Source organism: Carcharodon carcharias, chromosome 9, assembly GCF_017639515.1.
Source record: "Carcharodon carcharias isolate sCarCar2 chromosome 9, sCarCar2.pri, whole genome shotgun sequence".
Lineage (NCBI taxonomy): Eukaryota > Metazoa > Chordata > Chondrichthyes > Lamniformes > Lamnidae > Carcharodon > Carcharodon carcharias.
In genome coordinates this window covers 165,606,344-165,678,432 of record NC_054475.1, presented here as the reverse complement: position 1 = coordinate 165,678,432, position 72,089 = coordinate 165,606,344, and positions in this window count along the sequence as shown.

Genomic DNA, 72,089 nt, shown 5'->3' with positions numbered 1-72,089 from the left:
GTCGCTGCGCCTGAACTGTCTCAGCTACGGAGGAATGGTCACTTTATACGAGGTTTCCCTAACGTGTGCCGCTTCCCTTCCCCCCCACACCATGCACATGCTTGTGCACTACCTTCAACCACAGGTCATGCTTTGTGCTTCCCAAGTCACCTCTACCACAGCGCAGCCCTTGAGCCCCCCTCCCCCCACCCCGCAAAGTCACCGCAACCTTGATGTCCAACAAGCGACCCGGGCGAGCGCTGCACAATCTCACTGTGCACTCGCCTCCAAGTTCCCCTCAAAGTGCAGCCCGCCAAGTGCGTGTCTTATGCACGTTGTTGTGAAACACATCAGCGCGCAGTCACACCAACGTGCTTGGATGATCCAACGTTGAGGGTGGGGGGGCGGAGGTGGGGGGACGGTTCCGGTAAACTGGGCTTATAATGTCATGCAGATATATTACAATGAGGCTCCCGATGTTTGATGGTGAGAAATGTGGCCTGCCATTGTGGGGGCAGGGCCGACCATAGCAAACTGGTTTCACAATGTCAAGAAAGCGATTTTTGGCCTTCTTGCCGTATGCTCCACTCATGCTGCCAAACATGCCCGCCACCAGCGGGCACGGAAAATTCCTCCCTTTGTATTCATTTCAACTTGCCAGGTAAGCGGAAAACCCCAGAAAAATGTAAGAATGATAACGCCAACAAAAATGACATTGTTATGTTGAGACCAATACCATTGACAAACAGAGCAACTTTAATTATTGCATACCATTAACATAATAAAACTTTCCAAGGTGCTTCACAGAGTCATTGTAAAATAAAATTCAAGCAAAATTAGTGATAGGCAATAAATAAGAACTAGGAGCAGAAGTAGACCATTTGGCCCCACCATTCAATAAGATCAGGCTGATCCGATCGTGACTTCAACCCCACCCTCCTGCCTGCCCCCATAACCCTTGACTCCCTTGAACATCAAAACTCTGTCTAAATCAACCTTGAATATTTTCAACGACCCAGCCTCTACTGCTCTCTGAGGAAGGGAATTCCAAAGATTAATGACCCTCAGAGAAGAAATTCCTCCTCACCTCTGTATTAAATGGGAGACTCTTTATTCTGGAACTATGTCCCCAAGTTCGAGATTCCCCAATGAGGGGAAACATCCTTCGGCATCTATCCGATGAGTATAGGCCCAAAAAGTTCATCCTTTCCTCAAAAGGTCCTCATCCTTCTCTTCATCCCAAGTATCAAGTTAGTGAACCTTCTCCGCACTGCCTCCAATACCAGTATATTCCTCCTTAAGTAAAACGAAAGAAACTCTACACAATACAACAGATGCAGTCTCAACAATGCCCTGTGCTACTTTAGCAAGGTTTCCTTACTTTTACACCCCATGCAATAAAAGCCAACATTCCATTTTACTTCCTGAGTACTTGCTGTACCTGCACGTTAACTTTTAGTGATTCTGCATGAGGACACCCAGATCTCTCCATAACACAGAATTCTGCAGTTTCCCTCGATTTAAATAATATTTTACTTTTCTATCCTTCCTACGATAATGGGACAGCTTTGCATTTTCTTACATTATGTTGCATCTTCCAAAATTTTTGCCCGTTCATTTAACTTATCCATATCCCTTTGCAGACTATGCTTCCTCCAACAACTTGCTTTCCTACCTATCATTGCATCGACTGCAAATTTGGCTGCTTCACCCAAGCCATTGATACAGATGTTAAATAGTTGAGGCCCCAGCACTGAATCCTGTGATACGCCACTAATTACAGCTTTCCAACCGGAACGTGACCCGTTTTTCCCAACTCTCTGTTTCCTATTAGTTAGCCAACCCTCTATCTATACTAATATATTACGCCCAATACCATGAGCACTTATTTGGTTAGTAATCTTTTACGTGGCACCTTATCAAGTACCTTTTGATAACCAGTTACACTCCAGCTACTGGTTCCTCTCTATCCACTTTCCTTGTTACATCTTCAAAGAACTCTAATAAATTTGTCCAAACATGATTTCCCTTTCAGAAATCCATGTTAACACTTCTTGATTTTACTCTGATTACTGCGTTGGAGAATAACTGTCATCCCATCATACCCAGACCTTTCCATGCTTTCTGACTGTCTCTATTACAGTATACTTAATCCCCAGGGTTAAGGTTTATCTCTGATGGTCTAATGCCATGCTATAAACATTTCCAACTTTTCGTTGAGACTTCTGCCTTGATGAGTCCCCTTCTCCCTGCATGTAGGGTAATCAAGTGTGCAGAGAAAGTGGAACTAATTGTAGTTGCTTCAAGGGCCAGGGGATTATCACACGTCATAGAAAGTATTTTGGGATTCTTCCCACAGGCCAACTGATATATACTATACCCTCAAACCATTTCAAGTGAATCCTTTGCACGGAATGCCCACACCAAGGCAGATGTTAGCTTAAAATTTGGTTGGCCAGCTAAGATAGAATAGAGAATCTTATCAATCACTGTGTGATTTCTTCCACAAAGCCCATCACTGAAAGGACTTTATGCTGCGGCATTCATAACTACAGTGTTCATATTTTCACACGTCTCTAAACTCATCACTGGCAAATTGCACCCCTCCCCACCACTCCGTCCCACCCCCCACCCTAACTATTGCCAGTCAGCAGGTTAGCCAGTTCTCGTGGATCGGTCCTTATCTTATGTCGTCACCGTATAAAGACTGAAACTGGTTATCATGTATATACAATGCAAGATTAAAAAGTTTCTGGCCTTGTCCCTGTTAGAATCATATCTCTCAAGACTGAAGTTTCCTTTTACAAAATGGAATAATTTGGCACGATCTGCACATGTGGATGTTAACCTAGGATTTCCTTTTAAATAAGGTCATAAGTTCACCTTGGAACTGTAAACAAGCAAGCATCTTCCAAGAAATCACCTGACCTGTATGGTACTTGAGAAGGAGTTATTTGTTTGTTGAACTGCAGGGAAATTTAATTAATGAAAAGCTGGGAGACAAAATGGCAATCACATGCTGAGTTAAAAAAATCTTAAGTTGTGCTCCTGCTTGTTTGGAAGGCAGTCTTGTTGGAGAATAGGCTGAGGACAGAAGGTTGCCTTGACTGGCTCCCTCTCTCTCCACCTTGCTTAAAATTGTGTGTGGTTATCAACCTGCAAACAGAGAGCACTCACCTGAGCGTAACCAATCCATGTTTGGAGCTGCAAAGCTGAGAGCTGGTGAGAACTCCTAGGCATCCACCAGGACCAGTGGCCAGTCTTCACACGAGAGAACTCCAGGTCAACAACATCGAGACCCTGCGGACTTGCTCCTTTATTTTTAAATGCCCATCCTCCAAAGCCCAATTCTGCAGAGAGACTCTACCTGTTTTTTTCAATTCTTTCACAGGATGTGGGCTTCAATGGCTGGGGCAGCATTTATTGCCCATCCCTGGTTGTCCGTGTGAAGGTGGTGGTGAGCTGCCTTCTTGAACCGCTGTAGTCCATGTGGTGTAGGTACTCCACAGTGCTGTTAGGAAGAGAATTGCAGGATTTTGACCCAGCGACAGTGAAGGAATGGTGATATATTTCCAAGTCATGGTGAGTGACTTGGAGGGGAACTTCCATGTGGTAGTGTTCCCATCTATCTGCTGCCCTTGTCCTTCTAGATGGTAGCAGTCGTGGATTTGGAAGGTGCTGTCTAGAAAGCCTTGGTGAGTTCCTGCAGTGCATTTTGTAGATGGCACAGGAGTTTCCTCTGATTCCCAATGACTCCATGTTTGCACGGCTCCTTCAATCAGTGAATGCGGCCTTCATGTCAAGGACAGTCAATCTCACCTCAGCTCAGGAGTCAGCTCTTTTGCCCATGTTTGAACAAAGGCTGTACAAAGGTCCTGTCAGTGAGCAGGTTATTACTAAGCAAGTGCCATTTCATAGCACTGTTGATGACCCCTTCCATTACTTTACTGATGATCCAGAGTAGATTGATTAGACGATAACTGGCTGGGTTGGATTTGTCCTGCTTTTTGTGTACATGACAAACCTGGGCAATTTTATACATAGCCGGGTAGATGCCAGTGTTATAGCTGTACTGGAACAGATTGGCCCGGGGCAGAGCAAGTTCCAGAGCACAAGTCTTCGGTTCTACTGCCGGAAAATTGTCAGGGCCCGTAGCCTTTGTAGTTTCCCGTGTCTTCAGCCATTTCTTGATGTAGGTGAATCAAATTAGCTGAAGACTGGCATCTGTGATGCTGGGAACCTCCAGAGGAGGCTGAGATGGATCATCCACTTGGCACTTCTGGCTGAAGATTGTAGCAAATGCTTCAGCCTTATCTTTTGCACTGATGTTCTGGGCTCCCCCATTATTAAGGATGGGGATATTTGTGGAGCCTCCTTCTCCAGTGAGTTGTTTAATTGTCCACCACCATTCATGACTGGATGTGGCAGGACTGCAGAGCTTGGAACTGATCCCTTGGTTGTGGGATCACTTAGCTCTGTCTATCACTTGCTGCTTATGCTGTTTGGCATGCAAGTAGTCCTGTGTTATCGCTTCATCAGGTTGACACCTCATGTTCAGGTATGCCTGGTGCTGCTCCTGACATGCCCTCCTACACTCTTCATCGAACCAGGGTTGATTCCCTGGCTTGATGGTAATGGTAGAGTGGGGGATATGCTGGGTCATGAGGCTATAGATTATGTTTGAGTACAATTCTGCTGCTGCTGATGGCCCACAGCGCCTCATGGACATCCAGTCTTGAGTTCCTAGATCTGTTTGAAATCTATCCCATTTAGCATTGTGGTAGTGCCACACAACACAAGAGGGTATCCTCAATGTGAAGGTGGGACTTTAGGCTCCATAACGACAATGTAATTTGCTTTTTACCTCTCATACTCCTATCACCTGATTAATACTTCTTTAACATTCTGATTGGCGATGTTAGGTTTCGGTTAAATTTATATAATAATATTCCTGATTGGGTGAATTGCAACTCTACTGAGTCTCCAAAGACAATTGTTTTACCATGTTCCATGTCTAGTTTAACCTGTGCCTTTTTCATGTAAGACTTTTTCAGCAGCAAGGCTGTCTCACTGGATACCTATCTGTACTAATAAAGTGACTTCAGCTATTCTGCATGGAATCACCACTTCTTTCAGTCATCTTAATATTTTGTCACCACTGAACATGCATAATGTTCATGTTCTCTGACCTTATCTTGATCCTCACTACTCAGTGAATCTGAATAACATTTTAACTAATCCATTCCACATACTGTCAAGGTGCTACCCCTGTCCCGTGCAGCACAATTAAATGAGTCCATGTCCAGTACACTCATTGCCAGGCTGAAGCTCCTTGTGACTAGTACAATTACCCCAAACTGAGCAGTATCATTATCTTCCACTTGCAAAATTTCCATGTCCTGAGTCACTTCAAAAACGTTGTTGTTGTTCTTTGATCTGTTTAACTACATATTGATATTTTGAGTCAAATCCAAAGATCTGTTAACAGTTCCCAGCACATTCCTCAGGTTTATGCATCTATTATTATTACTCCAATTCTGTTGGCTGCCAGATGTGCCAAAAATGTCTCCATCCTCATTTCTCTTTTCTGTCATTAGCTTGTTGCACTGACATCTCTACCTTGTATCTTAATGATATTGCAATCATTGAGTCCTCTATCTTCTGTGATACCACTGGATGTCCCATTTGTGCCATGAAGGCTGCTGGAAATTATTACCTTCCCAGGAATATTTTTAAAGCATCAGGCATCAGACCCAAAAGCATGTCTCTTTCTGAGGATCTAACTCCAGTTAATACCAGGAGACTCTCCATGTGCAACAACTTCAGCACAATCCAAACAATTTGAAAGCGAGCAGTGAACCTGGAATTTCCAAATTGAATTTCTGAATTTTTAAAAAATAGTCTGCTAAAGTCTATGATAATTTTGTCCATGAAATAACTATCCTTTTTAAGTCTATCAAGGTCTGACCATGCCTCGTAGGTATTTAACAGGCCATTTTTCTTATAAATTTTACCTATGAAATTTAATAGAAGACCCAAATCTTCATTAGTGTCCAACTGATGGGCATCCAGTTTGGAAGTGACATTACCAAGGCCATATATTGTTTTCCATTCCTAAAGCCATGAATCGTGTCCACATATCCATTTTATTTCTTCATTGGTCTTAAGGTTTGGATTCAGAGGGCAGTGGTGGGTAATCATACACTGACATTTTATACCAGCCTTCAGCAATTTGTTTCATAAAAGTAACTCGGACTAACATCTCCTGCCTGATAAAAAATCTTAGTTCTTCACCTTCAGACAACCATCAACTGCTGCCCTGTTAATTCAATCCCAAGCCTGCTGATGAAATATGAAACTGGACACTAATACTATACTTTTCTTAATAGCCAGTTTATTTACAAACTGTGGCATTATGTATGCCTGTTTCCTACTCACTACCCCAGTGTCCCAGCCATCTCTCTTTATATGTGCTCTAGGTACTTAATTAAACAATAGCCTTCACCTGTGCATCTTAATAACATGCCATTAACACAAACCACATACCAGTTACTGAGGTCAAACAGTTTGGCAGTCTCAAATAATTCAGCAAGTGAAATCCATCAGGCAACAGCATTCTTGAGTCAATGTTTAACCAGGGTCACAGGCCAGTTTGCTCTGTAATACCACATTGTTCACAAATTGGAATCCAGGCCTCACTGAGGCTAAAATTCAGGCAAGATCATCATTAACGCATCCAAGTGTCTCACAGCACATCATGGGGAGGCACAGGAAGCAGACAGAGCTGGGAAATCATCGGCCCAAAGCAGGAGAGTTGGGGTCAGGGAAAATCGAGATAAAGTCAGCATTACTGGAGATTTGAAAAAAAATGAGAGCATCAAAAGGAGCTATTTAGAGACAGGGGGAGAGTATATTTCACCCACAGGGATAGCTACTCTTATAAGAACGAGCCCTTTTTGTTTTATTCCTGAACTTTCTGTGAAAGTACAACATATGTCATACTCTGAGAAACCCATCAGTGCATTCCAGACTGAAAAGAAATAACAATCAAGCAGGGAAGGCATACATGTGCCAAGAGGTGTTTTTTTTTTAAATACTGACCCTGGTTTAGATTATTTATGGCAAAAAAAGTGCTAAAAATTAACTAGGTTCTAGGTTTTTAACTCAGTGAATTCGTTTCTCGTTTTATTTTATTTTCATGCGATATAATGTTGCGGTAGATTTGTTCTGTTGGATTAACATAGAATTATTCAACAGTGAAGAAGGCACTTTAGTCCATCCTGCCTGTTGCATGGCTCTTAGAAAGACCTATCCAATTCGTCCTACACTCTTTCCCTATAAGCCTGCAATTATTTTCCTTTTCAAGTCTTTATATCTTTGCTTCCATCGCTTTCAAGTAATTGCTTTCCAGATCACGATGCCTCACTAAATATTTAAAAACAAAATGTCTCCACATCTCCCCTCTGTTTTTTTAGTCAATTATCTTAAGTTTGTGTTCTCTGGTTGCTGACTCTCCTGCCACTGGTCACATTTCCTCATAATTTAGCTCATCAAATACAACTCGTTATTGAGGATTACATTATTTTTTCCCCCTTTTTTTTAACATCAGTCTTAATTATGACCTGGTGATGCCTTGAGACTTCCACTTTGAGACTTGGATTGTATCCCAAGTGTCCGCTGCTGAGTTTCAGCAGGGTTTAGACCCAGTCGTTGGACTCTGATGCCTTTCAACATTTCCTGACATCAAAATAACATTTCCGTGTGATCAGCCTTATTTCTATTCTTTCATGGGGTGGTGGCACCAGTGGAGAGGCCAGCATTTCTTACCCATCCCGAGGTGCCCTTGAACTAAGTGGTTTGAGAGGCCACTTCAGAGGGCAGTTAAGAGTTAAACAAATTACTGTGGGAATGGAGTCACATGTAGACCAGACCAGGTAAGGACAGCAGATTTCCTTCCCTTAAGGGCACTAGTGAACCAGATGGGTTTTTACAAAAATCGATGATAGTTTCATGGTCACCTTTACTGAGGATAGCTTTCAATTCCAGATTTTGCCAAGTATTATTCATTAATCGTTAACTAATCGTTATTGTTATTAATTTATTAATTTCAACTAGCTGGATTACTAGTCCAATGACATTCCCACTATACCAATATCCATCCAGATGTGCGCACCTCTGACGCACATATTTTCCATTTGACTTCATTATAACCGAGGTTTTAGTTACTCACGCCTCTCACTGCATTGAGATTTCTCCTGTACAATTTCTATTGAAATTGTGTCCCTGGTTTCAGTCCACAATTCTGGTGTCTGCTGTGGTTCAGACAGAAGCATGAAGAATTAACTTTACATACTTAATTATAATTACAGGGCAGGGCCATTTTCGGTCCCAATGCCACACTTGTTGACAGCGCATGCCTGGCCAACACGATCTTCTCTGAGGCACTCGAATTGGCCTCCTCTGCTTCTGCTGGTGGATGAAGGATGGTGGGCAGGTCCTGGGGGCTGAAGGTCCAGTCATAGTGCCCATAGACCTTTTAAGGACAGTGGTACCAGAGGTGGGCAGAGGGGCGGTGGTGGGACCATAAGGCCACCTGCATCTTGAGATGCCCCCTTAAAAGTTTTGGGTTTTTGTTTTTAAGTTAAAATGTGACTACAGCTGCCAGGCCACCTCTGTAGAGAGGGAAACCTTCCACAGGATGACCTGTAACCACAGCTTTGGCCCACTGCCTGTGGCTCCTGGGAAAGGGGGGGTGGCGGTGGTGTGGAAGGGGAAAATGGAATTAAAGGAGGTCTCCGGGTGACCCTGCCAACTGCCAGCAAGATGCCTCCAGGCACCTACCAGCTTTTGGCCTCAGCGGGGAGGAACGTACACTGCTGGAAAGATCCCAGCAGCTTCCCCAATCTGCCCACAATTGAGCACTTGGACATGCAAAATGGCTACATCCTGCTGTCAGGCAGGTATCCCCAGCCTATTCCACCCCACTTCTACCAAAATTGGGCAGAGACAGGAACTGGTTGGCTCTCCGACTCAGACCCCCACCCCCCCCAACCATCCTACAGTCCTCCCAACCCCTCCCTCAAACTCACCTGGGCGGGATCAGGAAGATTCCTCCCTCTGTATCTCAGGCAGAAGGTTGTGGATTCAAATCACAACCCCGGGCCTTAAAAACAAATTCGAAGCTCCCTACTCCAGTGCATGCCTCGGGAATAGTGGAATTCTCTCTCTCACTCTCTCTCTCTCCTTCAAGTCGCACGTTAGAAACTACTGATTTGATTCTGAATCATTTAAGGAGACATTAGACCAGTGGCCAAAAATTTGTTCAAAGTGGGAGCTTTAAAGGAGTTTTAAAGAGGGAGGGAGCAGAGATTAACAACAGATAAGAACGCAGAGGTGAGCAGGAAGAGTAATATGTGCCTCCATTTAGAATAGTGTGGCATGTTTTCAGTAATTTTTCTTGCTCTTTTCAGAATCCTGAAGCTCATTACCACCTCTCTCAAACAATCCACTGTCTTTAAATTACCAGACTGTTTGTCTGACACCCAGTGCTGAAGGAGCAGAAATTAAGAAGGCCAAAGCCATTCTCCTTGGCCCAAGCCACAGGTTACATTCCCTCGCCATCAACTTCAGATTGTGAGGCTTAACAGGACTGTATGCAAGCTTGGTGTCATATTGACCCTAAAATGAGCTTCCAACCACATATCTGCACCAACACCAAGATCTCTCACTTCCACCTCTGTAACATCACCTGATTAAGCCCTTGCATTAGCTCATCTGCTGTTGAAGCCCTCATTCGTTCCATTGTTACCTCCAGACTCAACAATTTTAATGCAGTCCTGGTCCACCTCCCATCTTACAGCTTCCATAAACTTGAGGGTAAACTCTGCTGCCCATGCCCTAACTTGCAGCAAGTCCCATTCACCTATTACCCATGGGTTCACTGACTTGCATTGGCTCCTCGTCCTGAATTTTTAAATTCCCAATCTTGTTTTCAAATCCATCCATAACCTTCCCCCTGCCTACCTCTTCAAGCTGTTCCGGTCCCCAGCCCTCTGAGATATCTCTGCCCCTCCAAATTTGGCTTCTTGATTATCCCGATGTTAATTGCTCCACCACTGGTGACCATGTCTTCAGCTGCAATGTTCATAAGCTCTAGAATTCCCTCTCTACACTTTGTCATCTCTTTACCCCTCTCTCCTCCTTTAAGACACTCTTTAAAACTGTTGTAAGGTTTTATGTTGTCTCAAGAAAAAGTCTAGAGGCTTGTATGGCTGAACAATAACTTGAGTATCGCTGAGAAAAGTCACGTTGAAGTTTTTTGTCTTGCACTGACCTGGACATTTGCAAAAATATCAAATATAAAGGGAACAGTAATTTATGCTTCATGGGAAGACAGTGTTGATTTGTTGGCAAGTGGACTCTGATCAGTTGAGGCATTGCCATGGAGAATGCACCAGTTTACTGAGGATTGACAGCTCGAGGGGCTGAATGGCCTACTTCTGCTCCTACTCGGTATGTTTGCATATTCATATGTTCATCACCTTCCCGAATTTCTCCTTATGTGGCTCAGTGTCAAAGTTTGTTTGATAATGCTACTGTGAAACATCTTGGGACATCTTACAGACATGATATAAATGCAACTTGCTGTCATGGTTACAGCGGAATTTGCTTAGAACTGTTGCTCTGTAAATTTAAAATTGTCTGTAAATAAAGGAGCTGATTGATTTGTAGCTGCCTGTTTACCGTCTGTCGTTGGAAATCTTGAAGGGGCATTAGTGACAACATATATGAGAAATACAATAGCAGCCATCACTTAATGGGTAGCACTCCTGTCCATAATCTACTCCAGAGATTTGAGCATGTAATTCAGGCTAGCACCCCCCGTGCAGTACTGAGGGAGTGCTACACTGTCAGTGGTGCTCTTTTAAAGATGCGGTGTTAAACTGAGACTGCCCTCTGTGTTCCCAGCTGCATGTAACAGATCCCGCTGGCTGGATTTTACAGGGTGCCGTGAAGCGAGGCCGGGGGAGTGGGGGGGAGGGGGTGGGGGCGAGGGTTCAATGGGGGGTGCAACCTTGTGGGGAGAGCCTCTGATGGGCACCGGGGGCCCCTCAAAGGAGGTGCACTTGGCCTTTCCTGTGGAACGGCAGCCCGGACAGTAAAAGCTGCCAGGCCAGAAGCCTCACCCAGCCATGGGTAAAATAGTGGCAGAGGCGGAACAAGAACTAATAGCGGGTGGGCTGACGGATACCTTCGCTGCCCATTCTAACGTGGGAGGCAGATTGGGGTTGGGCAAGAAAGTGGCAGGAAGGCGATCTGCTTAATTTTACCATCCCCACCTCCCCCGGCCCTCAAATATGCTGGTGGGGGGCAAAATCCAGTCCCATGTCACTGTTTCAGAGAGGGGGTGGGGTTTACTCTGGCATTTGGACCAATATTATGTATTACTCAACTAACACTACAAAAAAAATCAGATTACCTGGTCATTACCACATTGCTGTTTGTGGGACTCCCATGTATCCAACTCTGCAACAAAGGCTACACTTCTAGAGCACTTCATTGGCCACAAAACACTTTGGGATGTTGTGAAAGGTGCTATATAAATGCAAGTTCTTTCTCTCACTAGTTACAATTTTAACAACATAAGGAATAGGAACAGGAGTAGGCCATTCAGCCCCTCGAGCCTGCTCCGCCATTCCTTAAGATCATGGCTGATCTGCTTGTGCTTCGAATGCCACATTCTCATTTAACCATGATAAACATTGATTCCTTTGCCTAACAAGAATCCAACGATCTCGCCTTAAACATATTCAGTGACCCCCGTCTCCACTGCCTCCTGAGGCAGAGAGTTCCAAAGTTGCACAACCCACTGAGAGAAAATAATTCTCCTCATCTGTGTCCTAAAAGGGCAACCCCTAATTTTAAAACCCTGGTTCTGGACTCACCCACAAGAGGAAACATCCTTTCCACATCCACTTTGTCAATACCGTTCAGGATCTTAAATATTTCAATCAAATCACCCCTCACTCGTCAAAACTCCAGTGGAAACAAGCCTAGTCTGCCCAACCTTTCCTCATAAGACAACCCGTCCATTCCAGGTATCTATCTAACAAACCTCCTTTAAACCAGCTCCAACACATTTACATCCTTCCTTAATTAAGGAGATCAAAATTGCACACAATATTCGAGGTGTGGTCTCACCAATGCCCTGTATAACTGAAGCATAACATCCTCACTTTTATGTTCAATCCCTCTCATAATAAAGGATAGCATTCCATTAGTCTTAATTACTTGCTGTACCTGCATACTAGCTTTTTGTGACTCACGTACTAGAACACCTAGATCCCACTGCAGCTCAGAATTATTCAGCCATTCTCCATTTAAGTAATTCTCTGTTTTTTTAATCTTCCTGCCAAAGTGAACAACCTCACATTTTCCTACATTAATCTCCATTTGCCAGATCGTTGTCACTCACGCAACGTATCTATATCTGTCTGCAACCTCTTTATGTGCTCTTCACAACATGCTTTCCTACCTATCTTTGTGCCATCTGCAAATTTAGCTTCTATGCCTTCACTACCCTCCTCTAAGTCATTGATGTAATTTGTAAAAAGTTGAGGCCCCAGCACAGACCCCTGTGGGATTACACTGGTCACATCCTGCCAATTAGAAAAGGACCCATTCATGCATACACTGTTTTCCGCCAGCCAGCCAATCTTCTATCCATGCTAATATGTACCCCTGACACCATGAACTTTTAGTTTCTGCAATAACTTTTGAAATGGAACCTTAATAAATGCCTTCTGATTCTGACTACCAGCTGGATTAGGGTCTCAACATCACTTATTGAAAAGGGAATTGAATACAAAAGCAGGGAGGTTATGTTTCAGTTGTACAGAGCATTAGTGAGACGACATCTGGAGTGCTGTGTACATTATTAGTCACCGTCATGAAGATGTTAAGGGGCAGGATTTTCACTCCATCGGGGGCAAAGTTGAAGTGTGGGCACGTGCCTCCAATCGGTGCCCTCGATCAGGGCGTGCTGCCATTTTACATGGGTGAGCCAATTAAGGCCCGCCCAGCTTGACGTCCGCACAGAAGCGCTACGCACTCCCTGTGTGGGTGGGGAGGGGGGAGTCCGTAAACCTGAGAGTGTGCTCTTTTGCGCATGTGCACACGAAAGAGCACACTGGTCTCCCTGAGGCTAAGTGCTGCTTCAGGGAGATCGGCTCTACTGTAAAAAATATTAAAAATAGAGAAAAAAAATCCCTGAAATGTCCCCTCATGTGACACATGAGTTGGGACATGTCCATAATTTTTCAAAAAACTTTAATTAAATTTTTTAAAAACCTACATGAAACCTCATCCCGCCGGTGGATGAGGTTTTATGCTTTTTCTAATGCCCGCCGGGGCTCCTAGCCTGCCTGCCAACCTTAAGGTTGGACGGGCAGGTCCATTAATTGGTTTAATGACTCTGTCAATGGCCTCAATTGGCGGGAGTTCCGCCCGATGTCATCGCGCATCATTTTACACATCGGTGAGCTGGGGGGGGGGTGGGGGGGTGGGGGGGGGCGCTGGGCCCTCACGCCAACAGGAAAACCCTGCCCAAGGTATATAATGTATTGGAAATTATTCTAAATTGGACTTGTAGTGGGCTGTGTCTGAGGGTTTGAGTGTGTGTGTCTTAATTGGATTAAAGCCAGCTCGTCTGGATGCTTTGATGTATAGTAGTTTTGAGATGTTAAACAGTAAGGTAAAGAGTACATTTGCATTTTGTTGAATAAACCATTCAAAGACTGGGGGTGAAATCTTGCACCTAGCTAGGAGACACCAAGCAATATGTTTATATTACTAATAAAATTGTTACGATGAAAGGGGTTTTATTCTTAGAAGAGGTGGAGTTCAAAGGGCTCGGTGATACAATGAGAATTTATATTAAAAGGGAAGACTGGGTATGTACAGAAGGAGTTTTGTGTGTGTGGGTCAGAGGCAATTAATATCTAACCAGACTGTAAGCCCTACAATTGTCTGCAAAGGAAATAAATTTGAAGGGACCTCATATTGAATTTGTAAAATAAAATGTGCTTTGCCTGGTGTCTGTTTAAGTCTACGGGTTATTGTTGTCTTGGTGAAGATTTACCTGGGAGTGATTAATTTGGGGATTTATTTATAAGTTATAAGGTAGTAATTTGTTGTTAAATTAATAAATGTTGAATTTAATTTACATTAAAGAATCCATTGAGGCCTGGTAGTTTCATTTCTGAATTCAGAGCTGCATCTCAAACATACCAATTGAAAATATAAGTTATGTTTAAAGTTTCCCTCTGGAATTTTAAATAACACAGTCTTTACAAACTGCTGTGTCATAACATTGCCCTATTTAAGGAAGGATATAAATGTGTTGGAAGCAGTTCGGAGAAGTTTTACCAGACTAATACCTGGAATGCGTGGGTTGTCTTACAAGAAAAGGTTGAACAGACTAGGCTTGTATCTGCTGGAGTTTAGAAGAGTAAGACGTGACTTGATTGAAAATCAATATTAGATCCTAAGGGATCTTGACAGGGTGGATGTGGAGAAGATGTTTCCTCTTGTGGGAGAATTTAGAACTAGGGGTCACTGTTTAAAAATAATGGGTCGCCCATTTAAAACAGAGATGGGGCTAAGTATTTTCACTCAAAAGGTCATGAGTCTTTGGGACTCTCTTCCTGAAAAGGTGGTGGATGCAGAGCCTTTGAATATTTTTAAGGCAGAGGTGGATAGATTCTTGGTAAGCACGGGGCTGATAGGCTATTGCAGTAAGTGGTATGCAGATTTCAGGTTACTATCAGATCAGCCATGATCTTATTAAATGGTGGAGCAGGCTCGAGGGGCTGAATGGCCTACTCCTGCTGCTTGTTTGTATATTCGTAACATGTTACAGTGGAATGTAAGCTCATGAACTTCGGACTCAGAGGCAAGAGTGCTTTCAGCCAACCACAGCTGAGATCTCTGCTGTTGCTGGCTTTTATTGCCTGTTCCCTCGTGCCCCTTGAGAAGCTAAAGGTCAGCCTTCACCTTGAACTGCTGCAGTCTGTGTTAGTTTGAGGAGCTCTGCAAACAGCACTATGCCAGTTATTGTCACTGTGTATTTCTGGTAGTTGCAGCAGTTACTTCAGTTTGAATATGTCACGTTTTGTTATATAAGGGTAGAACAACAAATAAAGGGTTTACCTTCCATTAAGCATTGGAAAATTAAATCCTTCACCAATGTTTCTTCAGCATTCATTAGCAATGCAGATTAAATTTTAAACCACCATGCTCATTGATGGCCATTGCTGGCACAGATATGAATCAACAGCTAAATATGCCTCCCACATAAATCTGAAAGAGCACAAGCTGGGAAGCAGAGGATAACTTCAACTACAATCTCATAAAATCTTATTGTCACAGTTCTTAATATCAAACATGAAGTCCTCAATCAGATTGTTCCCTCATTCATTCAAGAATCTACTATTGTCCAGTTAATGGTCTTTAAGGAAGACAACTGGATTGTGATAATGTCACTGAACTAGTAATCCAGAAGCCCACCGAATGCTCTGGGGACATGGGTTCAAATCATATAATAGCAGCTGGAGGAATTTAAATTCAATGAATAAACCTGGGATTGAAAGCTCGTCTCATTAATGGTGACCATGGGACTATTGTCAATTGTTGTAAAAACCATCTGGTTCACTAATGTCCTTGAGGGAAAGGAATCTGCTATCCTTCCCTGCTCTGGCCTACATGTGACTCCAGACAGACTGCAATGCGGTTGACTCTGAAATGGCCTAGGATGCCACTCACTTCAAGGATGGGCAGCAAATGCTGGCCTTGCCAGTGATACCCATATCCCATGAAAGCATGAAGAAAAATAATGATTAATGCAGGGGTCATGAGCACTGCAAGGGTGGGGGGGGGGTGTGCTGCAGTTTATCAGAGAAAATATCCGAAGCTATGGGACAGTCACTAGTGTTTAAGTAGAACTCGATATTTTCTTTTACTCATTCAGGGGATGTGAGTGTTATTGACCAGATCTAATTGCCCTGGAGAAGTTATTGGTGATTCAGCTTCTTGAGCTACTGCAGCCCATGTGGTGTAGGGACATCCACAATTTTGTCAGGGAGGGAGTTCCAGGATTTTGACCCTTAATGACAGTTAAGGAACAGTGATCCATTCCTAAGTCAGGGTGGTGTATGACTCGGAGGGAAGCTTCAAAGTGACGGTTTTCCCATGTGCCGGCTGGCCTTGTCCTTCCAGGTCACAGAGGTCGTGGTTTTGGGAGTTAATGTCAAAGGAAGCTTGGCGAGTTGCTACAGGGCATCTAGTGGATGGTGCAGGCTGCTGCCACTGTGTATTTGTGGAAGAATGAGTGAATGTTTAAGGAGCTGGATGAGGCACCAGTCAAGTGCATTGCTTTGCCCAAGCTGGTGCCATGACCACATAAAAGATGTTTCCTTAAAGTGGTCTGTGAGCTAAGAATGTGTGTGTGCATGTAGCCCCTGCTGATGTATGAATGATTAAATTTTAAAAGATAACCCAGCAGACAAGCTCTAGTCTTAAGATAAAAGGTAAATTTATTACAAAAACTACTGCTGAAAGTCCTGTAGGTAAAAGCAATAAAAGTTATACTAACTAAAGAACAAATACAAAGATTAAAAGCAGATGAAGATTAGAAAATAAATACTTAAAGAGGAGATTTCAAATTAGCCTCTGTGAGATATCACTTCAGGCCCATTGCTTGAGTTCTTTCTATCCGAAGTAAAGGGGTTGAAACTTGAGATTCGGTTTAGCAGCTGCGATGGCTTCTGCAGTCAACCAGTCAGTGTTTGCCTTTTTCAACTGAACTCACCAGGTCTGCATATTTTCGAGAGAGAGAAGGTTTCCTATTCCTCCTTAATTCTGCGGTTATAGCATCACTATAATTCCTTGCCTGGACACTTTCAGCAGAACAGCAATTGATTTCTTAATACCTCCCTCTTTCTCCACTTTTGGCCAAGAATCTTCTCTGATATTGTTTCTCAGAGTTCTTCCTAGGATTCTGCATACAAAATGGTTGTTCTCAGCCAGACTTTATATAGTTCCAAACCTTAAAATGGTTGCTATACGACACTGTTGAATTATGTTTCCATATTAAGTGTCAGTCCTGGTCTGTGGGCATAGTCCTATCCATTGTCAATTTAACCAAAGCCATTAACCTTTTAAAAGGTCTCAGCCATTAACTTAAATGGTTTCTATTCTTCCAGGTCTGAAGAGATAAAAAAGAGCTATTTACATGTCCAGGGAAGCTGCAATGTGTTTTAGTTTACATTTGTGGTAATACAAATTGAATTTCAAATGTCTGGATATGTCAACCAGTAATCCAATTGGGGTTTTCTAACCAGGCTTGTCCAATCTCTCTGTGTGAGGAGGCCACATTTCCATTTTTTTCTCACTCAAGTCGCCGATGTCCAAATTTCGGGAAGCTACATGAATTTCAAAAAGAAATTGAATATGAGGAAAAGAAGGAACTTGCTGAGCAAAAATAAAGCAATGCCAAATCAATTAATTCACCATTAAAAAAAGATTAATAAAGATGACCATTAAAGTGCGAGAGGGTCAGAGTGTGTCTGTCCGGCTCACTCCCAGTCCCAGGGTGCTCAGACACTCACCCTCATCCACTGTATGAGCGGGTGTGAATATTTGTTGGAGTGTGGGGATGAGGGTGAGTGAGAATCCTGAGGCTGGGAGTAAGCCAGACACAGGCGCACACACATATTCACTCTCTCTCACACACACTCTCTCTCCCATTCTCACGAATACGCTCACTCTCACACTCACTCTCATTCACACACACTCACACCAGTCAGCTTTTTCCTTCACTCCCAACACCAGGCTCTGCAATGTCTCTGCACCCGGCCTTGCAACTAGCATTTCAGCTTGATGGTAATGGTAGAGTGAGGGTTATGCTAGTCAGGAGGTTACAGATTGTGTTCGAGTACAATTCTGCTGCTGCTGATGACCCACAGCACCTCATAGCGGCCTGGTCTTAAGTTGCTAGATGTGTTCGAAATCCTATTTAGCATGTTGATAGTGCATGGTCACCCCCACAATCTTGCCCTCCCCCATCGCCTCTCTACTTCCATGGAACTCTAATAAAGTTAGTAAAGACCTGGATGGTGAGACATGTGTGAAATGTTCAGGCAAGGGAGAACTTGAGGAAACCGGCAGCTGCAGAAATTTAGTGCTGAAGGGAGAGTCAAAAGCTCAGCAGCTTTGAGTTAGAAAGTGGTGTGGTTGTACATAGCCTGAAAACGTGTTTTCTCAGCTATGGACACAGGAGGATGTGAGGTTGGAACTGGAGAGGAGGGTGTAGGTGGTGAGAGTTACAAGCAAGTGACTGGAGATGGCTCCTCTCCTGTAATCTAAACCATGGAAGTGGAGAGGCCATAGGAGAGGGCAAGATTAAGGGGGTGGCCATGAATATTTATAGGACAGTTTATATGGAAAGAAAGGTTTGCCGAGGGCATGACATAGATTATATATGTTAGACAAAATGCAAGTTTTGAGGCCGAACCTATCAAATGTTTGAAAGGGAATAAGGTTTTTGAAGAAGAGAATGAAAGTGTATGGTGAGTGGGCAAGAGAGTGGGATCAGATTAAGTCATTTATGGAAATTTGATGAGCTAAGTGGGTCTATTTTAATACTGAAACATTCTATGACTCAATGCGAGAATGTTGTGGATGTCCTATTTATTACTTCCGTCTCGAGACTGAAAAGTAAGTATCTCTAAATCCTAGTGCTGACTGCAGTCTATGAATTGTATCTCAATGCAGCTTGATGTGATCCTTTCATGTGGTTGGCCACTGTCTACTTCAGAGGTTATGTTGTTGTGAGCTCAACAATCTTGCTTTCTGCCTAAGGCCTTCTTTCAAATGTAATCAAGAACAAGAACAGTCCCTTCGCTGTCTGCTGATGTCCTCTAAGCCTTCTGTTTTGTCTATACAAATCATGTCAGGAGCTTAATTAAGTTATCCCTATGTGACAGCCGTTCACTTGCTCCAAAATGCCTCCAGCTCAAATCAAATACCTCAGAGTAACAAGCAGCTATAGATTGGTTACAAGTGTGTAACGCAATTAAGGATTTCAGAGGACATCAAAGGCAGCCACTTCATCTGTGCCATGTCCCCCCTACCTCATGATCTCCCCTGATTCCTATTGCAGTCCACTTCACTTTCACCAATGAACCAGTTGTTAGCTCTCCTAAGTGGAAAGTTGACTTCTATAGGTGGCATTTACAGCACAGAAACAGGCAATTCGGCCCAACTGGTCCATGCCGATGTTGATACTCCATAAGAGCCTCCTCACATCCTACTTCATCTCATCTTATCAGTGTACCTCTCTAGTCATTTCCTCCCCATGTGTTCATCAAATTTCCATTCAAGTGCACCTATGCTACTCACCTAAACTCCTCCTAGTGGTAACAAGTTCCACATTTTAACCCCACTGTGAGTAAAAGCATTTCTTGTGATTTGTTGATTGGATTTATTGGTGGCTACTTTATATTGATGACCCCTAGTTTCAGATTTCCCCTAAGAGGAAATATTTTCTCAACACCTATCCTATCAAACTCGTTGGCAATTTAAGGACCTTTATTGGGTCATCCCTTAGCATCTCTCAAGCAGCTTAAATCTCAATGATCTTGGTAAATAAAGATGAAGCTTGTATCTGTAAATGCGTTCACACATTATGATTGACACCAAAAGCATCCCCACCAGGTCTGTCAGATCCATTAAAACCTCCAGTCATGGAATAATCCCTTCCATTGTCATCAGTAGTGAGTATCTCCAAATATAGTTCTGCACTTTGACTTTACATAGTCTCTCATACTCCCAGTCCAGCTTTCCTTTTCACAGTACCACAGTATCTTTACAGTGTAGAAGGAGGCCATTCAGCTTATCATGTCTGCACTGGCTTTCTGAAAGGGTATTCCACCTAGTCCCACTCCCATGCCCTGTCCCCATAACCTTGCACATTCTATCTTTTCAGGTAGCAGTCTAATTCCCCTTTGAATACCTCGATTGAACCTGTCTCCACCACCCTTTCAGGAAGTTTGTTCCAGACTCCAACCACCCTCTGTGAAAAAAGTTTTCCTCATATCACATTTACTCCTTTTGCCCATTATTTTGAATCTCTGCCCTCTAGTTTTTCATGCTTTCTTGAGTTGGAACAGTTTCTCACTATTTATCCTGTCCATGCCCCTCAGGTTCTTGAATACCTTGATCAAGTCTCCTCTCACCATTTTTTACTCCAAGGAAACAGACCCAACCTCTTCAATCTATCCTCACAGCTACAGTTTTTCACCCTGGGAATCATTTTTCCATAATAACCTGTAAATGTTCACCCTCACCCAAAGAAGGAGATCTTCTTGATGCTTCCAACTACCCGCTGGCTACCTCCTGCAGTGGGGAAAGGAAGGAAGTGGGGAAGCCAATGGCAGGATGGTGGGGTCTGTCAGAAGTCGCATGAAGACAGAAGAAGCTCTCCTGCTTCTTTTGGCTCCACATCAAACTTAGAAAAACAAATTGACTTTTTGGTGACAGGCTGCAAAGCTCTAGTGGAGCAGGTCCCATGCCTGTTACAGGACTGCCCAATTTTCCCGAAAGAGTCCTAAATCTAGCACCAGGTCCCTCATTAGCATATGCAAGGTCCTAATGTCTACTTTAAGTGAGTCTGAAAAATGCTCCAAACTAATATTGGGTGAGATGTCTTTCGGGGTTGCTTGGGTCCTAACGTGTCATTGCCCTGGAAATGGGCCCTGTGATAAGGGATGAGGCGAGATTAAATTACCAGCCAATATCTGGGGAATGGGGAGTCTGGAGTTACTGATCCTGAGGTTCCGGAAGAGCTGAAACTGACATATCCGAGAGTAATATCTTTGCAATTGAGCTTCCTCCTTCTGTCACCTCAGCCACTCGGTGTCTGGTATTGATTTCACGCAAACATAAAATTGAGTGTACAGCATAGAAACAGGCCATTCGGCCCTACAGGTTTTTACTGATCATTGTGCACCAAATGAGCTTCCACCCACCCTACCTCATCTCATCCCATCAGCATAAACTTCCATTGATTTTCCCTCTTCCCTTATCTAACTTCCTCCAAATGCATCAATGCCATTCACTTCAACGACACCATGTGGTGGTGTGTTTGACCTGCTAACCACTTTCTGGGCAAAGAAGTTACTCCTGCCTCCCTTATTCCACTGATTAGTAACTATCGTATGGCCAGAATTTTGGCGTTGGCACTCAGGGGCGAGCCTGACACGCCAATGCGTAAAATGACAGGTGGTGGCACTGGGTGTGCATCTCAATGTCAATGCGCATTATTTAGATCTTTCATTCGGCACGCACGCCGGAGGAGGCTGTGCGCCCACCAAACTGCCGATTAAGGTCATTAAAAAGCCAATTAAAGTACTTATCAACACTGCCCATCCAACCTTAAGGTCAACGGGCAGGTGAAGAGCCCAAGCGGGGTGAGGTTTCCTGAAGGTTTTATTAAGTAAATGAATATTTTTTGCTCAATTCATAAACATGTCCCAGCTCATGTGACATGGTCACATGAAGAGGACATGCGTAAATAACTTTTATCTTTCATTATTAAAAATCCTCAATGTGTGCTTAATCTCCCCGAGGCAGCTCCGTGCCTCGGGGAGATTTCTGCTCTCTTTTGTGCGACCGGCCGTGCGTCACGCTGGGTGGGCCTGACTCGGGTGGCACAGAGTCGATCATGGGCAGAGTCGATCGGCTCCGCGTCCGCCCGTGCCCACTCCCGACCGGCCCGCCCGACACTCAGAAAATTCCCCCCTATATTTATGGCCCCTAGTTTCGGTTCCCCTTCACAAAAATATTCTCTTCCATGCGTTTCCACGCTCCAAATTATCATAATTCGCAAACAGTGAGAAATTGAAAATAAAACGACAGAAGTGGGCAAACAAAAGGTTACAGATTATGCTGCATACATCTTTAAATTGGGTATTGTGGAAGTATATCTGAGACCATTTAAATTAGAAATTGAAATCCATTTACACAATGAAATTATAGCTATGGCTCCTATTGATTATGTATGTCATATAAATAGAATATATTAAACAAGACCTTCATTAAGTTATCAATTCCCTTTGAACAGGCAGCAAAACCTCGACATGAAACCTTGTTTGCACAATTAATTGGACATTTTTCTAAAGGAATATTTCTCAACTGACTTCAGCTCAACACAACAGAAGCCAGGACCAGAAATTTACCCATCAAAATTAAAAAGAGTCATATTTTAAAATCCTTGCCGATCTAGCTAGGCAAACTGAAAATTATTTACAGTGTTCAGCTATCACTATTCTTTTACTTGAACTCCATGTTCCTTCCCTATCTCTGTACCCCTTCATGGTCAAAAATTGATCAATCTTAGATTCAAATAGACTCAATAATGAAGGTCCCTGGTGTAGAGAATTCCAAAGATTCACAACCCTCTGAGTGAAGAAATTTCTCCTCAGTTCATTCCTAAGTAGCTGATCCCTTTCCCTGACATATGGCTGGAATTTTCCAGCCCCTCATGCCGGAGAGATCTTCCGGTCCCGCCGATTTGAACGGAGATTCCAATACCCCGCTCGCCCTCCTGGGAGGGCCGGGGTAGGGGTGTGGGGGGTTGGGGGGAGCAGGGGTGGTCTTGAAATTTCTGGCCTATGGCTCCAGGCACCAGGCTCTCCAGCCGGCGGTGTAGTAATTATTGCCAGTGCAGAAGACCATAAGATAAAGAAGCAGAAATTAGGCCATTCGGCCCATCGAGTCTGCTCCACCATTCAGTCATGGCTGATAAGTTTCTCAACCCCATTCTCCCGCCTTCTCCCCATAACCTTTGATCCCCTTACCAATCAAGAACCTATCTATCTTGGTCTTAAATGCACTCAATGACCTGGCCTCCACAGCCTTCTGTGGCAATGAATTCCATAGATTCACCACTCTCAGGCTAAAGAAGTTTCTCCTCATCTCTGTTCTAAAAGGTCTTCCCTTTACTCTGAGGCTGTGCCCTCGGGTCCTAGTCTATCCTACTAATGGAAACATCTTCCCCACGTCCACTCTATCCAGGCCTTTCAGTATTCTGTAAGTTTCAATCAGATCCCCCCTCATCCTTCTAAACTCCATCGAGTATAGACCCGGAGTCCTCAAACATTCCTCATATATTAAGCCTTTCATTCCTGGGATCATTCTCGTGATCCTCCTCTGGACTCTTTCCAGGGCCAGCACATCCTTCCTCAGGTACAGGGCCCATAATTGCTCACAATATTCTAAATGTGGTCTGACCAGAGCCTTATAAAGCCTCAGCAGCACATCCCTGCTTTTATATTCTAGTCCTCTCAAAATAAATGCCAACATTGCATTTGCCTTCCTAACTACCGATTCAACCTGCAAGTTAACCTTAAGAGAATCCTGGACTAGGACTCCCAAGTCCCTTTGCACTCCAGATTTCTGAATTCTCTCCCCATTTAGAAAATAGCCTTTGCCTCTATTCTTCCTACCAAAGTGCATGACCTCACACTTCCCCACGTTGTATTCCATCTGCCACTTCTTTGCCCATTCTCCTAACCTGTCCAAATCCTTCTGCAGCCTCCCTGCCTCTTCAAAACTACCTGTCCCTCCACCTATCTTTGTATCATCTGAAAACCTAGCCAGGATGCCCTCAGTTCCTTCATCTAGATCATTAATGTATAAAGTGAAAGGTTGTGGTCCCAACACTGACCCCTGCAGAACTCCACTAGTCACCGGCCGCCATCCTGAGAAGGACCCCCTTATCCCCACTCTCTGCCTCCTGCCAGACAGCCAATCTTCTATCCATGCTAGTACCTTGCCTCTAACACCATGGGCTCTTACCTTACTGAGCAGCCTCCTGTGCGGCACCTTGTCAATGGCCTTCTGGAAGTCCAAGTAGATAATATCCATTGGCTCTTTGTCTAACCTACTCATTACCTCCTCAAAGAATTCTAACAGATTTGTCAGGTATGACCTCCCCTTGATGAAAACATGCTGACTTTGCCCTATTTTACCATGCACTTCCAAGTATTCTGAAATCTCATCCTTAATAATGGACTCTAAAATTATACCAACGACCGAGGTCAGGCTAATCAGCCTGTAATTACCTGTCTTTTGCCTCACTCCCTTCTTAAACAGGGGGGTTACATTAGCGATTTTCCAGTCCTCTGGGACCCTCCCTGACTCCACTGATTCCTGAAAGATCACCACTAATGCCTCCACTATCTCTTCAGCTATCTCCTTCAGAACTCTGGGGTGTAATCCATCTGGCCCAGGTGATTTACCCACCTTCAGACCTTTCAGTTTTCCTAGCACCTTCTCCTTGGTAATGGCCACCATACTCACCTCTGCCCCCCGACTCTCTTGGACATTGGGGATGTTACTCGTGTCTTCCACCGTGAAGACTGACACAAAGTATCTATTCAGTTCCTCCGCCATTTCTTTGTTCCCCAATACTACTTCTCCAGCGACATTTTTCAGAGGCCCAATGTCCTCCTTTGCCTCTCTCTTACGTGTTATATTTCAAAAAAACCTCTTGCAATCATCTTTTATATTACCGGCTAGTTTACCCTCATATTTAATCTTCTGCCTGCTTATTTTTTTTTTTTAAGTTGTCCTCTGTTGGACTTTGTAGGCTTCCCAATGCCCTGGTTTTCCAGAAGTAATGCTCCTCTAATGGGTCTGAGTCCTGTGAGCCTCATCTTAATTGTCTAATCTAGAGAGGTGTTGCCCAGTACATTAGATCACTCTCCACATGTGATTCAGTTGGAATCCAGCTGTTGCTAATTACATTTCAGATTAATAAATAATAGACATCATTGTTGATCATATGATCTCAATACACATATTTGTGTGAGGTAGGCATGTAAACTGTAACCTTCTTTGCATTTGTAGGTAAAGTGAAATGCAGAGTATGTGAGTATTTTTGATCATTGAGGGCTTTATTTCCCTGGCCACTGAATGGGTGGGAGATGTTTGTTCAGTAAAATAGACATGTGAAGCGCATTTACCTGTATTGTGTTGGAAGACATGAGACAAGATGTGTTGTTTAACACGCTCACCACTCGCCACATATAGTGTACTGGCCATAGACATGTGACAATTTGAGACTCTTCATCATGAGAGATTTTAATCAGATGGACATTAGGACCCCACAACAGCCTATTCAGCTGAGGAACAAAAACAGAAATACCTGGAAAAACTCAGCAGGTCTGGTAGCATCGGCGGAGAAGAAAAGAGTTGACGTTTCAAGTCCTCATGACCCTTCAACAGAACTAAGTGAATCTTAGGAAAGGGGTGAAATATAAGCTGGTTTAAGGTGGGGTGGGGGGAGAGAAGTGGGGGGGGGTGGTGTGGTTGTAGGGACAAGCAAGCAGTGATAGGGGACTTGCTGCATTGTTCCAGTGAAGCCCAGTGCAAACTGGAGGAACAACACCTCATCTTCCGACTAGGCACTTTACAGCCTTCTGGACTGAATATTGAATTCAACAACTTTAGATCTTGAACTCCCTCCTCCATTCCCACCCCCTTTCTGTTTCTTCCCCCTTCCTTTTGTTTTTTTCCAATAATTTATATAGATTTTTCTTTTCCCACATATTTCCATTATTTTTAAATCTTTTATGCCCAGCTAGCCTTTCCACCCCACCCCCACTGGAGCTGTACGTTGTTTCATAGTTTGCCATCGTGAGATTTGAACGTTTGATACTCTTTCGAGTACAAACCTGTTTCCATCTGTTTCAGATGAAGTTACATGTTTCACAGTTTGCCATTGTGAGATTTGAACTCTTGATCTCAGGGTTACAAACCCAGTACCATAACCACTTGGCTATTTAGGCCAAGCTGTACCTTGAGTGCCCTGCCATCCATTCTTAATTAGCACATTCGTTTAGATAATATCACCACCTTCAACACCTCTTTGTTCTTTTGTGTGACACCTTTTGATTATCTGCTCCTATCACTGCTTGCTTGTCCCAACAACCATACCACCAACCCCCCCAACTTCTCTCCCCCCACCTCCGCCTTAAACCAGCTTATATTTCACCCCTTTCCTAAGATTCACTCAGTTCTGTTGAAGGGTCATGAGGACTCGAAACGTCAACTCTTTTCTTCTCCGCTGATGCTGCCAGACCTGCTGAGTTTTTCCAGGTAATTCTGTTTTTGATTTGGATTTCCAGCATCCGCTGTTTTTTTGTTTTTATATATTCAGCTAAGGATGTGGTTCTACATTCTGACACAATCCATGGCCACATAGAACAGGAGGAGGCCAGTCAGGCTTGCTCCACCATTCAATTAGGTCATGGCTGATCGACCTCAATTCCATTTTCCTGCACAATTCCCTTGAGATCTTTAATATGTAGAAATCTATCAATCTCTGTCTTGAACTTTTTCAATGACTGAGCCTTCTAGCCCTCTAGGGTAGAGAATTCCAAAGATTCACTACACTGAAGGTGAAAAAAATTCCTCCTCATCACAGTCCTAAATGGCTAAATGGCCTACCTCTTATTCTGAGACTGTGTCCCCTGGTTCTGGACATGCCCCCCGCCAAGGGAAACATCCTTCCTGTATATACCCTATCAATCCCTGTCAGAATTCTGTATGCTTCAATGACACCACCTCTCCTTCTAAACTCCAAAGGATATATGCCCAATCTCTTCAAAGTGATTGTCTTCACAGGACAATCCTGCCATCCCAGGAATCAGCCTGGTGAACCTTTGTTGCACACCCTTTATGGTAAATATATCCTTCCTTAGGTAAGGAGACCAAAACTGTACACAATACTCCAGGCGCGGTCTCACCAAGGCTCTATGCAATTGCAGCAAGACTTATTTACTCCTGTTCTCAAATCCTCTGCAATAAATGCCTACATACCATTTGCCTTCCAATTGCTCATTACATCTGCTTTCAGTGATTTGACATTTGGTCCATTTTGGTATCAAGATTTCCCTATCTCTCACTATTTAAGAAATGCTCTGCATTTCTGTTCTTCCTACCAAAGTGGATGACTTCACATTTTTCCACAATATATTCCATCTGCTATGTCCTTGCCCACTCGTCTAGCCTGTTTAAATCCCCCTGAAGCCACTTTGCATCCTCCTCACAACTTGTATTCCCACCCAGTTTTGTGTTATCAGAAAACTTAGAAACGTTACATATAGATTGTGAATAGTGGTGCCCAAGCACTGATCCTTGCGTTATCCCATTAATCACCTCCTGCCAACCTGAGAATGACCCGTTTATTCCTACTCTGTTTTCTGCTCATTAACTAACCCTCAATCCGTGCCAGTATATTACCCCCAAGCTCATTTGCTCTAATTTTGTTTACTAACCTCCTGTGCAGGACCTTATCAAAAGCCATCTGAAAGCCACATCCACATTCAGCTAGTTACATCCTCAAAAAAACTCTTAACAGGTTTGTCCAGTGGATTTATCAACTTTCAGCCCCATTAATTTCTCAAATACTGCTTTTTTATAATTTTCATTTCTTTCAGATCCTCAATCTCACTAATCCCTTGATTCTCTAGTATTTCAGGAAGGTTATTTGTGTCCTATAAGTGCTTATTTAGCTTCTCTGCCATTTACTTATTCTCTATTATAAGTTCTTCAATCTCACATTTTTCTTTGTTAATCTTTTCCTTTTTACATACATATAGAAGCTTAAGAGTCCATTTTTTTAATTTTCTCGCTAGTTTACTTTCATATTCTATTTTCTCTTTCTTTATCAGTTTCTTGGTCCTCTTCTGCTGAATTCTAAAATGCCCCCAATCTTCAGGCCTACTTTATAAGCCTCTTTTGATCTAATACAATTGTATTAACTTATTTTATTAGCCATGGCTGGATCACTTTTTCTGCTGGGCTTTTGTGCCTTAAAGGAATGCAAATTTGTTGTAAACCATAACTGATTTATTTAAATGTTAACCATTGCCTGTCTACCGGCATATCTTTTAATATAGTTTCCTAATCTACCACAACCAAATTGCCCCTCATGCCTTCATGGTTTCCTTTGTGTAGATTTGAGACCCTAGGCTTGAATTTTGTGCACATCGTGGGCCTGGAAGGGGCTGCAATTGTCACTTCCACCCTCGAACATCAGAAGAAGGCATTTCCATGCTGGCCGACCAATTAAGGGCCAGCCAGCATGAAGCGTGCCCCCACATTGGGGAAGACATATTGTCTTCCTCCTTCACATGTGCCATCCTCCAAAGGCACATGGGACCACAAGGACCTTCAATTGAGGAGCCACACATGGATCCAGCCGTGTCACACCCTCTTTCGCTACCAGACACCTGCTCAGATACGAACACGTTGGTGGGCTGTAGTTTGTCGGCACAGATGGTTGTGCACTGTGGGAAGGTCAAGGCACACTCATATGAGGAGCTGGTGGAGGCAGTGAATGCCCAGGGTGCCAGCTGTCAGAGGCCAGAACGATGCTGGGTCTGCTGCAGGCAATGAGCCTTTGGAGTCATCCATCAGGCGGCAGATGCTGTGGTCCAGTGGGACATGCAAGGAAATCTGGCAGAGCTCCCTGAGGATTTTCGTGCCATGGTCTCTGTCATAGAGGAGTCCTCGAGGAGCTTGAGCACTGCGTTGACCCTCAGCTCCGAGCACATGGTCTCATCCAGTGAGAGAATAGTGACTCTCATGGAGAAGCAGCTCTCGGACGGCAAGCCCACACACCAGCTGTGACCTCAGGGGTTGACTGCCAGTGGGAGAGATGAACGAGGCACCTAGTCTCTCTGCTAGTTGCTCGTCCATCAATGGTGAGCAGGAGGGTCCAGACGTGCCTCACCCTGGAGGATGAGCTGCCTGTTGTCTCTCATGGTGCTCACATACTAGCATATGAAATTCTGACTCTAGTTTTAGACTGAACTACATCGTTTTCAAATTTTATGTAAAATTTTACCATATTATGGTCACTCTTCCTAAAAGGCTCCTTTATAACAAGATTATTAATTATCCATTTTGCATTACACAATACTAGATCTTAGACAGCCCATTTGTTTCCTCAACATAATGTTCTAGGAAACCATTTCATATAAATTCCAAGAATTTGTCACCCTCAGCATCGGTGACCATTGCTTTACCCTTGTTAAATGCATCTCTAATTTCCAGATTTATAATACCTCCGACATTACAACTGTTTGGTGGCCTAGAAACACCAATCCTAATAATGAGTTCTGTCGAAGGGTCATGAGGACTCGAAACGTCAACTCTTTTCTTCTCCGCCGATGCGGCCAGACCTGCTGAGTTTTTCCAGGTAATTCTGTTTTTGTTTTGGATTTCCAGCATCCGCAGTTTTTTTGTTTTAATCTTAATAATGTTTGCTGTCCCTTACTGTTTCTTAGCTCCAACCAAACTGATTCTACATCTTGATCTTCTCATCTAAGACCATGTCTCACTAGTGTCCTGATCTCATTCATTATTAACAATGCTACCCCATCACCTTTTATTTTTTTCCTATCCTTCTTAAATGTTGAATACCCTTGAACATTCAGTTCCCAGCTTTGGACCCTGCAGGCACATCTCTGGAATGTCAATGAAGTTATATCTGTTTACTTCTATTTGTGCTGTCAATTCATCTACCTTGTTGGGAAAAGTTGCATGCATTCAGATAGAGTGCCTTTAATTCTGACTTTTTTATTATTTTGCAATCTTTGGCCTTATCTGCAGGTGCACTCTTAAGTTTGCATAATCTATCCCTTCCTGCTATCCTCTAATTACCATTTCTCTTCTTGCTTTTTTGCTCTCTTGCCTTCTCTATTCTCCTCAGATGATCCCTCTTCCCTCTTATGAACACTTGACCCCATTATTTAGCTTAAAGCCTTCTTTACCACTTTAGTTATATGGCTCACCACAGCACTGGACCCAGAATGGTTCTGGTGGAAACCACCCCAACAGTACAGCTCCCACTTTCCCCAGTACTGGTGGCAGTACCCCATAAGTCAAAACCCATTTCTCCCATACCAATCCTTCAGCCACGCCTTTAACTCTCCAATCTTATTTACCCTACACCAATTTGCTCGTTGCTCAGGTAATAATCCAAAACTTATTACCGTTGAGGTTCTGCTTTCTATTTTTAACTCTAGCTGCTCATATCTCTAAGCAGAACCTCCTTCCTAGACAAAAACAGAATTACCTGGAAAAGCGCAGCAGGTCTGGCAGCATCAACGGAGAAGAACAAAGTTGACGTTTTGAGTCCTCATGACCCTTCAACAGAATTGAGTAAAATTAGGAGACGGGTGAAATATACGCTGGTTTAAGGTGGGGCGAGAGAAGTTGGGGGGGGTGGTTAGTGGTTGTAGGGACAAGCATGCAGTGATAGGAGCAGATAATCAAAAGATGTCACAGACAAAAGAACAAAGAGGTGTTGAAGGTGGTGATATTATCTAAAAGAATGTGCTAATTAAGAATGGATGGCGGGACACACAAGGTACAGATAGCTCTAGTGGGGGTGGGGTGGAATAAGACTAACATGGCATAAAAGGTATAGATTTAAAAATAATGGAAATAGGTGGGAAAAGAAAAATCTATATAAATTATTGGAAAAAACAAAAGGGAGGGGGAAGAAATGGAAAGGGGGTGGGGTTAGAGAAGGGAGTTCAAGATCTAAAGTTGTTGAATTCAATATTCAGTCCGGAAGGCTGTAAAGTGCCTAGTCGGAAGATGAGGTGCTGTGCCTCCAGTTTGCATTGAGCTTCACTGGAACAATGCAGCAAGCCAAGGACAGACATGTGGGCAAGAGAGCAGGGTGTAGTTTTAAAATGGCAAGGAACAGGGAGGTTTGGGTCATTCTTGCGGACAGACTGCAGGTGTTCTGCAAAGCAGTCACCCAGTTTGCATTTGATCTCTCCAATGTAGAGGAGGCCGCATTGGGAGCAACGAATGCAGTAGACTAAGTTGGAGGAAATGCAAGTGAAATGCTGCTTCACTTGAAAGGAGTGTTTGGGACCTTGGACGGTGAGGAGAGAGGAAGTGAAGGGGCAGGTTTTGTGTATGCATGGGGAGGTGCCGTAGGTGGGGGTGGAGGAGTAGGGGGTGATGGAGGAGTGGACCAGGGTGTCCCGGAGCGAACAATCCCTACGGAACGCCGATAGTGGTGGTGAAGGGAAGATGTGTTTGGTGGTGGCATCATGCTGGAGTTGGCGGAAATGGCGGAGGATGATCCTTTGAATGCGGAGGCTGGTGGGGTAATAAGTGAGGACAAGGGGGACCCTATCATGTTTCTGGGAGGGAGGAGAAGGCATGAGGGCGGATGCGCAGGAGATGGGCCGGACACGGTTGAGGGCCCTGAACAATTGTTCTCACACTGAACAATTTCTCCTTTAACTCCTCTCACTTCCTCCAAATAAAAGGTGTAGCTATGGGTACCCGCATGGGCCCCAGCTATGCCTGTCTCTTTATGGGGTATGTGGAACATTCCTTGTTCCAGTCCTACTCCGGCCCACTTCCACAATTCTTTCTCCGGTACATCGATGATTACTTCGGTTCTGCTTCATGCTCTCGTCGTGACCTGGAAAAATTTATTAATTTTGCTTCCAATCTCCACCCTTCCATCATTTTCACGTAGTCCATCACTGACACTTACCTTCCTTTCTTTGACCTCTCTGTGTCAATTTCTGATGATAGACTGTCCACCAATATCCATTACAAGCCTACCGACACCCACAGCTACCTCGACTACAGCTCCTGACACCCCGCTTCCTGTAAGGACTCCATCCCATTCTCTCAGTTCCTTCACCTCCGTCGCATCTGTTCTGATGATGCTACCTTCAAAAACAGTTCCTCTGACATGTCCTCCTTCCTCCTTAACTGAGGTTTTCCACCCATGGTCGTTGACAGGGCGCTCAACCATGTCCGGCCCATCTCCCACGCATCCGCCCTCACACCTTCTCCTCCCTCCCAGAAACATGATAGGGTCCCCCTTGTCCTCACTTATCACCCCACCAGCCTCCGCATTCAAAGGATCATCCTCCACCATTTCCGCCAACTCCAGCATGATGCCACCACCAAACACATCTTCCCTTCACCCCCCCACCCTGGCGGCATTCCATAGGGATCGTTCCCTCCGGGACACCCTGGTCCACTCCTCCATCACCCCCTACTCCTCAACCTCCTCCTATGGCACCTCCCCATGCACACGCCAAAGATGCAACACATGCCCCTTCACTTCCTCTCTCCTCACTGTCCAAGGGCCCAAACACTCCTTTCAAGTGAAGCAGCATTTCACTTGCATTTCCCCCAACTTAGTCTACTGCATTCGTTGCTCCCAATGTGGTCTCCTCTACATTGGAGAGACCAAACACAAACTGGGTGACCGCTTTGCAGAACACCTGCGCTGTCTGCAAGAATGACCCAAACCTCCCTGTCACTTGCCATTTTAACACTCCACCCTGCTCTCTTGCCCACATGTCTGTCCTTGGCTTGCTGCATTATTCCAGTGAAGCCCAATGCAAACTGGAGGAACAGCACCTCATCTTCCGATTAGGCACTTTACAGCCTTCCGGACTGAATATTGAATTCAACAGCTTTAGGTCCTGAACTCCCTCCTCCATCTCCACCCCCTTTCTGTTTCTTCCCCCTCCCTTTTGTTTTTTCCAATAATTTATATAGATTTTTCTTTTCCCACCTATTTCCATTATTTTTAAATCTATACCTTTTATGCCATGTTAGTCTTATTTCACCCCACCCCCACTAGAGCTATCTGTACCTTGTGTGTCCTGCCATCCATTCTTAATTAGCACATTCTTTTAGATAATATCACCACCTTCAAACACCTCTTTGTTCTTTTGTCTGTGACATCTTTTGATTATCTGCTCCTATCACTGCTTGCTTGTCCCTACAACCACTAGCCCCCCCCCACCCACCACCCCCCCACACTTCTCTCTCTCCCCCCACCACCTTAAACCAGCTTATATTTCACACCTCTCCTAATTTTACTCAGTTCTGTTGAAGGGTCATGAGGACTCGAAACGTCAACTTTGTTCTTCTCTACTGATGCTGCCAGACCTGCTGAGATTTTCCAGGTAATTCTGTTTTTGTTTTGGATTTCCAGCATCCTCAGTTTTTTGTTTTTACCTCCTTCCTAGTTCTACCATGTCATGGTACCAATGTGGACCACAACCACTGGATCCTCCCCCTCCCACTGCAAGTTCCTCTCCAGCCCAGAGCAGATGTCCAGAATCTTGGCACCTGGCAGGCAATATAGCCTTCTGGACTCTCATTCCTGGCTGCAGAGAACTATGTCTATCCCCCTGATGATACTAGTTCCTAGTACCATAACATTCCGACTAACTCCTCCCATTTGAATGGCTTCCTGTACCATGGTCAGTTCACTCATCCACTGTCAGGAAGATATAATAATTTCCATAATGTTTTTTGGAATTTATTGTAAATAGAGCAATAGTGGGATGTGTCTATGTATCTATATGTGTCTGTGTGTGTTTGTGAGACTTAACTGAATTAGAGGCAGCTAGTCGCGGTGCTTTGATGCAAGAAGAGAAGTTAGGTCTGAAATGTTAATTAGGTCAACATGGGGAAGTTGAGAAACATAGGTGTCAAGGAAATATTTGCATTTTTAAATAAACCAGACTTGATTGTTTTCAAAAGAGGGAGCCAGGTGAAATTTAGAAAGAGTGCGTTTACTTTTCCCAAAGATTACTGGTAAAAGTTAGAGCAATGAGAGATTTGTATTATCACAAAGATAAAGTCCAAAGACTTTAGTGAAGCGATGGGAAATTGCATTCAAAGGGGAAAATATGTATAAAGGAAAGAAGGGAGGCAGTTTAAGATCCAACATTTGTGAAATGCTCGTAGCTTGTATTTACCAAACTGCTGCCTCCAGAGACTGAAGTTAAAAGAATTCACTTTGAATCTGACTGTTCAGGGTATTGTTTACTTTGCCTGGGTCTTTTAAAACCTATGTGTCTTACTGTTGCCTTAATGAAAGTGTAACTGGGAATTAAATTAATTAGGAGATTTAGAAATTATATAGTAGCAATTTGTAGAGATTTGTGTGTGCTTATGTTCTTCTTTTATTAATAAATGTTTAATTTAGTTTTATAAAAACCTCTTAAGACTCAGTGGTCTTATTACTGAATTCAAAGCCCGCATCTTGAAACATACAAATTAAAAATTAATTGCAACAGTTGCTTCAAGTTTCCCTCTGGGATTTGAATATTCAGCACTTACCATCTGCAGTGTCATAACACCCATCCTGCACCCCCTGCTTTCATCCATACAGGCTGCAAGAACCTCAAACCTGTTGGACAATTGCAAAGGCTGAGACTCATCCACTTCTAGCTTCTCGATCCCCATACCTGCCTCACTCTCATTCACATTCCCCTGTCTCTGACCAAGGAACAAATTCCCAATCCGATCCTAAGGCGTGTGACTGACATCAAAAGTGACACAAAATCCTGCAGCATTAACAATCCTTAAAATGCTTGTTAAGGGTCTACAGGAAAAAAGAAAATCATAGAAACATAAAATGGTTACAAGCACAGAAGGAGACCATTCACCCCACCATGTTCATAGTGACTCCCAGCAAGAGTATCTCACCAAGTCCCACCCCCCACCTTTTCCCCCTCGCCCTGTAAATTTTTCCCTTCAAATAACAGTCCATTTCTCTTTTGGATGCCATGATTGAATCTGCCTCCACCAGTCTCAGGCAGTGCATTCCAGATCCTAACCATTCACTCTGTAAATGTTTTCCTCACATCACTGTTGCTTTTTTTGCCAATTACACTGAGTGGGTGTCCTTTGGCTCTCACTCTTTCTCCCAATGGGAACAGTTTTTAACCTATCGACTCTTTTCAGACCCTTCACAATTTTAAAAAGCTCTATTAAATCTCCTTTTAATCTTTTCTCCTCCAAGGAGAACTTCACCTATCTATCTACATAATGCAAGTTCCTCATCACTAAAACTATTCTCATGAACCTTTTCTGCATCCTTTTTAATGTTGTCACATCCTTCCTAAAGCGTGGTGTGAACACAACACTCCAGTTGATGCCAAACCAGTATTTTTTAATCATAAATTCCTTGCTCTTGTACAAAAAACAGAAAATGCTGGAAAAGCTCAGTAGGTCTAGCAGCATCTGTAGAGAGAAAAACAGAGTTAACATTTCAAGTCTGTATGACTGAAGAAGAGTCATTCAGAATCGAAACGTTAACACTGTTTCTCTCTCCACAGATGCTGTTAGACCTGCTGAGTTTTTCCAGCATTTTCTGTTTTTGTTTCAGCATCCGTAGTATTTTGCTTTTATTTCCTTGCTCTTGTACTCTGTTCCTATTTGTAAAGCCCAGGATGCTGTAATCTCTATTAACCACTCTCTCAACCTGTCCTACCAACTTCAATGGAATGTGTACATATACACCCAAGTCCCTCTCCTCCTGTATCCCCTTTAGAGTAGAAATCTTTATTTCCTTTTGCCCCTCCTCATTCTTTGTAACAAAATGAATTACTTCACACTTCTCTCCATCCATCACTTGCTCGCCCATTCCACCAACCTGTGCGTGCCCTCTTGAAGTTTAGCACTATCCTCCTCACCGTTCAAAACACTTCCAAGATCCAAGTTATGAACAAACATTGAAGAGATCTAAACCTAGAAATGTGGCCTCACAACGCCCATTTCTCAGATGCTAAAGGTCCTCCAACATGACAGGAAGGAAAGACATGCACACAGGGTGCCAGAAATGTGCCATCCATCAATAGTGGCCAAAGAGGCAGCGTAAGTGCTGAACCTTTTCCCCACACCCCTCAATATATGCTCTCTCCCTTCAAAAATTTCTCAAAATGCATCTCTTCACCCAGGCCTCCCACCAGCCCCGCTAATCTCTCTCTCCAACTTATCATTCCAGTTCTCTTAGTACCATATTAAAAAGTATCTTGAGAACTTTGTACTTCAAAGGGGCTATTTAAATTACTAACTGTTGATGTCACAGAACATTTTTAGGCACTGATCCACAGAAATATCATGACTGCTTCTAGTTTACTGCTGCAATTTTCCAGAAGACTTGCCTCAGAAGTGAATGTTCAACTAGTTGATTATTATGTACAGTACTGACTGAGAGCAAAAGGAATAATAAACCAGCTGTCAGGTGTTTGGTCCCTGCAGATATGAACCGGCAGTAATAGGTCCTAGTTACCACATGACACCAAAGGTAGCAATTTCTGAAAATCATTGTCTTAATATGCCACTAGCAATTAAATTAAGTCACCCAATCAGAAATGAGTTGTCATTATTCACGTTTACCATGGAAACAGGCCCCTCCATGCATGGTAATACATGCTAACATTGAGTCCTGTGGAGCATTCTTTCAAAAGCTAGGTCCTCTCAAAACCCAGGAGCCAGCTCTTCCTGAATTGCAAAACTACAAGAGAAGGCAAGATATTGGTTAAACATCCTGCTCTAAGTCTCACTAACTCCATCCTGCTAACAGATTACTGAGGACCACTAATGACTATTTTCAGCAGATGGGAGAATGGAGGATGAGGAAGGTGGGGGGAGGAATGACAGAAGAGGAAAGGGCTGAGGGACGAAGGGAGGGAGGAAAGAAATGAAAGGGAAGGGGGAGGGGGTGTGTGAGGGAGCTAAGGGAGGAGGGAAGAAGGGATGATGGAGGAAGGAAGGGAGGGTGAGAAAGAGAGAGAGAGGGAGAGAGGAAAGGGGGAGAGAGGAAGGGGGGGGGAGAGAGGGAGGGGGAAGGAGGGAGGGAGAGAGGAAGGTGGGAAGGAAGGGGGAAAATTGAATTTATGTATAGAATTATACAATACTTTTCTTACCTCAGATGGTCCTAGAGCACTTCACAGTCAATTATGTTTCTTTTTGGTTTTAGTAATATTGATTGAGGGATAAACTTTGTCCAGGATATATTAGAACTTCCTAACTCTTCTTTAAATAGTGCCCTGGGATATCTTGCATTCACCTGAGATGATAGACATGACCTTAATAAATGATTGTCTCAGCTGTCAATAATTTGAGCTCACAATCAATGTTAATTAAGCCACTTCTGATGCAAAATAGCAATGTGTTTATTCTATTTGAAGATCTGTGGCTCTTTGCTCTGCTTCCAGTGCTCATGGAGATTGCTGCTAAAAGGGAAGAAAAGTTATAAAAAGTATGAGCCTCATTAGTTGGCGGTTTTAGTGCTATTCTGGTTTTTATTCACTGTGAAAAAGGCACTTATTAGCAGTAATGTTCTGCCATCGTAATACCTATTAATGGCTCATTAAAGACTCTCAGTAATGACAATTGGTCCAGTTTTCCAATAGTTGCAATAAATTCTTCTCTGGTGCAAGTTGTTGTCAACTCGATTCATTAAATAGATTGTTTCTGCTTGCTGCCTAGTGGTTTAGCAGGGGTATTAATGTGGGCCATTTGAAAATTTTGGTGGCAATCCCTTATCCTTTGGCCTAACTGGAGCTGATAGGGAATGCTAGAGTTTCACGGCAGAAGCTTGGCTGGCTTTCTGACATCACCTCTGTCGAATCCTGCAGCCGCCAGGTCAAAGGCAGGCAAACAAGTTCAACTGAGGGAATTACAGCAGAGACATGTCATTCCTATCACACGGTACTGTATGCTGCTATCACAATGGCATTGCTGCTATCGCCGTGACATTGGTGCTATTGCTATTGCTTTGCTGCTATCACCATGGCATTGCTGCTATCACCATGGCATTGCTGCTATCTCTATGGCATTGCTGCTATAACCATGGCATTGCTGCTATCGCCATGGCATTGCTGTTATCACTATGGCATTGCTGCTATCGCCATGGCATTGCTGCTATCACCATGGCATTGCTGCTATCACTATGGCATTGCTGCTATCGCCATGGCATTGCTGCTATCACTATGGCATTGCTGCTATCACCATGGCATTTCTGTTATCTCTATGGCATTGCTGCTATCACCATGGCATTGCTGCTATCACTATGGCATTGCTGCTATCACCATGGCATTGCTGTTATCTCTATGGCATTGCTGCTATCACCATGGCATTGCTGCTATCTCTATGGCATTGCTGCTATCTCTATGGCATTGCTGCTATCGCCATGGCATTGCTGCTATCACCATGGCATTGCTGCTATCACCATGGCCTTGCTGTTATCGCCATGGCCTTGCTGTTATCTCTATGGCATTGCTGTTATTGCCATGGCATTGCTGTTATCGCCATGGCATTGCTGCTATCACCATGGCATTGCTGTTATCGTCATGGCATTGCTGCTATCACCATGGCATTGCTGTTATCGCCATGGCATTGCTGCTATCACCATGTCATTGCTGTTATCGCCATGGCCTTGCTGCTATCACCAGCATCACCTGCGTTCAACAGGCAGCCAGTGATGCGAGGAGGTACAGCGCTTAGAGGGTGTTGTTTCAACTTTTGTGAGTGCCTAAAGCTGTCGATAGCAGATGGGACTTCCAGAATTTTCCCTGGCAAATGACGTCAAAGTAAGTGAAAGATCAAGCAGCGTGTCTAAAAGAGCAACATCGCTAAGTATTAAAATTGCCCGAAAGGCTCAAGGAAGAATCGGAAATTAGTTTAAGGACATTGACTTCGAAGGTTTTCACATGTGTTGACTTTGCCACATTAATGGAGCCAGACAAATTTTTATTCCACTCTTTTATATAAAATCAGGTCAGTCCTCTAAGCGGGTGGGAGTATCTAACCCCTGATGTTGCAACGTTTTAGCCTCCCTGCTCCCCACATTTGATTTTGGCAGGACAAATTTTTAAAAGACCATTTTGGCAGGAAAACTGAAAGAAAAATGAGGCATATTGTCTAAATGGTGAGAGGTTGCAGAGCCCTCAGGTGTAGAGGGATCCAGGGGTCTTGCACATGCCGCAAAAGACAAGTCATTAGGAAGCTAATATAATGTTATCATTTCTTGTGCGGGGAATTGAATACAAGAGTAGGGAGGTTATGCTTCGATTATACAGGGCACTGGTGACACCATATCTGGAGCACCGTGTACGGTATTGGTCACCTTGCTTATGGAAAGATGTAAATGCGTTAGAAGCAGTTCAGAGAAGGTTTACTGATCTAACACCTGGATTGGGCAGGTTGTCTTATGAGGAAAGTTTGGATAGGCTGGGCTTGCATCCACTGGGGTTTAGGAGAGTGAGAGGCGACTTGGTTGAGATATATAAGATCCTGAGGAGTTTTGAGAGGATGCTTCCTCTGGTGGGAGAATCGAGTACGAGGGGCCACTGTTTAAATGTAAGGGGACAAAGATGAGGGGAAATTGTTTTCTCTGAGAGGATAGTGAGCCTTTTGAACTCTTCCTCAAAAGTCAGTGGGAGCAGAGTCTTTGAATATTTTAAAGGCAGAGCTGGATAGGTTCTTCATAAGCAAGGGAGTGAAAGGGTATCGGGGTAGGGGTTAAGGTTGCAATCAGATCAGCCAGGCCCTTATTGAATGGCGGAGCAGGTTCAAGGGGCTGAGTGGTCTACTCCTGCTCCTAATTCATATATTCATATTTCAGGTAGCACTGGAGCAGATAATCTTGGTGATGGTGTGTCTGGGATAGATAAACACGCCCAGGGTTGGTGCTGCTTTTTTTTTTAATGCCCCTGAAGAGAAAGAGGAAACCAAGAGAGAGCAAATTTGGAGGGAAAGTGAAATCAAGAGAGACTGTAAGAAATTTTAAAAATTCAATCTCATAAATTGTCAATCTGAGGTTTAAACTCCCAACTTTTCAGTACCATTGACATTAAACTACCTTCCTGAGCTCAGTAATAAAGTATTGAAGTGCCTTGTATGACACAAGGTGGAGCGTCTCTGTTTCACTGCCCACCTCCGTCCCTACCTCATCCCAGTGCTGTTATGATCCTCATCCATATTTTCATACTCTCCAGCCTCAACGACTCAATTGCTCTTTTCGCTGAGCTCTTTAGATCCACCTTCCAGAGACAACACACCTCAAACTCAAACCCTGTCTCACACGATCTCTCCTCTACCAGCCCTGTCTCCACCAACCTTCCTCATCCCCAAAAACATTGGGCAGAATTTCGCCGTTGGTGAGCAGGGGGCGGGGCCTGCTTACCGACACGAAAAATGACATGGGATGATGTTGGGAGGAACCCCTGACATCACCGTGCCCCATTTAAATCTTCAGGAAGGCGGGGGGGGGGGGGGGCAGCAAAATCAGCTGTGGGCCCGCCCACCTGTCAATGGCCAATTGAGGCCATTGACAGGCTCATTTAAACAATTACAGGACCTGCCCGTCCAACCTTAAGGCTGGCGGACAGGCCAGGGGCACCGGCGGGCTTCTGATAATACATGAAACCTCATCCAGCGGCGGGATGAGCTTTCATGCAGGGTTTCAAACATTTTAATAAAGTTATTATGTAAAATATGAACATGTCCCATCTCATTGTCACATGAGGGGGACATGTTAGGGATTTTTTTTTTCTATTTTTAATATTTTTCAACATAAAAGGGATCTCCCTGAGGCAGCACTTAGCCTCAGGGAGATGTGCGCTCTATCATGCGTATGTGTGAAAGAGCGCACTCTCGCTTTTGGGGAATCCCCCTCGCCCGCACCGGGAGCACATGGCGCTTCCTGCTGGATGTCACGCTGGGAGGACCTGAACTGGCCCGCCCACGTAAAATGGCGGCGGGGCCCGCTTCTCCGGTGGGGATCGGCTCCCCTCCCGCTGGAGATTGGGTCAGGCCCGCCCGCCCGACAGGCAGAGAATTCTGCCCATTGTATTCAACATACTTGTTCCCATCTACAATTTACTCCATGGCCAATTGTTTGTTCCTCTCAATGCAATCCCCTCTGGAACTCTAAGACACACTTAATGCCATTCCAACATCGGCCTCTTTGGCTTGCCATTCCCTCCTCTATCATTGGCTGTAGCACACAGACATTTCACATTCTGAAACCCTCTTTCCAAACCCTCCCATTCTGCATCTAGCCATCTCCTGCTTCAAAAAACTCCTCCAAATCGATCTTTCAATCAGCTCTGTCCTGAACTCTCTTTGCAACGCGTACTTGTGCCTCTGTGAAGCACTTAGGAACATTCTATTACATTCAAATTGCTGCATAAATGAAAGTTGTGACTGTCTGAAAGCTCCCATGTGAAAAACTGTGACCATAAGCCAGTCATCTATCTCTGAATGTGAACTCTTCACAGCCTTAATTAAGAACTTTGCTTGCACTTTAACATTGCTGCTTCTCCGGGATAATTTCAATAAACAGAAGTGACATTTATCCAGGTATAATCAATAATGCAGATTGCACAACTCAGGTTGTTGCAACCCCAATCACTGCGGGTATGAACCTAAAGGATATTGTCACTGTTTGCACTCAACTGGCGACAAATGGAATGGATGCTGTGCCTAGGAGTTGCTGTCACACCCGTGACCCTCTCCAGAGGAAGGTGTGCTGCTGCCTGACTCAATTCAGTTTTTGCAGGATGATGGGTGGAGGGAGTTGCAGAAAATTCAACAAAAATAAATAAAGTGTGGCTTAGTTGAAGATGCCTTTCTCACTTGCAGTTCTTTGTTTTTTTTTAACACTGAATTCTCAGGGTTTCTGCCCATTCCTAGTTGCGCTTTGAAATGTTGAAGGCGCATGCTTAAAATCCCGTTTGCAGACCAAAGGACTTGTGAAGAGGTGCTTGAAATTGCAAAAGCAAGAAATGCTGTCTGAAAAGTGACACTCATGAAAAGAAAATGGCAGCTTTTCAGACGTTTGATCAGAGCTGGAAAACTACAGAGAAATGCCCCCACCACCCCCACCCCCCCCCACCACCCTCCCCCCACCAACCCAGAGGACAACGGAAAGAAGGGTTGATCTAGGCATCGTTGAATGATGAACATCACAGAGCGGTCACAGATCTGTGAGGATGGGGCAAGGCAGAGGAGCATGATATGCCGTGACATGATATGCCATAACATGATATGCCGTGACATGATATGCCGTGACATGATACGCCATAACATGATATGCCGTGACATGATATGCCGTGACATGATATGCCATGACAGCAGGTCTCTTGGTAGGAGCTATAAGCAGGACAGGAATTGTACTTTTTAAAAAAAATGTGTTCATGTGGACATCACGGGCTTGGCCAGCAGTTATTTCCCTTGCTCAGAGGGCATTTAAGAGTCAACCGCATTGATGCATGCCTGGAGTCACGTGCAGGCCAGACCAGGTAAGGATGGCTGATTTACTTCCCTGAAGGACATTGGTGAACCAGATGGGTTTTACCAACAATCGGCAATGGTTTCATGGTTATCGCCAGACCTTTAATTCCAGATTTTTATTGAAGTGAAATTTCACCACCTGGTCGGACTCAAACCCAGCTCCCCAGAGAATTACCGATGCATTTACAGTACCACTACACCACAGTCTGCCCAAAGAACATTGCAGTGAGCTTTCATCTTGAACCGCTGTTATTCTTGTGTGGTGCAGGTAACTCTTTTGTTACAAAACAAATAACTAAATGAACAAACTAAGGGACAAATTAAAAGGCAGCCCCTTAAAGGGAAACTGCAAAAACAAAAGACAAAATTCAAAGGAAACTTACAAACATCAAATCAAAATGTGATCAAAGGGGCCTATAAAGCACCCCAGTCCCCGTGGTGCTCACCAATCATGGAAGGCCTCGAAGGTGCCGGCAGGTACCGCGTGCTCCCTCTCCAGGGGCATCTGTCCACGAACGTAGCTGTGGAAGAGGGGCAGGCAGTCAGGTTGGACAACCCCCTCCAACGCCCACTGCCTGGAACTGTTGATGGCCAACTTGGCCAGGCCTAGGAGCAGGTTCACGAGGAGGTCCACCTCCCTCTCGGTCCCCGCTCTGCACTGGGTACCCATGGATCAGGAGCGTGGGGCTGAAGTGCAAATACTTCCACCAGACAAGACAAACAGCAGTTCAAGATGAAAGCACACTGCAATATTCTCGATATCCTTTGGGGAGGTGGTGTGTAGTCGTATTGTCACTGGGCTAGTAATCCAGAGATCCAGGGTAATGCTGTTGGGACCTGGGTTTGAATCCCAGGTCTTGTGTGATGGATGTACTTGCCCAGTGCAGGTGAGTATGGCAATGAAGGAATGACAAATGGATATCCAGGTCAGGATGAAGCAATACCTGGAGGGCAATTTGGAGTTTATGGTGTTCCCTTATAAGAACATAAGAACTAGGAGCAGGAGTAGGCAATTCAGCCCCTCGAGTCTGCCCCGCCTTTCATTACGATCATGACTGACCTCATTTCGGCCTCAACTCTAATTTCCCGCCCTCTCCCCATAACCTTTCAACCCACTACTAATTAAAAATCTGTCTATCTCCTCCTAAAATTTATTCAGCGTCCCGGCTTTCACTGCACTCTGAGGTAGTGAATTCCACAGATTCACGACCCTTTGAGAAAAGTAATTCCACCTCATCTCTGATTTAAATCTACCACCCCTTAGCCTAAAACTATGGCCTCTCGATCTAGAATGCCCCACAAGGGGAACCATCCGCTCCACATCTACTTTGTCCACCCGCTTTAGCATCTACTAGGTGTTTGAGGTCATGGGTTTGGGATGTGCTGTTGGAAACGCCTTGGTGAGTCAGTGTAGTTGGGACACACTGCGGCCAGGTTGTGTTAGTGGTGGTGGAGGGAGTGTCTATTTAAGCTGCTGGGTGGATTGCTGATCAAGCGGATTGCTTACAGGGAACAACCGCACACCAGTAAAGCAGTTTGGACGGTCTCCAAGGCAAAGCAGTCTGTTTGATTGGCAACTAGGTAATGCGCAACAAATGCTGGGCTTGCCAGCGATGCCCATATCCCAAGGATGAATGAATAAGTAAATAAATGAATATGATAAGCTGAATTTCTGAGCGTGCAGAAATTCAATGTAAATAGCAATTGATGGAAAACTCTTCGAATAGATGAAACACAAATGAGATTTGACTGGTTTACTTTATTCATCCCAAAGAATGAACCAAAATGCGTTCAAAGAAGCATGGGAACATGCAAAAAAACTCTGCGTTTTGCAGTTGGTGGGCTTGATGTTTACTGACTTTAATGCATGGATGAGGCATATCGCTTCTATAATGCTCAAATCAATCAGTTAGGTTTTCGGTTAATTCCAACGTAATTTTCTACACTTACAGAAAATGAAGAGCATGAAGAAACTATTTTCTATTGCAGTTTTGCGTGACTTTATCATAAACTATCACATTGTACGAGGAAAAAAAAAAACCTCTAATTTGAAAGGGATTAAACACACAACAAAATCTGGCAATAATCAATTTTGGTGCAGCAAAAATGATAAACTTCTCACCACTAGCGTTCATCATATTTACTGCATATTCAACACCCTGTTAATAATACACTTGCCTTCCTCTGTTCTGAAGAACTATCTCTTGCTCAGGCAGGCTTATCTGTTCATTATACACTTGGCTGGCCAAAAGGGGAAGATTATTATTTAAACAAAAAAAAACAGGTATTTCGCCAGACTTTAATCACACAGACTGCACAAGTGCCGTGTCAGCCAGACTGACATGCAGAATCCATCATCGCACCAGCTTTACAGAACTGAGTGTTCGTAACAAACACTTCACACACTTGCTGTCTGGTCCTAATCAACTAAAATCAAATCCGGAACACAAAGAATTCATCCCTTTTCAGGTTATATATCATCGTGATTTTTCATAGAGAGGCGCTGGAGAAAATGGGGAAATAAAAAACTGCCTCAGCTCGATGATCCCTAATTTGCATTTTGATGATGAAACAGAAAGTTATAGCGCTCCCTGAACTTCACCACACTGTCGTTATGGCAACATATTATTCAATTTTTTAAAAGTTAGCAAGGAGATAATGATCTACCCTTGGATTAGATCAGTAGTCTTCAAGCTTTTTATCTCATGCATTTTATATATAGAATTTCAAATCACAATGTCATCCTTAAATCCGCCCAACCAACATCTCTTGGAAATCATGTATGCTTATCCTATAATTTCCCAACATGGACTCCCTGCAGGGATCAAGCATACTGTGGAATCACTATGAGTGTTTCCATGAATTTACATATATCTGAGGTTTCTGATACAAACAGTGTGATCTGATACATGAGTCATCCATCAATAAGCCACTGCATGAAGAACAGTCTTTTACAAACCTCCAGGCCCATAAATTTCAAAAACAGAAAATTAGAGAGCTAGATATAAGACAAAGATTTTCTGGTCTCTGTGCATAGGTATGCTGGATGGCATGCTTGCAGAGAATATAAGCAACAACCTGCCTTTATATAGCACCTTTAATGTCTTAAAATAGCTCAGGTGTAATTAAACAAAAATTGAAACTAAACAAAATCAAAATTGGCAGAAGTTAAAAAAGCCTTGGTCAAAGAGGAAGGGTTTATGGTGACACTTAAAGGGGAGGAATGGGGTAAGACAGTCGGTGAGGATTAGTGGGTGAATTCCAGAGTTCAGGGCCTAGGGAGCTGAAGGCATAGCCCCCACGGAGCGGGAATTAAAATCAGGTGTGCACAAGAGGCCGATGTTGAAGGAGCGCAAAGCCCTCAGAGATCTGTCGGGCTGGAGGAGGTTTCAGTGTTAAGGCTATGGATTAGGTCATCAGGCTGGTTGGACCACACACTTTTGTGAAGGCACCATCCCCTTCACTTAAATTAAGGGATGTTACGTTCTATAAAGCTCTGTGCCGGGAACAATTACTCATAAAATTGATCTCTGCAAAAGCAAATAGAACTGAGTCTTTATGGACCATTATTCTGAAAACTGCATTTGGATCATAGACAGCCCTGGATTATGAAACTTCCTTACTCTGAATTAAGTTGTCTTTTGAAGCCTGAGCTGGACATCTTGTTGGGCTGAATGACTTGTTTCTGTGGTTATGAACAATGTATAATTTTCAGTTGAATTTGTATATACACCTTTGTTTGTTAAGAAAGGTAAAAATGGTTTCAGTTTCACTTAGGGTTTGTTTATGTTCCTTAGAAACTGAATAGTATTGTGACTAAAAGATCAGGTCTTTTTGGGCATAGACATTTTCAATGAGGTCTCCCAACCCCTGAGGTTAAAGAGACGGGTTAAAAGGGGTTAAACGTTCAGTGATTCTAAAAACAACACACAGGGTAGTAAAGCTTTGCTGTTGCCTAGCGACAGTGATCCAGGGACAGACCCAGAGAAGATAGGAGTTGAAAGAGGGAGTGTTCCGTGTGTGTGTCAAAGAGAGAAGACAGGGATTTTAAGCTGTCTGAGGTGAAAAATTACAAGGCCATTGGGACAGTAGTTAAGTGAATAACCAGTTATAGAATTCAGTAAAGTGATCAGTTTAGCAGAGGTGCAACTGGAAGACTGGGTTCAGGGAACTCACTTGTTTGCTCTGCAGTTGAAGAAACAGTGGGTAGAATTTCCGGGTCGGTGAACTGACCCCGCTCGCTGATGCGTAAAATGACGCGTGGTGACATCGGGCGAGCGTCCCAAAGACACCGCGCGTCATTTAGATTTTCAGTTCGGCCGGCACACAGCCGAGTCGGCCTGTCAAAAACAAATTGAAATAATTAAATGAGCTGCCCGGTCAACCTTAAGGTTAGTGGGGGGGGCAGGCAAAGAGTCCAGGAGGCCTTTGCATTTCTCATGGAACCCCATCCACGGGCGGGATGAGGTTTCATGAAGTGTTTAATAATTCAATTAAGTTTAAAAAAAAAATTCATTGACATGTCCCAGCTCATGCGACACTGCCAAAAAGAGTGCAGGCCCCGACTCAGGGAACCCGTCACCACCCCCACCCCCCAGCCCGCACAGGGAGCGCTCAGTGCTTCTGGGTAAATGTCACACTGGGCGGGCCTTAATTGGCCTGCCCACGTAAAATGGCGGCCGATTGGGGCCTAACGGGGGAAATTTCTACCTAGTGAGTTTAGAGTATGGGTTTTTGGGTCCCAGGGAGAGATACGAGTTGGATGGGAAACATCAAGTGAATGCTCAGGAATCCACTGAAAGAAAACCATTTGCAACTGTGGCAGAGTCAAGCGAGAGTGACGCAGAGTGGCAGAAGAGTGTACCATGTACAAGACCCATTGCAGCAATTCACCAAAGCTCCTTCAACAGGACCTTCCAAATCTGTGACCTCTACCACTAGACAAGAGCAGCAGATAGATGGGAACACCACCACCTGCAAGTTCCCCTCCAAGCCACTCACCATGCTGACTTGAATATATATCACCGTTCCTTCACTGTCGCTGAGTCAAAAACCTGGAACTCCCTCCCTAACAGCTCTGTGGGTGCATCTATCCCGCAGGGGCTGCATCAGTTCAAGAAGGCAGCTCAACACCACCTTCTCAAGGGCAATTAGGGATGGGAATAAATGCTGGCCTTGCACACATTCAAATTAATGTGTCACGTTGGCATGTGCGTGCCGAAAATTACACATTCATAAAACACTAACTTATCATAATGAACTTGAAGGACATATGCCAGGGAGAGGGGTGGCAGAGTGGTATTGTCACTAACTAGTAGCCCAGAGATCATTACCATTAGACCTGGGTTTGAATCCCATCACGGCAAATGGTGAAATTTGAATCCTATAAAAACTTGGAATTTAAAAAGTCTGATGACAAAAATGAAACCATAGTTGCTCGGAAATCTGCTGTCCTTACCTGGTCTGGCCTACATGTGACTCCAGATCCACAGCAATGTGGAAGGGCAATTAAGGATGGGCAATGATTTTTTAAAAAACCATAGTTAGAAACATAAGCTTGCAAAAATAAAGGAAATCATAATAACAAATTAGCAATAATCAGTGAACATAAACTATCACCAAAAATGGGAAGTTACATAGATTTGCAGCACAGAAACAGGCCATTCAGCCCAACATGTACACATCAGTGTTTATGCTCTACTAGGAGTTTCCTTACCACATCTCACCTGATCAGCACATCCATCAGTTCCTTCCATTGTCATGTGTTTATCTAGTTTCCTATTAAATGTATCTATGCTATTCACCTGAATTGCTCCCTGTGGAACCGGGTTCCAAATTCTCATGGAATGGGTAGAGAAGTTTCTTCTGAATTTCCTGTTAGAGTTATTAGTGACTCGCATATCTTGACCGTTTAGTTTCAGACAAATGGAAGCACCTTCTCCAGATCTACACTATGGAAAGCTTTCATAATTTGAAAAACCTTTATTATGTCTAACCTCAACTAACAGAAAAGATGCACAGTCTGCTCAGTCTTTCCTGATAAGTGAGAACCACTCAGTTTTTACAACACTTGAATTTGAGATTAAGGGAGAAAAATAGAAATATCTTTGTTCAGAAAGAATCCTGTCACATCATCAAAATGCCTCCAGGAGCTTAATGCAGCAAATTACTTTTGGGTTTATCTGTTATGTGGACAAATTCCCTTAAAGATGAAGAGTTGACTTTGAACCTTTGCATCTACTGGAGCTGAAATCAATTCACTGTCGAAGACATTATTACAAATCTCTCATTGCAATGAATTATTTTTTGTGGTCTTGGTGAAAGTTGTTTAGTGGAGCTGCTGAAACATCAATAAAATAAACCACTGATGCAAAAGATGACACTGCCAGACCCTTATATTTAACCTACAATATATTATCTATACTTTTTAGGATCATAGAATGATATGGAACAGAAAGAGGCCATACTGCCCAGTAAGACTTTGTTGGTTCTTTAGCAGAACTAGCCAATGTGTCCCATCCCCTACACATTCTGAAAAGCTCAGTACATTATTTCCCCTTCAATTACTTATCCAATTCTCTTTGTATTTTTTTCTGCCATCCTTTCAGGCATTGCATTCTGGATGAGGGCAACATGCAGCATCATAAGTAAACTCACAATGTCATGTTTGGTTCCTCTGACGATCACCTTGACTTCTGATTACATGGGAACAGGAGCAGACTTTTTAGCTCTTCGACCTTGTTCTGCAATTCGATGGATCATGAAGTAAATTAAGTAGCAGAGCGAAGTCTCAACCCAGTGACTTCAGAATTCTGAACGCAGCATGTTTTTGTTGCATCACTCTGCTGCTGGCGAGCAATACTTTGTTTTCATTTATCCATAGGATGTGGTTGTCGCAGGCTAGGCCAGCATTTATTGCCCATCCCTAATTGCCCTTGAAAAAGTGGCAGTGAGCTGCTTTCTTGAACCACTGCAGTCCATGTGGTGAACGTCCACCCACGATGCTGTATTTATATGGCTAGTCCAGTTCAGTTTCTGTTCAATGGTAACCCCCAGGATGTTGATAATGGGGGATTCAATAATGGTAATGCCATTGAATGTCAAGGGGCAATGGTTAGATTCTCTCTTGTTGGAGATGGTCATTGCCTGGCACTTGTGTGGTACAAATGTTATTTGCCACTTGTCAGCCCAAACCTGGATATTGTCCAGGTCTTGCTGCATTTGGACATGGACTGCTTCAGTATCTGAGGAGTCACGAATGATGTTGAACATTGTGCAATCATCAGCAAACATCCCCACTTCTGACCTTATGATGAAGGAAGGTCATTGATGAAGCAGCTGAAGATGGTTGGGCCGAGGACACTACCCTGAGGAATCCTGCAGTGATGTCCTGGAGCTGAGATGACTGATCTCCAACAACCACAAATGTCTTCCTTTGTGCTAGGTATGACTCCAGCCACTGGAAAGATTCCCCCCTGATTCCTATTGACTCCAGTTTTGCTGGGGCTCCTTGATGCCACACTCGGTCAAATGCGGCCTTGATGTCAAGGGCAGTCACTCTCACCTCACCTGCAGTGATGTCCTGGAACTGAGATGATTGACCACCGACAACCACAACCATCTTCCTTTGGGCTATGCATGCTTCCAACCAGCAGAGATTTTCCCCCTGATTCCCATTGGCTCCAGTTTTGCTAGGGCTCCCTGATGCCACACTCGGTCAAATGCTGCCTTGATATCAAGGGCAGTCACTCTCACCTCACCACGGAAGTTCAGCTCTTTTGTCCATGTTTGAACCAAGGCTGTAATGAGGTCAGGAGCTGAGTGGCCCTGACGGAACCCAAACTGGGTGTCAGTGAGCAGGTTATTCCTAAGCAAGTGCCGCTTGAAAGCACTGTTGATGCCCCCTTCCATCACTTCACTGATGATGGAGAGTAGTCTGAGGGGGCGGTAATTGGCTGGGTTGGATTTGTCCTTTTTGTGTACAGGACATACCTGGGCAATGTTCCACATAGCCGAGTAGATGCCAGTATTGTAGCTGTACTGGAACAGCTTGGCTAGGGGCATGGCAAGTTCTGGAGCACAAATCTTCAGTATTATTGCCGGAATATATTCAGAGCCCATAGCCTTTACCATAACCAGTGCCTTCAGCCGTTTCTGAATATCACCTGGAGTGAATTGGTTTGGCTGAAGACTGGCATATGTGATGTTGGGGACTTCTGGAGGAGGCTGTGATGAATCATCCACTCAGCACTTCAGGCTAAAGATTGTTGCAAATACTTCAGCTTTTCTTTTGCACTGATGTGCTGGTCTCCTCCATCACTGAGGATGGGGATATTTGTAGAGCCGACCCTTCCAGTGAGTTGTTTAATTGTCCACCACCATTCGTGACTGGATGTGGCAGGGCTGCAGATCTTGGATCTGATCCATTAGTTGTGGAATCGCTTAGCTTTGTCTATAGCTTGCTGCTCCTGTTGTTTGGCACGCAAGTAGTCCTGTGTTGTAGCTTCATCAGGTTGACATCTCATTTTTAGGTGTGCCTGGTTCTGCTCCCAGCATGCCTCCTGCACTCTTCAGGAGGCTCCACAAGAGTCTTGGAGATTACAGGGAAAACCTATCGTAGTAACTGGAACACAGAAAAGTTTGGGAAATTAGAGCGCTGTGGGGTCTGAGATCCAGAGGCAAGAAAAAACAGTGGTTTGTGTACAGGTGTACAGTGGTAGGTAAAGGACTGGGAATGAGTTTACAATTTACTCGAGGGAGTTCTGAAGGGCAGGTTACAGGAATGTTCAAAGATCTTGTACATAAAGGGAAAGCCTATCCTTGTATATGGGGTGAAGCTGGCAAAACTATTAGAATTTTAAGGGACATTGGGGTAGCTAGTCAGTCCTTAATATGATGGGATAGTGCTATTTGTTGTCCAGAGGGGGTATTGTAGGAAAGAGTATTAATAAGTGGAATTCATGGAGATGATAAATCTATTCCAATTTGGAAGGTAAATTTAAAGAGTAAGTTGAAAACAGATGAGATGATTCTTGGGGTCATGGAAAACTGTCAATTGCAGGGGTTCAATTTATCTGAGGTAATGATATAGCTGGGTCACAGATGTTGGTGATCCCCACTGTGGTTTAACAGCTTGTGGAGATGCAATCAACCGAGATGGTGCAGAAGGAGCTTCCTGGGTTGTTCCCAGATTGTGTGGTAATGAGATCACAAACTCACAGGTTGAAACAGGAAGAGGAAGTACCTAAAAGACAAGGGGAGGATGGTGACATCCAGTTAGCTGGACCTGTCTTTGAAAAGATTGTTCAGGAAGAGAAGGTTGAATAGAACAAGGCAGAAGTGTTTAGCTCAGTGAAATTAGTAGAGTTACAGCAGAAAGGTCCATGAAAAATCAGTTATACCAGCTTATTCTGAAACCAAGGCAGAATATATTCCAGAATGTTATTACCGTAAAAATAATGTGTAAGTGAGGAAATAGAGACCTTTTCCTATTGCGCTAGATGAGAAGTCAAATAATAATCCCATCTGGATACAGAAATTAAATATTAAGAGTGGCTCATGGGATTCCAATAGCTGGACATTTAGGAATTAGGAAAACTCAGGCAAAAACACAAAAACATTTTTATTGGCCTGGGTTGCATAAAGATGTAGTCAAATTCACTATAACATGTCTTACATGTCCGGTGACAGGAAAACCTCAAGCAATAATTAAACCCACACCTTTAATTCCGATTCCAGCATTTGAGGAACCTTTCACCAGGGTCCTGATTTATTGTGTAGGGCCCCTCCCTAAGACTAAAAGTGGAAATCACGTGCTGACAACCATGGATGTGTCTGCAAGATTTTTGGAAGCAATACCTTTATGGAATATTACAGCAAAGAGTATTGTAGAGGAGTTGACCAAATTCTTTACAAGCATGAGTTACGTAAAGAAATACAGTCGGATCAGGGTTCGAGTGAACCATTGTCGAGTGAATGGGAGCGAAAAGCTGTGAAACACCTCTTATAGCAACAGGTGCTTATGGTAATATTGCTGGATGCTGTATAGATTAAGAATCTATTTGAACTGTTGCCCGAAAGGGGTGTGTAGTTGAGAGTCTAGTTAAGTCTAAGTTTAGCCATGTAATGCAACCTTGTGTGTTTAAGTTTTCTTTTCTTTTGTTAATAAATGTTTTCATTTAATCTTTAAAATCTCCAAAGGTGGTGGTGGACTATTTAGTTCTGAATTCAGTGCACAAACCATCTCGTAACAAATACAAATTGCAAAATCATTGTGATAACGTAGCTAACTTTCCCTTTGGGATTTGGTCAGCATGGCAGATACCACCAGCTATATCATAACACCCATTATGTCACCATTTGCCATGATGAAGAGCAATTGAATATTGCAATACTGAGTTGATCCTTGGATAGAGGGTTTGACTCATTCCTCAATGCCAGCTACTCATATATGTTTGCGTGCCTAACTGGTGTCTTCTTTGCCCCTTCTAAGTTGAGAATGACTGAAACCCTCTAGCGTATTCCCCCGAAAGCCAGAAATGTGGAAAAATACATCTAGCCATTGGCATGACAAGTCTGCCTCCAGGCACAGGCCTTAGGCCTCCCTTGCCTACTTTAATCTTAGTATGAGCTTTCTTACAACATCACAATTGATGATGTAACCCATGAGCCTTGAAGACAGCAAGAGCTCTCTCTAGCTGTGTTTTAAACCCTCAGTTTAGAGATTTCCTTTTCCCTAATTCTAACAGAGGAGAAACAAAAGTAGAGTTTCTAGCAAAGCTTGATGCTGAATAATAGTAAAATGGGGTTATATTCAATTATATTTCAACAAATTACAAAGGCTTGCACATTCCCACAGACAGGAGGGATAAAAGATAATGCTGTAGATACTGTTTTCCCCTTGCTTCCAGCAACAACAGTCCATTTCTGAGACAACAAGGATTCTTGTGATCATTCCCGATCCTGAAGGCCTGAAAATTTTGCAGAACAGCCGGTCCAGCAAAAATTTAGAGTCGTGCCTAATCCCTCAAGATGGTAAGTCACATTCTGAGCATCCACAATCTTTTAGGCAGTGAAATTCAGAGCCTAACATCTCGCTGCAGAAAAACTTTCTCCTCACGCACTGCCCCCTTGTTTTTTGTTGCCAGTTTTGCACATGAAATAAAAGCTGAAGTGCAGTTGTTAATGACAAATAAATATGACCACAGGACTGTCTTACATGCCATCAGAGCCAACATTGAAATAAAGGGCCAGTGATTTTGCAATGCACGTTCTTATACTTGAAAGGCCCTGGAGAGGTTGCAGATAAGGTTTGCTAGGTATATTAGCAGGAATGAGGGAGTTCAGTTGTATGGAGAGACTGGAGAAGCTGGGGTTGTTCTCCTTAGGGCAGAGATGGTAATGAGAAGATATGAGGTAATCAAAATTATGAGGGATGGAATCTTGTGCCCTCTCCTGTGGCCAGTTTGTTGGTGGTGGGGAGGCCTTTTAATCAGGTGGGAGAGTGGTGGGTGGGGACTCCACCACCTTCCCACCTCCACCTCGATTAACTCCAGATGGATGGCCAGCCCACAAGATTCCATGTGAGAGGTTTGGGTAGAGCAAGTAGGGAGAAACTATTTCCCCTGGCGAATGGGTCAGTCACCAAAGATCATTGATTTAAATTAATTTACAAAGAAGCTCAACGAAAAGTGAGATGCAATCTTCAGATAGAGTATTGTTATGATCTGGAAAAACTATTTGAAAGGGTAGTCTAATCAGATTCCATAGGAATTTTCAAAGGCAACTAAAGGAACATAATTCACAGGTTTCTGGAGAGAAAGGTGGGCATGGGATTAAATTAGGCAGTCCGTTCAAAGATCTGCCTCAGGCACATTGGGCCAAATGGTCTCCTTCTGTGCCACAAGATTCCATGATTCCATAACTGCACTCTACAATTATAATTCATACAAAAAGAATTTCCAAACTTCTGCAAGTTTATTGAATTATTTCAAGAAATGCATCAGTAAACCAGGTGTACGTTTATTTGGCTCACATTGAAGTAAAATATTAATTCCTTTAGTGTTCATTATAACAGAAAACAGATATTTTGAGATGTCTCACGGTTACTCTCTGGACTTTCTCGTTAAGTTTTTATTGTTATTCTTTCCTGGGTGGTGGGCATCACTGGCTAGCTCAATATCTGCTGCCAATCCTTAGCTGCCCTTGAGAAGGTGGCGCTGAGCTGCCTTCTTGAACTGCTGCGGTTCATGTGTTGTAGGTACAGCTACCGTGCTCTTAGGAAGGGAGTTCCGGGGCTTTGACCCAGTGACAGTGAAGGAACAGCAACATTTTTCCAATTCAGGATGATGTGTGACTTGGAGAGGAACTTGCAGGTGGTGGTGTCCCCATGCAATTGCTGCCCTTGTCCTTCTAGGTGGTAGAGGGCATGGATTTGGAAAGTTCTGCAAAGGAACCTTGGCGAGTTGCTGCAATGCATCTTGTATATGATACACACTGTTGCTGTGCTATCATTGTTGAGGGTCTTAGATTGGGTTATCCTTGGTCAGGATTGATAGACACTGCTGAAGGCTAGGCCGTTGGTAAACTTTATATCTTGCTGAGCATTCTACTAACTATATACAGTACAAGGCTTTTTAGCATGATGCTTTACATAGAACTATCTCTCAGCTAACTCTGTTTCAGGTGATCTTGCATCACTGATGATGTAGACTGTCTATTTACTTATTTAACATTAACCCTTTACACTGTGTGTCAGTGATGGAGGGAGTGAATGCTTATAGTGGTGGATGAGGTACTGATTGAGTACGTTGTTTTGTCCTCGGTAATGTTGAACTTCTTGTGTATTGCTGAAGCCGTGGTGATCATGGCAAGTGGAGAGTATCCCATTATGCTTCTGACTTGGGCCTTATAGATGGCAGTCAGGCTTTGGGGAATCAGGAGGTGAGTTACTCATCCCAGAATTCCCGGCCTCTGGCTTGCTACTGTAGCTACAACACTTAAATGGCTGGTCCAGTTCAGTTTCTGGTCAATGATAACAGCCAGGATATTAAAAGCAGGGGATTTGGTGATGGTAATGTCATTGAATGTCAAGGGAAGACACTTGCCTGGCACAAGTGCTACCTGTCACTTATCAGCCCAAGCCTGCATGTGGTCCATATCTTGCTGCATGCTGGCAAGGACTACTTCAGTATATGATGAGGCTTAAAAGGTACTGACCATTGTATGATCCTCAGTGAACATCCCCACTTCTGACCTTATGATGGAGAGGAGGTTATTGTGAAGCAGCTGAAGATGGTTGGGCCTAGGATACAACCCTGAGGAATTCCTGCAGCAATGTTCGAGGCCCGAGAAGTCCAACAGCTACCACCATTTTCCGTTGTGCTTTGTAAGAGGTATAAGTGCTTTTCATATGTGCTTCTTAAACCTTAGTGAATGTTCTCAGTAATGAACAAGTAGGTTATTGAGTTTGGATTTGTAGCTCAATGCACTGGTTACATGTGACATGATCTTCCTCCTGTCTCTCACTAAATGCATATACTTAAAAGCTGACAGAAAGCTGATTCTCAAATCCTTTTTTTGCTGCAACTCTTTTGACTGTGATTGCACACATTGTAATCATGTTAATTATTTTTGGATTTATATGTATTACTTCTCATTTACTTTGTTAAGCACTATTTGGCAGTCATTTAACTAACTATGGAGATTTTACTCATCTCTTTGAATATTATTAATTTCCACTATGCATTTTATCATTTGACACAAGTTTATATCATCATAAACCTTCTAAGTTTCAATTTTAATTCCTCCAATATAAATTGTATTTATTTATTTATCTGGACAAGTGGAGGACCAAAGACTGAAACTAAATGAAATGAACCTTACATGTAATCCAAAATTCAAAAGTAAATTGGATATATATCTAGAAAAATAAAGATTTTCAAGGCCATGTGGAAAGTGCAGGGGAGTAGGATTAACTGGATAGCTTTTTCAAGAGCTAGTACAGACACAATGGGCCAAATAGCCTCCTGTGCTGTTGGTTTCTATGATTCTAAGTGGGGTTTGAACCCAAAATCTTTGGCTCTCCAATGAAAACAGGTTGAGTTCTGCAACTCTCTCTTCATAATGCACCCAGTCATAGGATCATTGGGATTAAAGTATATTTTAAAGTATAGTTGAATTGGAGAGTCCAACCCCTAAAGGCTTGAGCTACAATGGACAAAAGAGGCCCATTATTTCTTTCAACTTTAGCTTCTAGCAAGCATAAATGAGCCACATTGCTACCCGATTGATAATCTTAAACTGGCTGTTAGTGAAATCCATATGCAGGGACCTGTACTTGCAAGCAGAAAGATCATGCCCATGCATCGTGACTTTTTGAATTGAACAAAAACATGAGGTCCAATGTTTGATGATTGGATCTCGACCAATCAGAGTCAACTTGCCAACCAATCGGCATACTTTTCTTATACAGTATAACTTGTTACTCCCTTTGAAATTTGGCATTCTTGCATCTCATGATGAGTGCAAGACAAAAGGCTTTGACAGTATGCTTCTCCTATCAGCAATACTGAACTCAATTTCTCAAACTACCATGTCGATTGGGGAGGGGGAAAATGAACACTCATCCTCCACACTACTACACCACCATGCCTTGGCATTTACTAGTTCGGCAACTTAACCATTTTCATTGGCATAAGAACATAGGAACAGGAAGGGGCCATTCAGCCCTTTGAGCATGTTCAACCATTCAATCAAATCATAGCTGATCCGTATCTTAAATCCATTTACCTGCATTTTTCCATAATCCTTAATGCTCTTACCTACAAAAAATCTAACAATCACAATGCTGACATTTTCAACTGACCCTCAACCTCAACAGCTTTTTTGGGGACAGGAGATCTCCAGCTTTCCACTGGCTTTTGTGTGAAGATGTGTTTCCCGTCATTGTCCACTGACATTATAACTTGGCGTGGCTCATATTCTCTGTATCTGTTCCATAATTAGTCATGAGGATTCCCTCTTAATGTATTTCATACACTGTATGTGTGATGATGATTATACAGAGGATAAAAATCACAGCCTCATTATCAATAACTTGACAAAATACATTTGCAGCTGTTTCTTAGGAGACTGTATATTTAATGAGAATAATCGAATTGTAATGTAATAAAAGCTCCTTGATAACATTATTGTCATGAAAATATAATCATTTTCATAATATTATTGTGCTTTATTGTAAAAATGGGTTAATAGAGGGTTTGGATTAGTTTATCTGTGTATATGTGTGTGTGGGAGGGATTTAATTGAATTGGAGACAGCAGGTCTGGAGGTTTTGAGTTAAATACATAAACATGGCTGAAGTTTTTGAATGTGAGGTAAATGGAAAATTTGCATTTTTAGATAATTTAGAGTTGTTTGAAATTCAAAGAAATGGTAAAATATTACGCTTAGCTAGAAGCTAAGCCAGTGTGTTTATTTTTCCCAAAGGTTACTGATAAAGTTAGTACTATGAAAGATTTATATTATGAGAAAAGTAAAGTTGCAAGGACATATTGGAACAATGAAATTTGTACTAAAAGTGGAGAACCATGTAAAAAGGAGACACGGCTAGGTGTAAGAGGAAAAGGAATTCTAAGGTCTAACACAAGTGTGAAAAGCCTCTAGCCTCTGGGCATCAAATTGCTGTCTACAAGAACTGAAGCTGAGAAGACTCATTTTGAATTTAGTTGCTTTGCCTAGGCCTGTTTAAATCTTTGTTTTTACTGTTACCTTAACAAAAGTATAACTGGGAGTCAGATTAATTAAGGATTTTAGGAGTTATTATAGTAGTAATTTGTAGACCTATTTATGTGCTTGAAATCTTTTATTTTGTTACTAAATGTTCAATTCAGTTTTCTGAAAAATCTCTGAAGTTGTGGGAGTCTTATTGCTCCTGAATTCAGGGTATGCTTCTTGAAATAAAATACAAATTGCAAAACAGTTGTGGCAGCTGTTCCAAGTTTCCCTCTGGGATTTGAGCAGTTCAACATTTACCATCCACTCTGCTATAACAATTGTCACAAAGTATTACAAAACATTGATGTTATTCACCTCACTTCCTCCTTTTGTAACCATAAACTACTTTTCTAACCATTCTCTGGTAAAAAGGTTGCTTCTGGTTTCCTGGTTGGATTTATTAGTGAGCATTTTATATTCATGGCCCTTAGTTTTGGTTTCCCTCCTTGTGTCAATGCGAGATCTTTGAATGAGCTATCCAAGTGGTCTCAATCTTTCACCATAGACCTGGATACTTTTACCTTTTCAAGTATAAATCAAATTTTCTTTTCAAAGTCATCAGTCAACCTGCTTCCAGCACCCTTTTTTGCATCGCATTCCAGATCTCTTATCATCTTAAGCAAAAGGAATTATTCTCATCTCTCTTCTGTTTTTTTTTTTGCCAATTATCATAAATCTGTGCCCTTTGGTTATCTGCCCACCTTTCAGTGGAAAAAAAAAAATTCTCCTTAATTTCTGTATCAAAGCCCTGCCTCTATCATATCTTAACATTCTCTGTCCTAAGGAGGATAATCCCACCTTGTCTGCTCACTCCACATAACTGAAGTCTCTCACCCCTGGTCGCCATAGACTGCTCCTTGATTCGAAGATGATGTTTACTCAGAGAGTTTCTGCCTCAGGCCGTGATGTGAATGAACAGGTTGGTTCTTCACCCAGAGATCTTTGGGCACGCGAGGCAGGATGTCCCATAAGGTAGTGGGATCTGGAGTGTAGGATTTGCTTCCTGTTCTTTCCTTCTCTGCTGGCGCTCTGCCTCATCCTTAAAATATTCTGACTCAAAGCGTGATGCAGCTTGATGGATAGATTGTCACCATTACATATGAAAATACGAGCATATGAATTAGGGGCAGGAGTAGGCCACTCGGCCCTTCCAGCCTGCTCTGCCATTCAAGAACATCATGGCTGATTATAACCCCAACTCTTCATTCCCACCTATCAAGATAATCTTCCATCCCCTTGCTTATCACTCAGAATGATCAGTAGTAAGATCCTTCCAGTCATTAATGTCAATGCTGCCACACTTCAAAAAGAGCTTCAGAGTGTCTTTGAAGCATTCATATACTGTGTGTATACTCTAGCTGTGGTCTAGCTAGTGCAATGTTTTATACAGTTCTAGAATAACCTCCCTGCTATCATGTTCCATTCCCCAACTAATAAAGGAAATTATCCCTTCTGCCTTCTTAACCATCTTTTCTACCTCTCCTGATCCTCTCAAGGATATGTGGATATGCACTCCAAGGTTCCTCTGTTCCATTACACTTGTCTGTATCCTACCATTTATTGTGTATCCTCTTGCCTTGTTTGCCTTTTCCAAATGTATTACCTCACACTTCTCCAGATTGAACTCCATTTACCACTTGTCCGCCGGACCTTGATATTTTCCTGCAATCTGCTGCTATCTTTCTCACTATCAGCCACACAGTCAATTTTTGTACCATCGGCAATCTTCGTAATCATGCCGTCTACATTTCAGTCCAAATCATTGATATATAACATGAAAAGCAAGGGAACCCAGTACTGAGTCCTGCAGAACCCAACTGGAAACAGCCTTCCAATCACAAAAGTACCCTATGGCCACAATACTTTGCTTCCTGTTTCTGAGTCAATTTTGCATCCATCTTCCACTTTCTCTTGGATCCCATAGGTTTTCACTTTTGTGACAAGTCTGCCATGTAGGACATTGTCAAGAGCCATGCTAAAATCCACATAGACTACATCAAATATGCTACTCTCATCTACACTCCTTTTACCGCCTCAAAAAATTCAATGAAATCCATCAGACTCGGCCTTCCCTTAACAAATCCACACTGGCTGTTGCTGATTAATCTGGGCCTTTCTCAACAGCAATTCATCTTGTTCCTCAGAATTTTTTCCAATAATTTTCTCACCCACCCAGGTTAGGCTGTCGGGCCTGTAACGGTTTGGTCCATACCTTTCTTCTTTTATAAGCAATAATACAACGTCAACAGGTCTCCAGTGTTCTGGCACTATGACTGGAACTGGAGAGGACTGGAAAATGATGGTAGAGCCTCCATTATTTCCTGCTTTGCTTCTTTGAGCAGACAGGGGTGCACTTCAACCCTGGTCTGGTGATTTATCTACTTTCAAAGAAGCTAAACCCATTAATATTTCCTCTCTCACTATATTCATTCCAACCAGTATTTTAGCTGCTTAGCTATGAGGTTTGTATCGTCTCCCCTTTTTTGAAAGACAACCAGAGTGATTTATATTTACAAAATGCACTTGATGTTATGCAACACCCCAACGTACATCTTAGGACAATTATTGTCATGTTCTTATAATGATATAAGTCCTTAAGCTTATTTGTTGTATAAGACACTAGGTACCAATCGCTCATAAGGGGTTCGTTTATTAAGACTGAACATATGAGAACAATTATACGTAGGTATAAAGCTTGAAGACATCAGAGCTGTGTGTGTGTTCATGCTCTGCTCAAAGCAATGTGAAGCTAAGACTGGATAACATGACACATTTCCCTTCTAGTGATGTCCGGCTGATATCCCTTAAAGGCATATTACAACATCCCCCTTTCTTTTTAAAGATAGTTTCCCCATTCCACAGAAGTATAACTATTTACAATATGTTCAAGTTTACTTACCATTACATAAGTGCATCGAACTGATGAATCTATGAATCTCTAAAGCTAGAAAGTAATCTACTGGTATGCTCAGATCTTGTGATGGTAATCTTGTCTGCAGGTTTCTTTAATTGTTCATGGTGATCTCTGGGATTATCATTCTTGGATGTTGTTCCTTGTTGCATTTGGGATCTTGTCCTTGATGCAATAGGACTGTACCATGGTTGAGGGGCTGGAATGGATCTGATTTGTCCTTGGCTACATCTCACTGCATTTTTATTGGGCACATTGGTCATCTTCTCCAGTAGTTTTAAAAGTTGCTCTCTAGTTTCTGAGAAAGTAGAATGGGTAAGAGTGGGTAAAGTGGTATACACTGGTCTGCCAAACATGAACTCTGCCAGTGATGGAATAGTTGCACTTAAAGGTGTCACTCTCAGATGTAACATTATAATGTGTAGATCTTGCTTGCTCTGTCTACATTTGAGAATTAGGGATTTTAACATGTGAGTCATTCATTCAGCTATGCTGATAGATCTAGGATAATGTGCAGAAGAAGTAGTGTTATTGATATTCCACTTCTCATACATATCCTGAAATGGATTACCAATAATTTGTGGGCTGTTACACGTAATGATCTCTCTAGGCATGCCGATTAAACTTAAAATAGCACATAGAGTGTGCACGACAGTTGTGCTTGATGTATTTTAGAATTGTTGAATAATGGGGTACTTGTAAATTCGTTGACGATGATGATGAAGTCAGTGCCATGGATGTGAAAGAGGTTGGATGCAATTTTTCACCAAGGATGAGTAGGGACTTCATATGGAATCAGTGGTGCTGTGTACTGACTTGACACATGCTCTTGACATGCCTCACATGTCTTGACGACTAATTTAATGCCATTGTTCATACCCGGTCAAAAGGTTGTCCCTCCTGCAAGTCTTCTTGTCCGATCTATGTCCATGTGTGAGTGATGACATTTTTGAAGAATATCAGGTTGCAAAGATTCTGGTATGGTATCATACTTCCAAATGTTGAAATCTGCCTTCAACTCATCTGCCTTACTGACGAGAATCATTACATCACCAATGACTTCACCAATCGCTCAACAATTCCTTTGTTATTTATTTTCTTGGCCTTTTCTACTTCCACTTTCCACACCCACTTATGAATTTTCTGTCTCCAATTTCCAATTTTTCTTCCCTCCCTTCTGAATCTATGCTCAGGTTCCCAACTGCTGCTGAGTGAGTTTAAACCCTTCCCAATTGCAGTCACAAACTTCCCTGCCATGATATCGGTCCCATGCCTATTGAGGTGCATCCAGTCTGGCTAGTACAAGTCCTTTGTCCCCAGATCTGTCCCTAATACCCCAGAAATTTAAAGCCCTTCCTCCTGCATTTCTCCAGTCACAAATTCATCTGCACTCTCCTCCTATTTCTATTCTCACTGGCATGGGGCATTAAGAGTAATCTGGAGATGGCTACCTTTCAGGTCCTACTTTTTAATTCATTTCCAAGCTCCCTTATTAGTGGCACAATTAATCCTTCCTCTTCAAACTTTGGATTCTGACCCATTCTAAGCCATTACTCCTCTTTATCTCTCTCTTTTTAGGAAGCTTCTTAAAACCTACACCTTTGACTAGGCTTTTGGCCACTTGTCCTAATATCTCCTTATGTGGCTCACTGTCAAAGCTCGGTCAAAGAGTAAAAAAAGAAAGACTTGCACTTAAATAGCACTTTTCAAAAACACCAAATATCTCAAAACCCCGAAAGCCAATGAAGTCCTTTTGAAGTGTCGTCACTGTTGTAATGGGAAACACAGCAGCTAATTTGCACTCAACAAAATCCCACCACCAGCAATGTGATAATGATCAGATGATGGCCGGGATTTTCCGGTCCCGTTGTGGGCGAGCCGGCGCTCCAGTCAGAAATTCCATTGACTTGCGGCGGGACAGGAAGATCCCAGTGGCGAGTGGGTGTGCAAAATCCAGCCCAATCTGTTTCCTGTGATATTGTTTGAGTGACAAATATTGACCAGGGCACTGGGGATAACTTCCCTGCTCTTTTCGAAATAGTGTCACGGGATCTTTTACATCTTCCCAAGCAGGCAAATGAGGCCTCGGTTTAACATCTCATCTTAAAAATGACACCTCTGACAGTGTAGCACCTCGCAGTACTACACTGCAGTGTCAGTGTTAACTTTTGTGCACAAGCCCTGGGGTAGGGTTTGAACCTGAAGCCTCGTTACTCAGAAGCAGAAGTGTTTTTTTCCATTTGTTCATAGGATGCGGGCATCACTGGCTAGGCCAGCATTTATTGCCCTTCCCCAATTGCCCTTGAGAAATAAGTGTCTTGCTAGGCCATTTCAGAGTCAGCCACATTGCTGTGGGTCTGGAGTCACATGTAGGCCAGATCAGGTAAAGAAGGCAGGTTTCCTTCCCTATAAGATATTAGTAAACCAGCTGGGTTTTATGGCAATGATTTCATGATCATTAAACTCTTAATTCTAGGTACTTTATTAAATTCAAATTCCACCATATGCCAAAGTGGGATTTGAACCCAGGTTCCCAGAACATTACCCTGGATCTCTGGATTACCAGCCTAGTAACAATACCACCATGCCACCACCAATTGTGCCACAGCTGAGACTAGGTGCCGATTATGGGAGGGGAGAGAGGTTACAGAGCAGAGAGGTTTAGAAAGGGAATTCCAGGGCTTCAGGTCCAGGCAGCTGAAGGCATGGCCTCCAACAGTGGAGTGAAGGACTTCAGTGTTCAGCTTGAGAATTTCCAAATCTGCTGAGGCTCAGATTTGGCTACCTCCCAATAACCTTGTGCCCATTGTAAAGCCAGATTATATAGCAACTAAGCATCCCAGAATCGGAGCTACACAAAACTCACAAGCCACAATATGGGACACCGCAAACTTTATTGTTTTTAACAGATATCACATCAAATTATATCCATCATTAAGCCAAAGGCAATGTCACTCTAAATCACTTCACCAAGCTGTCCTATTCCAATGGCTGATATATTATAATCTTGTGCATGAATTCATGAAATTAGAAGCTGCAACATTTAGACATGAGTTCTTTCTGCATTGCATATCAAACCGAGAATTAATTTTGCAGCTTCAACATTAAATTCATTTTTGGAATATATACTATCGTCTGAAAGAAAATGACTATTGCCTGATCTACATTTTTCTCTGATGAGGTTGCAGTCATACATTTCCTACATGACAACAGTTGCATCACTTCAAAGCGACTTCATTGGCTGTAAAGCACTTTCTAATGTCCTGAGGCTGTGAAAAGTGCTATCTCCCTTTCTTCCTTTTCCCCTTCCTTCTTTCCAACGATCCTAACTCAAATTCCTACCACCCTCTTATTGTACCAAGTAAGGTAAAACTCAACTGAGATAATAGATCAGATAAAATGTAGGGATATTCCTGTATCTCAACAGTAACATTACATATCAGTTGTTCCATTTGCACACATTCAAATGAATGTGCCATATTTACATGTGCTTGCCTACAATTACACATTCATAAAATGCCAACTTATCATAATGAATTAGTTGGAAATTTAATAATCGCTATTGGAAACATTAGCTTGCATAAAAATAAACATAATGAGCAAACTGTAATACCAAATCAAAAATAAGCAGTCAAGAGAAACTATTAACAAAAAGGGGAACGCTACATCGAATTCACAGCACAAAAGCAGGCCACTCAGCCCAACAGGTCCATGCTGGTGCTTATGCTGCACAAGAGCTTCCTCCCACCAGAAGAAGTTCAGAAGAAGAGTTATATTAGACTCAAAGTGTTAACTCTGTTTCTCTCTCCATGCTAACTTTCACTGATTGTATTATCGATACTTTAATAAGTTTAAATGCAATTCATGGAAAGATTAATCTGATTATCTAATAATTAATTTTTATTAACGTAATAGACATGATGAACATAAGAACATAAGAAATCGGAACAGGAGTAGACCATTCGGCCCCTCGAGCCTGCTCCGCCATTTAATAAGATTATGGCTGATCTTCTTGTGTTTTGATTTCCACATTCCCATCTACCCCTGATAACCTTTGATCCCCTTGCCTAACAAGAATCTATGTACCTCTGCCTTAAAAATATTCAATGACCCCGCCTCCACCACCTTCTGAGGCACAGAGTTCCAAGGTCATACAACCCTCTGAGAGAAAAAAAAAATTCTCCTCATCTCTGTCCTAAAGGCATTTATTGTGAAACTCTAAAACATTACCTTGGGTATTAAATCAATTAACATAGATGATTACTAAATGAGTATAACTTTCCCTGTTAAAATTATGGAATTAAATGAGCAACGGGCAGTTTATGTAAAATATATATATAAGGTTTAGTTAAGGAATGACTTGCATTTGTATAGTGCCTTTCCCCAAGGCTTCAACGAAGGATACACTCCCTGCCGGATAAAGGAGGCCCAGGACCTGCTCTGGCAATACAATCCATCTGGCAGCCCACAAGTTGCTCGAGTCTCTCGATTCAGCCGGATTCCAGTGATGGATTGAGTGTGTTGAAGGCCTGGACTTCATGCATCTTGGTCTCCATACCTGGACCCTCATATGTTGTCTTGGAGTCACTAATTCCACGGAACACTAGGCCCCAAAGCTTTGGCCCAACTCCATAGCCTTCAAATTAATGGAGAGTGCAAAAGGACCTCTCAGCAAGAACACAAGAGAGGTACATTGTCAACTATGCTGGACAATGAACTTGATCCCTCCACAAGATCCCACCCCATTATGAGAGCTGAGGTGAAGAAAGGGAAGACATCTGGCAGTGATGGTATCTCCCCGGAATTTCTCCAACACATAGGCCAAAAGTGAATCCACTGGCTTGCAAAGCCATGGAAACAGGATGCAACCCTAAAGCATGGAGGGGGACAATGGTATGTGCCATTCTAAAACCTGGCAAACAGATTGATGACCCAGCAAGCTATGGGACAATATCACCTCTATGCATGGCTTATAAGCTCCTAGAACATATCATTCTACGGAAAATTAGACCTCTCATTGAGGCCGTGATCGTTGAAGAACAAGCAGGCATCTGGCCTGAACATAGTTGCTGCAACCAAGCTTTTGTCCTCACAATGCATATTAGACCATAAGACCATAAGACATAGGAGCAGAAATCAGGCCAATCACCCCATTGAGTCTGCTCCACCATTCAATCATGGCTGGTAGGTTTCTCAACCCCATTCTCCCACCTTCTCCCCGTAACCTTTGATCCTCTTACCAATCAAGAACCTATCTATCCCGGTCTTAAATATACTCAATGACCTAGCCTTCTTTGGCAATGAGTTCCATAGATTCACCACTCTCTGGCTAAAGAAGTTTCTCCTTATCTCTGTTCTAAAAGGTCTTCCCTTTACTCTGAGGCTGTGCCCTTGAGTCCTAGTCTCTCCTATTAATGGAAACATCTTCCCCACGTCCTCTCTATCCAGGCCTTTCTGTATTCTATAAGTTTCAATCAGATCCCCCCTCATCCTTCTAAACTCCATTGAGTATAGACCCAGTGTCCTCAAACGTTCATCCTATGTTAAGCCTTTCATTCCTAGAATCATTCTCATGAACCTCCTCTGGACCATCTCTAGGGCCAGATCATCCTTCCTGAGATACGGGGCCCAAAATTGCTCACAATATTCTAAATGTGGTCTGACCAGAGCCTTATAAAGCCTCAGTAGCACACCCCTGCTTTTATATTCTAGTCCTCTCGAAATAAATGCCAACATTGCATTTGCCTTCCTAACTACTGCCTCAACCTGCAAGTTAACCTTAAGAGAATCCTGGACTAGGACTCCCAAGTCCCTTTGCACTCCAGATTTCTGAATTCTCTCCCCATTTAGAAAATAGTCTATGCCTTTATTCTTCCTACCAAAGTGCATGACCTCACATTTCCCCATGTTGTTTTCCATCTGCCACTTCTTTGCCCATTCTCCTAACCTGTCCAAATCCTTCTGCAGCCTCCCCACCTCCTCAATACTACCTGTCCCTCCACCTATCTTTGTATCATCTCCAAACCTAGCCAGGATGCCCTCAGTTCCTTCATCTAGATCATTCATGTATAAAGTGAAAAGTTGTGGTCCCAACACTGACCCCTGTGGAACTCCACTAGTCACCGGCGGCCATCCTGAGAAGGACCCCCTTATCCCCACTCTCTGCCTCCTGCCAGACAGCCAATCCTCTATCCATGCTAGTACCTTGCCTCTAACACCATGGGCATTGAGGCCATTTTCCAGAGGAAACTCAAGGCCAATACAGCCCTCGTAGACTTGCCATTGACCTACACAGTCTGGGTTAAAGACCTGATGCTGAAACTCACAAGGATCATCCCCTGCCCCAAAACACTATCCCTGCTTTGGGCAATGCTGAGCAGTAGATGGCTATGTGTTCACCTTGGCAACAGAGTCAACTTACCTTGATCCCTCAATGCCAGACCGTCACAGGGATCAGTCCAGGCACTGATGCTTTTCAATGACTACATGCTGCCAACAAAGTCACGCAAATATGCATATGCAGAACATCTTCCCCTGGCAAATGCAAACAACCACCATCAATGAGATTGAGTCCACTTTGAACAGGGTCCTCAACATCATGCCTGAGTACTTCCAGAAATGGAGGCTCAAACCAAACCACCACAAAACCACAGCTACCACATTTCATCTTGTTAACAAAAATACTAAATGCACCCTGAATGTGACCTTCTGCAACAAACGTTTACGACATGACACCAGTCCGATTTACCTCAGATTGAAGCTGGATCGCACACTAACCTTCCATGACCACCAGAAGGACGTAGCCACCACAATGAAGTCAAGAGTCAACTTGATCAAGAAACTGGTAAACACCAGATGGGGTTCAAGCCTCAGCACTACTGCTATGGACTTCAGTGATGGCCCTTGTACTCCGTAGTTGAATACTGTGCACTGGTATGGAACAGAAGAAGCCACACTTGACCAGTTGATGTTCAACTGAACACTGCAATGAGATGCATCACTGGAATCCTCAAGTCAACCCCAACACCCTGGCTACCCATGCTGGCACACTTCACCACTCATCCACCGCAACACAGCTTCCCTCCATGAAGGTCAGCAAATTGAAGAAAACAAATGCCTCCCTATCCATCAGGACCTCACCAATGTTCCTCACGTTTGCTTGAAGCCCTTTTGGATTGATGCACACAATCTCAGAAAATGTGATTTCAAAACTGAAGAGGCTTGGAAAAATGAATGGTCATCACAAGACGCCACGAACACACCTTGTGAAAGACCCGACACAGAAGGTCCCTGATTTTGACCCAACAGAGCTCATGAGCATCTCTAAAACACATCAGTACAAACCCCATGGCAGATACAGATACCAGATCCTGTGTGCGACTGTGGTCACCCAGAACAGACCACGGCCTGACTCATTATAGTTTTATAATGATACACAACGCCAAGAAGCATGACTAATTGGAAACAAAGCAGCAGGTTAGCGTGTGGGGTGGGTGGATTCAACTTCATGGAAAATTATGAAAAATCTGAAAAGAAAGGAGAGCCCATGAGAGGCTAATAAAGTCTCCAGAACACAAAATAGGACAGAGTGTTTGGAAAGGGCTAGGAATCTAACATCAAGCACATCAGATAAAGGGACGACAATGAGAAAGGGGATGGGAAATACAGGACTGAAGGTGTTGTATCTGAATGCACGCAGCATACGAAATAAGGTAAATGAGCTTGTGGCGCAGATTGAAATTGGCAGGTATGATGTGGTGGGCATCACGGAGACATGGCCGCAAGGGGATCAAGACTGGAAGCTAAATTTCAAAGGATATACATCCTATCGAAAAGATAGGCAGGTTGGCAGAGGGGGTGGGATTGCTTTTTTAGTAAGAAATGAAATTAAATCGATAGCAAGAAATGATGTAGGGTCAGATGATGTGGAATCTGTGTGGGTAGAATTGAGGAACCGCAAAGGTAAAAAAACCATAATGGGAGTTATGTACAGGCCTCCGAACAGTAGTCAGGGTATGGGGCACAAGATACACCAGGAGATAGAAAAGGCGTGTAAGAAAGGCAAGGTTACAGTGATCATGGGGGATTTCAATATGCAGGTAGACTGGGAAAATCAGGTTGGTAGTGGATCCCAAGAAAAGGAATTTGTGGAATGTCTACGAGATGGCTGTTTGGAGCAGCTTGTGGTGGAGCCCACTAGGGAACAGGCAATTCTAGATTTAGTGATGTGTAATGAGGCAGATTTGATAAGGGTGCTTAAGGTGAAGGAACCCTTAGGAGGAAGTGACCATAATATGATAGAATTCACCCTGCAATTTGAGAGGAAAAAGCTGGAATCAGATGTAATGGTATTACAGTTAAATAAAGGAAACTACAGAGGCATGAGGGAGGAGCTGGCCAGAATTGACTGGGAGATGAGCCTAGCAGGAAAGACAGTGGAACAGCAATGGCAGGAGTTTCTGGGAGTAATTTGGGAGACTCAGCAAAAATTCATCCCTAGGAAGAAGAGGCAAACTAAAGGGAGGACGAGGCAACCATGGGTGACAAGGGAAGTCAGGGACAGCATAAAAGCTAAAGAGAAAGCACACAATGTGGCGAATAGCAATGGGAAACCGGGGGATTGGGAAGCCAACAGAGGACAGCTAAAAAATAAATAAGGAGGGAGAAGATTAACTATGAGGGTAAACTAGCCAGTAATATAAAAGAAGATTGCAAGAGTTTTTTTTAGATATATAAAGGGTAAGAGAGAGGCAAAAGTGGACATTGGGCCGCTGGAAAATGACGCTGGAGAAGTAGTATTGGGGAACAAAGAAATGGCGGAGGAACTGAATAGGTACTTTGTGTCAGTCTTCACAGTGGAAGACACGAGTAACATCCCCAAAGTTCAAGAGAGTCGAGAGGTAGAGATGAGTATGGTGGTCATTACCAAGGAAAAGGTGCTAGGAAAACTGAAAGGTCTGAAGGTGGATAAATCCCCTGGACCAGATGGATTACACCCCAGAGTTCTGAAGGAGATAGCTGAAGAGATAGTGGAGGCGTTAGTGGTGTTCTTTCAGGAATCAGTGGAGTCAGGGAGGGTCCCAGAGGACTGGAAAATCGCTAATGTAACCCCCCTGTTTAAGAAGGGAGTGAGGCAAAAGACGGTAAATTACAGGCCGATTACCATGACATCGATCGTTGGTAAGACTTTAGAGTCCATTATTAAGGATGAGATTTCAGAATACTTGGAAGTGCATGGTAAAATCGGGCAAAGTCAGCATGGTTTCATCAAGGGGAGTTCATACCTGACAAATCTGTTAGAATTCTTTGAGGAGGTAACAAGTAGGTTAGACAAAGGAGAGCCAATGGATGTTATCTACTTGGACTTCCAGAAGGCCTTTGACAAGGTGCCGCACAGGAGGCTGCTCAGTAAGATAAGAGCCCATGGTGTTAGAGGCAAGGTACTAGCATGGGTAGAAGATTGGCTGTCTGGCAGGAGGCAGATAATGGGGATAAGAGGATCCTTCTCAGGATGGCAGTCGGTGACTAGTGGAGTTCCGCAGGGGTCAGTGTTGGGACCACAACTTTTCACTTTATACATTAATGATCTAGATGAAGGAACTGAGGGCATCCTGGCTAAGTTTTCAGATGATACAAAGATAGGTAGAGGGATAGGTAGTATTGAGGTGGTGGGGAGGCTGCAGAAGAATTTAGACAGGTAAGGAGAATGGGCAAAGAAGTGGCAGATGGAATACAACGTGGGGAAGTGTGAGATCATGCACTTTGGTAGGAAGAATAGAGGCATGGACTATTTTCTAAATGGGGAGAGAATTCAGAAACCTGGATGCAAAAGGACTTGGGAGTCCTAGTCCAGGATTCTCTTAAGGTTAACTTGCAGGTTGAGTTGGTAGTTAGGAAGAGAAATGCAATGTTGGCACTTATTTCGAGAGGACTAGAATATAAAAGCAGGGATGTGCTGCTGAGGCTTTATAAGGCTCTGGTCAGACCACATTTAGAATATTGTGAGCAATTGTGGGCCCCATATCTCATGAAGGATGTGCTGGCCCTGGAGAGGGTCCAGAAGAGGCTCACGAGAATGATCCCTGGAATGAAAGGCTTAACATATGAGGAACATTTGAGGACTCTGGGTCTATAGTCGATGGAGTTGAGAAGGATGAGGGGAAATCTGATTGAAACTTACAGAATACTGAAAGGCCTGGACAGAGTGGATGTGGGGAAGATGTTTCCATTAGTAGGAGAGACTAGCACCCGAGGGCACAGCCTCAGAGTAAAGGGAAGACGTTTTAGAACAGAGATGAGGAGAAACTTCTTTAGCCAGAAAATGGTGAATCTGTGGAATTCATTGCCACAGAAGGCTGTGGAGGCCAGGTCATTGAGTGTATTTAAGACCGAGATAGATAGGTTTTTGATTGGTAAGGCGATCAAAGGGTACGGGGAGAAGGCGAGAGAATGAGGTTGAGGAACTTATCAGCCATGATGAATGATGGGGCAGACTCGATGGGCCGATTGGCCTAATTTCTGCTCCTATGTCTTATGGTCTTATAAAATCCTGGCTTGCCACCTGGATGTAAAATTATAGTTGTTGCCCTTTACCAAGTCATATGAAATAAGATGAATGAGAAAACAAATTATCTGGTCATTATCACATTGCTGTTTGTGGACACTTGCCCACAAAATGGCTGCCGCATTTGCTATATTTCAAAAATGTTTCATTGGCTGCAAAGTGCTTTGGGACATCTTGAGGTTGCGAAAGGTGCTATAGACATATGAGTTTTTCTAAAGGACGGTGGAATGTCATACCACCAGCCCAACCCACCAGCAATTACTTCTGAACTGTATCCTGCCTCAGAATACTAAATGCATTTTGAGTCAGCTTTAAATTTCTCAACTGGGCAGAATAGTGGAGCTGGGTTCCACTGTCTCTGCTCGGTGCAGTTCAAATCTGCTGACAGATACCGAGATACATCAGCTCAGGCCTGAGCATACTGTCATCAAATTTGTCCACTTAATTTGTTTTCATCCACCGCAGGATCTCACTTCTCCTGCTGTGGGCTCTTGCTGTGGGCGTGGAGATGTCGTTGACTTTGGAGGAGACAGCAGTTGAATCCAGCCTCCAGAAAAGATGAATTAGTGCACATTTGCATTGGCAACTTTCTTCTGCTAATTGTCCTGAGCTTGGGAGAAGATACATAAT